The 72089-nt window shown below is 31.4% G+C and overlaps 6 protein-coding genes across 11 annotated transcripts; 2 read left to right on the forward strand and 4 right to left on the reverse strand.

The window, feature by feature from the left end:
* Nucleotides 1-5130: 5130 nt before the first annotated feature.
* LOC137823429 (receptor protein kinase-like protein ZAR1) lies at nt 5131-10445 on the reverse strand. The gene is made up of 2 exons (XM_068628561.1): nt 8399-10445; nt 5131-6202 (listed from the first exon to the last, which is right to left on the reverse strand). Exons 1-2 carry the CDS (start codon nt 9885-9887, stop codon nt 5568-5570), a joined length of 2124 nt encoding a protein of 707 aa, XP_068484662.1. The 5' UTR covers nt 9888-10445; the 3' UTR covers nt 5131-5567.
* A 6891-nt stretch (nt 10446-17336) lies between these two features.
* Nucleotides 17337-19251, reverse strand: LOC137823430 (uncharacterized). 2 transcript variants are annotated; one of them, XM_068628563.1, is made up of 4 exons: nt 19049-19251; nt 18157-18191; nt 17842-18017; nt 17337-17704 (listed from the first exon to the last, which is right to left on the reverse strand). In XM_068628563.1, exons 3-4 carry the CDS (start codon nt 18001-18003, stop codon nt 17600-17602), a joined length of 267 nt encoding a protein of 88 aa, XP_068484664.1. In that variant the 5' UTR covers nt 18004-18017; nt 18157-18191; nt 19049-19251; the 3' UTR covers nt 17337-17599. The 2 variants fall into 2 exon arrangements, with proteins under 2 accessions (XP_068484664.1, XP_068484663.1); XM_068628562.1 differs by lacking the exon at nt 18157-18191.
* Nucleotides 19252-25067: 5816 nt separating this feature from the next.
* Nucleotides 25068-30100, forward strand: LOC137826534 (probable LRR receptor-like serine/threonine-protein kinase At3g47570). 5 transcript variants are annotated; one of them, XM_068632527.1, is made up of 5 exons: nt 25068-25264; nt 25471-25664; nt 26203-26270; nt 26653-29326; nt 29414-30100. In XM_068632527.1, the coding sequence occupies exons 2-5, from the start codon at nt 25616-25618 to the stop codon at nt 29830-29832; spliced, it is 3210 nt and encodes a 1069-aa protein (XP_068488628.1). In that variant the 5' UTR covers nt 25068-25264; nt 25471-25615; the 3' UTR covers nt 29833-30100. The 5 variants fall into 5 exon arrangements, with proteins under 5 accessions (XP_068488628.1, XP_068488629.1, XP_068488632.1 ...); XM_068632528.1 differs by having other exon boundaries at nt 25129-25273; XM_068632531.1 differs by having other exon boundaries at nt 25129-25264; nt 26213-26270.
* Nucleotides 30101-37181: 7081 nt separating this feature from the next.
* LOC137824183 (proteasome subunit alpha type-4-like) lies at nt 37182-40326 on the forward strand. The gene is made up of 2 exons (XM_068629669.1): nt 37182-37299; nt 39420-40326. Exon 2 carries the CDS (start codon nt 39426-39428, stop codon nt 40176-40178), a length of 753 nt encoding a protein of 250 aa, XP_068485770.1. The 5' UTR covers nt 37182-37299; nt 39420-39425; the 3' UTR covers nt 40179-40326.
* A 2608-nt stretch (nt 40327-42934) lies between these two features.
* Nucleotides 42935-47322, reverse strand: LOC137826784 (protein trichome birefringence-like 34). Its single transcript, XM_068632921.1, has 5 exons — nt 46893-47322; nt 46300-46477; nt 45012-45208; nt 44659-44817; nt 42935-43377 (listed from the first exon to the last, which is right to left on the reverse strand). The coding sequence occupies exons 1-5, from the start codon at nt 47252-47254 to the stop codon at nt 43029-43031; spliced, it is 1245 nt and encodes a 414-aa protein (XP_068489022.1). The 5' UTR covers nt 47255-47322; the 3' UTR covers nt 42935-43028.
* Nucleotides 47323-58834: 11512 nt separating this feature from the next.
* On the reverse strand, nt 58835-59957 carry LOC137825937 (abscisic acid receptor PYL4-like). Its single transcript, XM_068631750.1, has one exon. It carries the CDS (start codon nt 59947-59949, stop codon nt 59200-59202), a length of 750 nt encoding a protein of 249 aa, XP_068487851.1. The 5' UTR covers nt 59950-59957; the 3' UTR covers nt 58835-59199.
* Between the last annotated feature and the right edge of the window lie 12132 nt (nt 59958-72089).

The raw sequence follows: 72089 nt of genomic DNA on the forward strand, positions 1-72089 counted from the left end.
GCTAATCTTGATGAAGAATTACATAAGAATTGCATATTACTGACCATAAATATTAAATATCAAATGACAATATTTTAAATGTACTTAAAAAATAACAATAAAAACAACAATCTTATTATAAACATTGATTTTAGTAAAAATTTTGTTAAGATTCGTAAATCGTTTAATTGTATCATACTAATGGAAAATATGTAATTTTTAACATGTGGTGGATAATTTCATTAAAAAGTTTAGTTTTTTAATATTTCTATCTAAGTGATATTTTAGATCGGGAGTAGGAAGTAGTATCAGAATAAAGATGACAACGATCGAAACAGAGATGCAAGAAGAGGCGACCATGAAATAGAAAACACGACCACAAACACTTTCACTAATGTGACCACCAATGTCACCACGATTGAAACAACGCACCATGATCGAAACAAAGACACACCACCACACAGAACATGAACAAATCCTAGTGTGAGCAAGGTGAGTTTGTTTGATTTTGGGTTTAAAGAAGAAGAAAAAACCCTCTGGACTCGTCAATTCAATTGCAGATTCGCAAGTTCAACCGAGTTCAATGCGAGTTTATCGAGTTTGCTACAAAAACGAGTTTGCTTCCAAGTCAATTCATCCAGGGCGAGTGAGAACATAAATTGGACGAGTTAACTCACAAGTTGTATAATCATTTACAATAATTATGTTGTATAAATAAAATCTTGTATGATAATTATTATTAGTTGTTGTTCAACTATAATAATAAAAAACTGTGAGAGTTGAGTAAGAGCTCATTGAGAAACTTAGAGTTGTAATATCTTATCATAGTGGATTTTGTCATGAGCATAGATTGAAGTTTCGTTAACACTTCATTTAAACCATGTTACTTTTATATGTGATTCTTTCTTACTCTTCTTTCATTTACCTTCTACCTGTTTTGTTTACTTATTCTCTTTGTTTTTGTTTATTTCTTATGTGGTAAATGCTCTTACAGTAAGTTTGAATGAGTTCTTCCATTATGAACATGGATTAAATCATTATGCCTTTCGTAAAAAAGAAGTTCAGAAATTCATTGGTTTAAATGATTTTCAGGTTGTGACGATTAAATTTGCATGCTTTCTAGTTCAACAAGGCCTTCCTGAAGCTACTCTGAAAGGTGAATATGAACCTGACGTTGCAATGGTGGAGAAGGACAAGAAAACGTTGTTGGAGAAGGGTTGCATCATAATTATTCTTAAACCTCGATGAGAAGGTGTTGAGGTAAGTCTCGAAGGAGAATACTACATGGATGAAGCTTGAGAGTTAGTACATGACAAAGTCCTTTGTTAACCGTATATTTTTTAAGCAAGTGTCATACTTATACAATATCAGTATGAAAAGAATACTAAATAAATTCAATAAGTTGATTCTTTATCTAAAGAATATTGACGTTGAGATCGATGATGAGGATCAAACGTTGTTGTTGTTGTTATGTTCTCTATCTAAGACCCAAGATCAGCTCAAAGAAACCTTGTTGTATGGAAAAGAGAATATATCTCCCTTTTGAGGAGGTTTACGCTGCTTTGAGCTTCAAAGAGTTGAACAAGAAGTTTGATGTTAAGTTATTTAATGTTGCAGACAACTTTGTAGCAAGAGGAAAGACCTCTTCCAATGATAACAGAGGAGATAACAAGAGGTCAAAGTCGAGGACTTGCAAGAAGGATTGTCACACCATAAGGTTTAAGAACCTTAACAAATTGTATGAATCAAGTAGACAATCTAGTTCTAATAGACTATTTACATCTAGTGAAGCAAAGGTCCTTATCGTGTTAAAAATACTAATGATTAAATGGACAATGAACTTCGGTACTCATTCCATATAACACCTAACAATTTATAATTTTAGGAGTTCATAAAATTTAAAGGAGGTTCGATTCTCCTTAGTGATAACAAGTTCTATAAGATAATTGAAGTAGGAACCATTAAGTTCCTTCTACACAATAGAATTGATATTGTTTGAAGAAGTTAGGTTTGTACCTAACTTAATAACCTTATATTTCTTGGTGAACTTGAAAATGAAGAAACATGTGTTTAATGGTGAGTGGGGAATGTTGAAGGTTATAAGGGGATTTATGGTAATGATGAAAGGTGTGAGGAAGAATAGTTTGTATGTTTTGGAAGATGCTATAGTATCTGGCTCAGTGTATATCCTTGAGAAGACCGTTTTATCTAAGGCTGAGATATGCCATAGAATGTTAGGTCGTGTAAACAAGAAAGACTTAGTTGAGTTGAAAGCAATAACAAAATTGACCAATTAAAATTTTGTGAACATTATGTCTAAGGTAAAACTTGCAAAACATGGTTTAATGTAGGACAACAAAGAGCGAGGGAGCCCCTAATTATGTTCATGTTGACTTGTGAGGTTCCTCTTCAAATCCATTACACTTTGGAGCTAGATACTCCTTATCAATAGTAGATGATTACTTGAGGAAGTTGTGGATCTATTCACAAAAGACCAAAGGCAAAGTCTTTGAGAATTTCAAGAGCTAAAAGCATTTAATGGAAAAGCATAACGATAAGATGTTGAAAATGTTCAAAACTAATAATGGTCTTGAATTTTGTTCATAATTTTTTGACACCTTTTGTAAGGAGAATACATAACAAGACACCAAAGGATAGTTGAGACTTCTAAACATAATGGTTTAACTAAAAGATTCAATATAACTATTCTAGAATGCATGAGTTGTTGAGTGTTAGAGTACCAAAGATGTTTTGGGTTAAAACTACTACTAGTACGAGCTACATGATAAAAAAATGTCCTCAACCGTGCTTGATATGAAGACTCATGAGGAAATTTGATCATAACATTCCCCAACTTTGAAAATTTATGAATCTTTAGTTGTGTTGTATATGGTCACATAAGGCAAAGAAAATTGGACGTATGTGTTGTTAAATGCATGTTTTCTTGCTATCCAAAAGGTGTGAAATGATATTATCTATGATATCTTAAGTTAGGATTCAAGAGGTATATCATTAGTTAGGATGTCGTCTTTAATGAAACTGAGATGACTAATAAACCAAAGGTTTTAGAATTGATTCTAAGAGAGAAAAAGAATCTATTGAAAACATACGCTCTAATGAAGAGAGCTATTATAATGTCTATAAACAAGAAGCGTCTGATGAAGACATACGCTCTAGTGACTACAAACAATCATGTATATTTATGCTATTTATTCTTTCATAGCACTATATTATCTATCTTGTGTTTTTTCGAGACGATAAGTATCTTAACTACTTTAATTATTTTCTATTACTGTGATTTTATACCATGTTAAACTTTTGGAGTAAGATTTGGTAATCAATATTATTTGTGTATAAAATTTTCAATAATTATTCTTTTTCTTTTTCTTTTTATGTTGTTGTTTTTCTTTCTTAATATTGGATTGAAACCAACATTTACTTTATTTTATCCAATCTTACACATGCACAACTAAACACAATATATTTGAACAAAGCAAGATGTAAGACAGATATCTCGCAAACCTCTTTAGTGCAACACAAATAAAAGAAGCGGGGGGAATTGAGAAGTGAGACGAGTGTGAAATAGTGTTTCTGTTGTGTTGAATCAAACACGACAAGAGAATCCTTATACTTAGCTCTTAACCTGCCTAAACTAAGATGACTTCCTTTGCAGAATATTTGTAGGAAAAAGTACCCCATGACTGAGGACAACAATTTAGACACGAACGTATATTTATTCACATTCAATAGCTTCAATAATAGATTATTGAACTATAATAATAAATAAATTCATTATTTTAATTAATATTCATATAATTAGTTTTATTTGGGTCTTAACATTATTTTTGTTAATTTTGTGTGTTTAGAGTAAATGGGTCAAATATTCAAAAGTCAAGTTGCTTCTTGAATCAAAACAGAAAACAAATTCTAAGAAGAAGAAAGAGAAAATAAAAGCTACAATATCTCATAAACAGAATTGAAAACAAATCTTCTGCAAAATACAAGAATTATGGAAAGTTGGAAACGGTTAACAAAATACAAACTACAATATTTTCCCAAGATCATTGGAGCAGAAAAGCCCATCAAAGGAGAAAGAGAGAACTTCATAGGTTTTCTTAGTTTCTTTTCTTTTTTGTAATTCTTTTGTTTTGCCTTCGCATGGAAGACTAAACTTTTTTGGTTAATTCCTTTGTAATTTTCCATAGAGTTCTGAGGTTTTAGTCAATAAAAGTTTTGATTTTTAATTCTCTATATCTATTGTTTTAATAGTCTCATCTCTTAGAAAACTGGTTTTTGTGAGAAGTTATACTTGAACGCATGATTGAGAGTCTTCCTTATCTTAAACTTTGGTTTCTTAGTTAGTTCGCATTGTTCTAGTTAATTTTTTGGGCACATGATTCAAGGGAGATGAGATAAGCATTCCCATGAAGTATAGGCATGGAACAAGATGGGTATTGATTAAACTAGTAGACACATGCTTTGCTGGTGAGTTTCAGTTGAATTTCAATCTGATTTAACTGTTTGAGAATTGAGAAAAAATTAATCTTTAGAAAACTTGTGAAGAATTCAATGGTGAAGGAACTTGAAGATCAACTGCTTTTTATTTGTTATTTTAATCTTTATTATATTTTTTACACAACAATCTTAATCTCTTTTATCTATTATTATTGTTAATTTTCATTGTTTGCAGATATATTCTAAACATTGTTTATTGATTTCACGACTTGGGGTCATTTGACCACATCTATACTATCATCTTTCTAGACTTAGACAAGTCTATGCTGAAATCATGTTAATTTGATAACAAAACGAGGACTATTAGGCATGTGCCGAGTATATCATTACAATATCCGAAAGAAATTGAACCAATGAATCTGCTGACATGCATGTCTTCATTCCCAAAAGAAATAGACATTCCAGGATTATTAATCGAGTTTTTTAGTATAGCTTGTCGCTTTAAAACACTCCAATCTTAATACATAAGGATTAATTTAGTACCTAATTAATGTAGACAAATTATTAGGTTAATTAGATTAAAAATTCAGTCTCGGTATGTGTCGTTATTTTTCAGCGTAGTCTTTAGATTGGCAAATGGCAATGAACTAATTTGCAAATTTGTGAGTACTGGCAATCATTAGAACACCAAAGAAGAATGTGAAACTTGAGCTGTCATTGATAACAGAGTTGAATTAATTTTATTATACACAAGATTGCATCTTAACTTGCCAACCCAAGTAAATAACGCATGATATTATGAATTTATTGTGATGAAACTCATGATAAAATGAGATCAGAACAAAATTTAAATATATCTATGAACTGCCTTCATTTACCGAATAAAGAATAAAGATGAGACCTGTGATGGGGATAGCCGCCAAAAAATTGCTTTAACTTGAAAACGCAGTAGGGCCTACGGGTGTAGTTGGAGATGATAAGTATTCGCAACACCATCTTGATACCCCCAAGAGAAAACTTTCCGAGTGTTACCACACAAAAGAAATGCATTATGGAGCTGTAATGCATCTTCATTAAGTATCACGGAAATTCCAATCTCGGGTGCACTACTTCAGGTGGTAAACATTAGAACCTTATGATCCAATTCTTTCAAGATTTTCAGAGACGGTTTTCATCCTAGGCCTGACCTCAGGGTCTCCCTCAGTGCATTGTAGTGCTACATGAAACACAGCTAGTACTTCTTTCTTGGCTTGCACTTCATGGAGCATTGACGGATCGACCATTTCAGACAAGGGACTTTCTTGTTCAAACCCTTTCCTAACCCACCTCACCAAATCAGGGACTTCCATGGAAGTTGATGCTGCCAGAGAAGAATCTGGGGACTTTCCAGTAAGCAATTCAAGTAATACAACTCCAAATGAATATACATCCCATTTCTGGGTGGGTCTGCAACCGAGAACTCGAGCCTCTGGAGCTTTGTAGTTGTTAGTTCGCTCTGTTTGTGATGGCTTCAAGTAAGGAAGAGCTCCTCCCATAAAGCCACCAGAGGATGGGTTGTTGCCTGTGATGCTGATGAGTCTGTTAAGACCAAAATCAGAAATGTGGGGTTGAAAGTCCGTGTCAAGGAGGATGTTGGAGGGTTTGATGTCACCATGAACAAATTTTCTAGGACTGCATTCATGGAGATAGGCCAAGCCCCTGGCAGTTCCTTTGATGATCCTTAGCCTGGTTGACCATGAAAAATTCGGTGGTGGTTGACCATTTCTTCCTGCATAAATAAGTGGGGGGAGTAAATATGAACTGCTTTTAACTGAAAATTTGTATTGGGAATATTATAAATCTAGTGTAGAATGCAACGGATTATAAGTTATTTTTGTTGCAATTATAAATTTATGCTATTGATTCAAAAAGGAATTTATACAAACTTCATATAGCTTGACATATTTTCTTGAGAAAGGTCATAAAGCAATTTTACATATTTTTCTAGATAATTTCAAATATACCCACTAGAATTGACTTTGTGGCGGAAAGTTTGCATGACGCTCGTAAGTTTAAAACTTACTGTTATCATTATGCACAAAATTTATAAAATAATTTCAAATACAAAAAATATTAATTATTGGTTGGATTATCTATATCCCATATATTACACATTATTCAGTAAGCAAAAAATTATTAATCGGTGTTCACATTTTCCTAAAAGAATGAAGACTGGAAACAGTACGAAGTTCTGGAAGGGACAGGATAATCAAGAAAGTTTAGCCAAAAGGAAAATAATGGAACAAGGAAAAGTTAAGTTTTCTACTTGGAGTCTAAGAACAAGGAAGTTCCGCTACAATAAACAAAACAAAAAACTAGAAGTTCAATTTCAGCTGCATGAAGTAAAGGCACAAAAGTGGCACAAACTAGAAAGTTCTTTCTGGCCTACCATGGTACAAACACAAGGCTCTGTACAAAGCTTACTTTAAGAGATACGGTCTGCGGAATTAGTGATAACTGAGAATCTGCAAGTATTCGTATAAAAAGGAGATCCAAAAAACTAAAGTCAAACACACACAGCACTAGGGAAATAACTTGAAACTGTGAAACAGCAACTTTTCCACCTAAAGTTTTGGTTTGTTAAGTGGCCCATGTGCAGTAAGTGAGCTCAAGGTCTAGAAGCTCATGGTCCCCAACATGAGTGCCACTGCCATCACATTTCCCAGACACATGGTGAATGTCTTACTTTCTCGTCGGATGTCCCCAAAGCGAGGTCATTAACATTAGCACTGTTGTCTCACCAAACACTTTCTTGGATCTAACGCCCCTTAGCAATAATAAATAAACATCTAACCAAAGTGCTGATCTAACCATACACTTATACCTCAAATAAATTAAATAATGTCATTTCTTTATTTGTACCGAGACAAATTAAAATTTAATATTTGCACATTTGGACCAGTTAACCAACCATTTTGGTCCCATTGTCCCACAAATCTAAAGCAGAAACGACAATTTTATTATTCTAGCAAAACACAAACACTCACAATGAAAATGCAGAACTCCAAACCCAAATTGTTTCATGTTTCCCTGAAAACATATTTTATTATTATCACTTCTTTGAAAAAAAACATGTTAAATTCATATTGATAACAATCCCTTCTAAAAAGACATTTTTTCTGGCTAATTTAAGAAGGACAACAATTAATCTAATCAGAGAAAAGCACAGAACATGACATGCGGACAGAACCTCGTTTGCACAGTTAAAAGACTCTTTTAACTCGTGAAAACCAAAAGCTCAGAAAAAAAAATCTGAAAATAAGTTCACATGCTTATTTATCAGCTCATAGAATAATAACTCAACGATTAGCCTAAGAAAAGGACATATTCCGCCTTAGTGATAAAAAATTATATACTACGATGGGTAATAGTGCCTAAAGTTGCCAATACAGTAAGCTAGTGTTGCATTTTTTATTAATATATTTTCATTAGTTCAATAAATGATATGTTAAATATTTTCTAAAATTTTACTTATAGCTAATTAAGTTATATGGATTAATAAAAAACATCAATACCAAATTTTGTAAAAAACCGATGTTGGAATGGGATGTGTCAGTGAGATGGAACGGTAGATGATCAGGCCTTAATTAATTCTCACTCGTTTTTTTTTAATAAAAAAAACTTTTTTTGGTAAAATACCATTCATTTGACATAATCAAACAGGATTCACTAAAACGACCTTCTGTATTTAGATTTTCACCCAATTATTATCTGTTATCATTATTTTTTTTATTACTATTATTATGCAACTCTAATTAGTAGACATCACATTTTTATCTGTGTATGTGGGAATAATCATCACTGTACTAAAAAATGGCCCCAAACACTCAAACCTTCTGATGATTGAATGCAACAAACAAAATCAATGATCCAAAACAAAAGGCAAAAAGGAAAACATGAACAGAACGTGAAAGAACCCACTCACCTCTAAGGGCAGTGGCCAAATTGCCATTGGAGATGAAATCACTGATCAAAAGCTTCTCATCAGGAGCCCAATAATAAGCTCTCAACTTCACAATGTTGGGATGCTTCACTTTGCCAATGGCTTGAACCTCAGCTGCAAACTCCTTAAACCTCTGTTCCCCACCTTCCCCCAATCTCCTCACAGCCACAGGCACACCATTCCCCAGGACCACCTTATACACAATCCCTAACCCACTCTTTCCCAACACATAAGCAGAAGCCCTCAACAACTCATCAAGCTCAAAGTTAAAACCCTTATCAATGGCCACCAAATCCCCTTCCCCTTTCCCACCCTCCCCCTCTCCCTTCTCCCCCTCCTCCACTTCAGAATCATCACTCTTCATCCCATTACACCAACAACACAAACTAGCTTTCTCGTTCTCCCCACCAAACTTCCTCTTCAAACTACAACTACATCCATTGGACTTGCCCTTCCTCTTCCAATAAACATACACCAACACAAGCCCGATCAAGGCCACCACGGCCGCATCCGCCACCGAGATCAAAATAATCAAACCAGGGCTCAGCCCCTTCGCAGATCGGTGCGCCGACGGTCCATGAGAACTCGGACCACGCCCCAGTTCGCTCGGTGCCGAACCTGTGCACGGTTTCTGCAAAGGAAACCCGCACAGGTTCGCGTTGTTGAGAAACGCGGTGGGACCCTGGTTCGAAAACGACCCCGTCTGGGGAATCTCACCGCTCAAATCATTGTTCCGAAGATCGAAACTCACCGTAACAGGCAAATTCCCTAGAGATTTAGGAATTTTACCAGATAAATGGTTGAACGAGAGGTTTAAGGTTCCAGTTAGGGTTTTAAGCTCCCCGAGTTTGTCCGGGATCGAACCTTCTAGAAGGTTCGATGACAGGTCGAGCTGGACAAGGTTTTTCAGCTCTGGCCAGGGACTCGCCGGAATCACGCCGGAGAATTTGTTGCGGGCGAGGATTAGTCGCTGGAGCTGGGAACAGTTTTGGAGCGTGTCGGGGACGGCGCCGGAGAGGGCGTTATCGGAGAGGTCGAGGTTTTCGAGGCGGGGGAGGGTGCAGAAGGAGGCAGGGAGGGTGCCGGAGAGGTTGTTACCATGGAGGAAGACGCTGTGGAGCGCGGTGGCGTTGAAGAGCTGCGCCGGGATGGCGCCGCGGAGGGCGTTGGTGTGGAGGTTAAGACGACGGAGGTAGAGCAGCGTGCCTAGTTCCGACGGGAGGTAGCCACGGAGGCCCTTGCCGGAGAGCGTGATGCCGACGACGCGCGGCTCCAGCTGGCCTGAGATGTTGGCGCACGTGATGCCGGACCACCGACAAGGGGTGGCGTCGGCGTCGTTCCAGTTGGAGAAGGCGGCAGCGGCAGAAGCGTCGACGGCCGATTTCAGAGTGAGAAGCGCGATGCCGTCGGAGGAAAGAGAAAGGACGGGGCGAAAGAAGAAGAGGAGAAAGATGAAGAGTGTAACGCTCATTTAGAATGTGTTATACGGCAGCGTTTTGGAAGTGGAAGAAAATGGTAGGGAGCGTTGAGTAGAGTTTTTTATTGGAGAGTGGAAATGCAGAAGAGTGTTTAGTTGAGGCGTAAGGAAGAAAGTAAGTATTGTATTTATGAGAGAGACGAAGAGAGGACCAGATTTTAATTTGGTGGGTCCAATTCCCGCCAAAAAGATAGATGATGAACACACAGATAGAAGAGAGGACTTGAAACAGAAAGACCAGTGAAGTGAAGTGAAAGAGAAGCAATTGCTATTGGGAGAGGACGAGAGAATCTTGTTTCATCCATTTGCTTCATCATTCTCCTCAACTCTTTCTAGTTTGCATTTTGCATCGTGGGGTCTTAATGCTTCTTTTTTAAAACTCTATAACAACAAAGAAACACGACCTTTTATTCGCACAAAACTTGGTGCATGTGAAAAATTAATTCTTTCAAAGTTCTTATTTGTTTCTATTCTTGACTTCTTTTCAAGGATTTTGTCTGCCATAGTTGAATATTATAAAAGATAATATTGCACCACTTGAATCCATGACCAATTTGTATTTTGTGTGTTCCAATTTTAGCAATTATTTCAAACAAAGTAAAACTATTGATAAAACAAGAATCTTCAAATATGCATAAAGGGTCAAAAATGTGAGTAGTAATTATGGATCATAGATGCATTGGAGAAGTATGAATTCCACGTCAGCATTATCTCTTCGTGTCATAATGATCTCTTGTTGCCATGACATTTGGCAAAACTAAAGGACTTCAACCAAACGCCACTCGTTAACGTTCATAATGGCAGGGTTACCTTACTCCTACATTCAAGATTAAACACTTCTTTCTTTGCAAGTCACATTTATTTTCAATTTCTCTTAATTGGGTACAACCGAAAAACCCATTTTGCCGTAATTATTTATTCTTTGAATGAAACTATACGTGATAATTGCATCTACTTCTCAATCATGCAAAACAAACTTAGAAGCTACAACATATAGCCACACGAACTATAATGCAATTTGTTTTCAGTATTTCTTGTGCGTATACTTTCAGGAATGATTTGCATCGGCAAAAGATAGAAGAACTTTATGCATGCCCAATGATATCTTCCCCTATTTGAGAAGAGGACAGCTTAAATTCGCACACAAAGAATAATTAGCACTTTTAAGAAAGAAATTAAATTAACAAAAAGCTTTGCTTTGTAATCAAGGGATATAGTTGGTACCAAATGCGTTCCAACTACACAGAACCAGAAAATTAACTCAAACAGTTATTAGATCAGGAACATAGGCCCCGCACCTAATAAATGAACTCAAAAGAAAATATTACATTTGTTCTGTCATTAAATCGAACAGTTCTGGAGTATTTCATTCATTCATTCATGTATGCGAAAGTTTTTTGCCTTTCATTAGAACATGAACAACACAACCAAAATTAAAATCAAGTGTTTTGATGTGAACAAAATTCATGTGAACTTCAAGTGATCTAGATGCAGTGTTATTGCGGAAATAAAAAAATCCAAAGCCAAAAAAACACTCAGGTTTATTGTCTTGGTAATATACTGCCATAAACAACTTTGCCTGAGGAGCAAAACATTAATGTATTGAGAAAAGGTCAACGTGCAATTGATGCGTACATGAGTTATTAATGCGCCATGTGCACCTAGCATATGTAGCTCAAGTTGGTTTCAGGCCCTCACAAAGCATTCTCACTTTTCATTCACTCCAATTCCTATTTTTGATAACCACCTTTGCACCTTGGGAATTTGTCTTTTAAATCCATCCTGAACCAGAATTCACCAGTTTTTTTTTATCTACGAAAGGAATAATGGTTCTTGTTGAATGTTTGGTATCGAACTATCTTAATTTCGTTACTTTAAAAGTTGTCAATTCCCCCCAATTATACCGAAAATTAAAGAAATTACTCGCTATTTAACAAATTGCACTCATAGTGATGCCGCATGTGCTATCAAAGTCATCATAATTTTTTAAAGTATATAGGGGATTGGGTAATGGATGGTGAAATGTATTGAATAAGTACGAATAAACGAATTCCATGTGGGTTCATTTCAATCTCAACACGAAGCCAAAGTCCCACAAGAATGGAACAGCAGAACATATAAATCCAATTTGGGGCTTTTTTCCTTTTCTTAGAAAGTCAATGCATGTATAATACACAAGCACATATCAAGGCTTGATTTATTAATACACAAGCACATATCAAGGCTTGATTTATTAATACACAGCACAACTAACCATAAAACTTGTGAATAAAACCCATTTGATCACAAACTAAAACCCATTTTCCCATACGGAAACTACTACAAAAAAAATACAGCAGCCTGCATGACAGCATCAAATGATTAGGTAACCGATCTTATAGCATATCATATTAAATTTTATTCTGCCACCAAAGTAAAGAAATAATATCCAAATAGAAAGTAAAGGTGGGAATAAGTTCTGTTTGAGGCTAGAACAAAATAGGGGCTCAAATTTCCATTATATTCTCAAGTATCTTTCTAACAAATATGGACAGCCTTCTACCACCGATCTGGACCACATACATAAGATCTGTTCTTTTGTAGTTTTAAACGCTTGCATTGAGATAATTAAACCATACACCCGTACAACTGAACAGCCAATTTGACCCTACTTGACTTTAGGTGGTCTTACCCAACTCCATCCAAATCTTTTTGATCCTCCAAACCCAAATATTTACCATAAAATAAGTACTTTAAAATTAAAAATGGCATCGAAATAGTTTTTAACTTGATGTGTAATAGCTTGGTACAAGAATCATTATGATATTTTTTTCATTTTTTAGAAAACTTACTTGATGTCAAATCTTTGAATGACTAAAATATAATCAAGTGAATATCTACTCTACACAATGGGAAATTGGAAACAAAATGGAGAGCTTCTTGCTTTCAAGAGGCCTCCAACAAATAATCCTATTCTCCTCCTCATGTCTTTTGTTCTATGTATGAAAAAATAAGCCCCTTTTAGTCAAGCAAAAAGTTGACAGTGGCTACCTTTTCATGTTGTGCTAGGTCTTGGTTTGGAATCCCTCACTTCAGTGATGATGACGTTTTCTTTTTCATTTAGTACGACTAAAAATGTACTGTAGTTTGCCACATGCACTATATAGCAATTCTATCAGGTTTCTGATTAAAAGTTCATTTTTTTAGAAATCTAAGGCTTTGTGTTCACTTACTGTCTCAAGGAGAAGAAGAGATAATTTCACCAATATTTCATCAATCAGAATTGTTAATAATGTTGGAAAATATAAGAGATCCCACAACTATGAAATGTAGAGTTTCAAAGACAGTCTTTAATCCAATTGAGAGAATATTAAGAAATGATGCTTTCTAAAAAGGTAAGCTTTCGAATAGAGCGGGCATAATTTGTCCAGCAAAGTAGGTAATATTCTCAATTCCTATATGCACTATGCAAATTCAAAGAGTGCCTGAGCGTATGTATAAGATAGACGAGTCATTTTATGAGTGAGGATTTTATGGATTGGAGGAAACCTTTTGTAACTATTTCCTCCTATGCACAAATATGAAACATATCGAGTACGGTCATACTATTGTTTTAAAAACATATTAGATAAAAAAACATAAAAGATATATATATATATATATATATATATGCATTAAAATTCATAGTAAATATATAATTGCAATTGTACAAATGCAAATTAAGAGCATACTTAGGCTATAAAAATTATAAATCACTTCCTATTGTTCACAAATAGAAACAGTATCAATATCATTCCTTCGTTAAAATATCCATTAGGAATACCATTTCGAATTTTGGGCAATTTCTTCCTGCACCTCCATAATTCTTGTAATTCTAAAAATACCCTTCTACAAATATTTTTAGGTTAAGGGGTTTTAGTGGTGAAGTTAGTGGTGAAGCTTGTGGTGTTCGTTGCTTTCGTAGTTAGATGCAATGGTGGTTCGCGGTGGATTGTGGTGTTTGGTGGGGGTTTGTGGTGGTGGTAGTGAGAGGTTTTTTATGGTGGTTCTTGGACGTCAGCTAGGTGGTTTTGTTTGAGGTAAGTTTTGTGGTTCTTTTTTCAGTTTTGAATTGTATAATTTGTAGACTTTCCGAATTACACAATCTGGAATATAATCTATTTAATTTTATGTATTCCAGATTGTGAAGGAAAGCCTTCTGGATTGTAAATATAATCCGGAATACAACTTTATATTCCAGATTGTATAATCCAGAATGTATTATTCGATCTGGAAATACCTTCTGAATTGTACAGTCCAAAATATAACATTGTGGACAGTCCAATCCGGAAGGGATAAAATTTGAAAAGTTGATTTTTTTAGTTGATAAAATTATAATAAAGGTCTTACTTATTATTTACTATTGCAAGTGTAAGGGATTGAAACCTGAATTATGGAGAAGAAATGCCAACTTTGGAGCAAAATATCTAATAAAGTAAACAAGTGTCTGATATGGAATAATTAATGAATTATGTGGTCAGTGGAGATGAATTGGTTGAAGGAAACTGTGTTCAGCATTTTACAACAAATGAGGTAAAGAAAATTTAATTGATGTAGTGTGATAACTTTGACAAGTCATGTAATTATATTGTAATTGTAATGTATTTGTGCAAGTTTTTCCTACCTGAGATTACCTCCTTCAATGGGTGCATAGGGTGGCCTTTGGACTTGGTTTAGTGATAGTCATTGTTAGATATGACACCACAAATGGAAAATAGGGGAGAAAGACATTTTCCTTATTAGGTTGTGAAATGGGTGGTAAGTATAGAAAATACAAACATGATTTGAAGGTCAATGTAACTAGCACACACAAATGTGATTGTCCATTTAAATTACAGGGTAAACATGTTAGCAATGGAGAAGGTTGAATATTGAAGGTAATATATGCTAGTCATAATCATAAATTGGCTAAAACATTAGTTGGTCACCCATATGCTTGTTGACATGACTAAAAGTCTAGTTAAGTCGGCGAACATATTACTTACTTTGAAAGACAACAATGAGGATTCTGTTACAACAATAAAGCAAATGTACAATGCCAGATAGGCATACATACAAGGTTATCAAACTTGAGAGTCTACGTAAACTCATACGAGCTCCATAAACTCGACTCATAAAATCGTAAGAGTTTACTTCATGTGAAAAAAATATTTTAATATAATTATTCAAAGTAATTAAAACAAATAAGTCCACACACTAAAGTAACTGCATTTAGTAATGAATATTGTTCCAGATATGCACTCACTCCAACTAAAAAAATTGCAGCCTAACTAAAATATACTGCAGTCCAATTAAAAAAAATTGCAGCCCAACTAAAATAACTGCAGATATGCACCCCAACTTAAAAAAAACAATTTAAAAAACAAGACTACAATAGTGTCTACCCTAAATTTCCCCAATTAAAATGAACTATTTTGCCGCAAACAAAACATAGACCAGCACCGTTTGTTCTCTCTAACCCAATACCGAAACACAACATTGAGATGATGCTACCACTGCACAAGACAAACGCGACCACTGAAGGTCGGAACTCAGACGATGCGACCACCGCACGAGACAAACGTGCCTACTGCACAAGAAGAACGCATCCACCGCACGAGACAAACTAGACCAACACAACGATGACAACCAGAGACAAGGCAAGTGACCACGAAAAGGCAATTATGAACGCTATGAACAACGAAAGCGCAGTAACTTCAACCAACAAACCCTAACGCGAGCAGAAGACACAACATCGTTTTGGGTTTAAAGAAAAAACACTTTGGATTTGCCAACAAGGAGGCAAACTCGCGAGTTCAACCGAGTTAACAGAGTTTACAATGAGTTTGTTGCAAAAACGAGTTTGCTTCCAAGTTAACTCGCCTAGGGTGAGTAGGAACATAAACTCGGACGAGTTAACAAGTTAACTCGCAAGTTTGATAACCATGCATACAGAAGATCAGTTAGAGGACCTAGAACTGAATTGCAACAGTTGATGATGTTGCTAGACCGTAACAACTCTATTCACTAGAGTAGGTGTCATGAGGCTTCCCAAGTTGAGTTATGTTTTTTGGACAAATCCTACTGCAATGAAATTGTTGAATGCATTTAGTATTGTCTTCTTGATGGATAGCACTTGCAAGACCAACAAGTATAGGTTGCCTTTGCTTGAGATTGTTGGTGTGACATCCACAAAACTGACTTTCTCTGCAGCTTTTGTGTTTTTTTTGTGTTTTTTATCAAGTATGAGAAAGAACTTCGTTTGGGCTCTAGAAAGATTTAGAGGGTTGTTTTTCAAGGAGGGTATTCAACCTTGAAGTCATGGTTAATGATAGAGACTTTGCTTTGATGAATGTTATTAGCGTGGTCTTTCCTCAAGCTTCCAATCTTCTACGTTGCTTTCACATTAATAAGAATGTTAAAGAAAAGTGTAAATGTTAGTTGATTCTGTGGAGGCTTGGGAACTTATCATGAATGCTTGGGGATTGTCATTGAGTGTGGAAGTTGTGATGAGTTTGAGGGCGGTTTGAAATGTTTTGAAAGTATTTGTTCATCATGGCCATTATTTGTTGAGTATGTCAATAGCACATAGTGATTCCACACAAGCAAAAATTTGTAAAGGCATGGGGCAGATTCAGTCATGCATTTGGGTAATATTATACAACATCAAATAGGTATGTTTTCGATTCTTCTTCCTTCTACACCCTTTTTTATAGGCAGTCCCCTGTTAGACCGTCTACACCATCTATAGATGGTCCTCTATACATGGTGTAGATGCTTTCTATAAAACCCCTTAACCTAAAAATATTTGTAGAAGGGTGTTTTTGGAATTAAAAGAAATATGGAGGTGTAAGAAGAAATAACCCCTAAATTGAATTGAGGTTCCACCCATTTAGCATGCCGCCTTAATGGTCTTAAACCAAGCTAAGTCGGGTCATAAGCAAAGTGGTCCAAAATGATCAGTTCAACACAGGGTCAAACCGAGCTAGCTTGATACAAATGTTTTAGGTGGCCCGTCGGCTGTTAGACACCTCTAACCAAGAGATTTTCACAACTTTTTTAAAGGCTTGGAGGATACAAATACGCATTGGTGAAAGTACCCAAAGCACTATATGATCAAATTAAAGTATTAGTGTTTCATAGATTTCCTCAACAGCAGTTTACCACTAACATGATTTGTACACAAGCCTAATATTACCATCGTATGCAGATAGTACACAACATAGCAAGGAGAAAACACAAAAGAACTATACTCAAAAGTCACAAGTTTTTCTTTATTGTTGGAGTTGGGGAAGAGGGAAGACGCGAAGGTGACAATGCCCTTGTCCACTACATAATCAAACACATTCATGACCCATCAAAAATATATGTCTCGTGTGTTTCTATTGAAAATGATCTCTCATGAATTTGTATAGACTAATGGATTTGAAGGATGGCAAGAATAAGTAAGAATAGTAATTGGTATAATAGTTTATAGAAATAAGTAAGAATAGTATAAAAACGACAACAATAAAACAGGGAACCTATAGAAACATGTGATGCCAAAAACAAGTCCACAACAGTGTAACCTTCCACGAGTATGGGGAATAATAAAAATACTTAACAGCAAACAATCTTGATGGGATGCATTCAGAAGGTCAATTAAATTCATACATTCAGACCTTTAGCCAATTTATGAAGAAGGTACTTCAGAGCTGGAGCTGACATTATCAAACATTGGGGGAGGGTGGAACATATATCCGTGCCTTCTTAAGAATTTCAGCAACAACCCAATTTTTACGCTTGCTCAATGGCCTAGAAGGATCCAGTCGAACCTAAATAACAGGGCAAAATCAATAAATTTACTAGGATTTGGCCAAAACAAGTGTACAAATTAAGTTATGAGAATAAGAGGAACAAGAATATAAGTGATGAGATGAGCCAATTAGATGGATAAGTTCATGTTACTAACTTTGTCACCAATGTTACAGTGGTTGTGCTCATCATGAGCCATGAACTTGGAGGTGCGCTTGACATAACGATCGTACACCTTGTGGTAGAATAGTCTATCCACTGCCACTACAACAGATTTCTGCATCTTATTGGAAACTACCATTCCTACTACCTGCTTCATTTTCTCCTCCCAACCTGCAATACACCAATTGAATCTTTTTTAAAATAAATACAAGTAATTACACATTTGAACTTCATGGGCTGAAACCAGGGATGCAAATATTTGTCCAAAACTCGCAAAATTGAAATCCCTATAAACGGTACTCAAATATACCTCCCAGCAGCCAAATTTGATCCTTTAGTCCTCACCTACGAGACAGATTAAGGACACAGTACACAAAATTGCAAACTCAGTACGTATTATGCAAGAACAAGACCTTGTACACCACCAGACAAAAGAAAAACACTGACCAACTACAGATGATTTCTAGAAGCTGTTACAGACAAAACTGTTTTCTATTTCTATTTTTATAAATTTGCCTTTAATTATGGAAATATTACCTTATTTTAGACTTATTTTCTGTTTTGATAATAAGTATAGTTATTTAGGGTCTATTTTGATAAACACCTTACTTAAGGACTTAGGGAACAAGTGTCTATTTAGATAAATTTCTCTGTAAGTACTTCAAAAAGAATAAAATAAAAGGAAAAAGCGAAAACAGTTTCGTTCAAAAACTACAATTAACCCATACCTAAATAAATTTGTAGAATCCCTCTCTTATAACTTCTTAAACGTGTTTATAAAAAGTTTATCCCATCAGACTCTGTGTACTTATTTTATACGTACTAGTGTACAAGTTGTTTATATAATTGAAGATGTCCAAACATCTTGCATACATGCATACAAACTCTTAAAATTTAAAACCTTACTCATACAATCATTTTAAAAATATAAAATAAAAGTAAATAACACAGCTGCATTTTATAATTATAACATAAACAATAATGAAGTAAAAAAAAAAAGTGATTTTAAGAAAAAGAGCAGCGCCTGAATCTCCAGTGATTATCTCTCAGGTAAGTTTTACAGTAACTCTCACTCAGATATCAATGTTGAAAAGGGGTGAGGGACATCACCCGGCCGGACAGTGCAGTTCAATTCCACACAAATCAAAATCTCAAAAAATAAAATCGCATAAAAATTGGGAGAAATTGCAGTGTTAACGAACCTCGAACAAATCGAAAGCAACGAGAAGTGATGAAAAGTATTCCCTAACGGGGAAACGGAGACTATTTCAAATGGAAAACTTCTAGGCGTTTTCCGTTGTCACCGAAGGGTGGCGGCGACCGGAGGAGGTGGTGGAGCTGCGGCAGAGCCCGCTTCGACTCAACGAAATGATAAACCCAAGGAGTGAGAAAGTACAGAGTGAGCGTTGAACCTATAAGGCTTAAAACCCTTTTGTATGGGCAAAACAAATGCTAAATGATTAATCTATAAAATTAAAAAAAATATCTAATTTTTTAAATTATCAATTATAATTCTCTTTAGTCCTTTTTTTTATTTTTTTAACCAGATATATAAAAGTGACTAAACTGCCAAGGTAAGATCCAAATATTTCTGTATTAGAAAAAAAACTAAGTATATAATATTTTTCACTAAAAGATTATAATAAAATTTTAAAAGCTAAATCTTTATTTTTCAAAATATTTAAGCTTCTAAAAATATTTTTTTCATATTTTAAATTATTTATTATTTTAGGAACAGTAATAAAATATGATAATTACAACTTAAAATTGAATGCTAAAAACTTTATTCTTATTAGTTGTAAGTCAAATAAGATATATAGTTTAATTCAAAAAAAACAAAAATCCAAATAAATATTACTATTATTATTATTGTAATTATATCTGTATATACATTGAATATAAATATTAGTATTTATAGATAGCTAAAATAAAATTATATAATAAATAGAATGTTACTATTTAATATTAAATTATTCTATAACTGTAAAAGTTTATTTAAATAACATTAATTTCCTCAATTCAACTATACATTAAAAACACATTTTTTTGTATCATTCAATTATAGGATATTATCAAAAGAAAATTATTCTTAAAAGCTTAGACCTTAAAAAACTAAATATTTTTTATTGTGGTGATAAAAAGTATTATATTGAGTTTAAAACAGTTAATGATTAAACGTAAAAAATAAAATATACATTAGTGTGGTTATTTTTTTTATCAATCATATTGAGAAAAAACAGTGACATATGAAATGTAGAATGTAATTATAATGTTTTTTTAATTTTTGAAATAATTATATTTAACACACTACTCAATTATAAATTTATTTATGTGCATTCAAAATTAATTATAAATACTTTAGTTAATGAACTTGTGTATATCATCGTGATTTCAAATTTATAGATTTTGAAAGGATTATTGCAAATGCTTTAAACATGATGAGAAAATTGCAAGATTTCATATTAAAGATTTTTACGTTTATTAAAAAAAGTTAGATAAATTCAATCACATCTAAAATACATAGTAATTTAATTAATTTTAAAATAATAAAATTTATTAACAATAATTGATCCTTAGTGACTAACTTATCAAAAGTACATCTTTTTCTCCCATTCAATTTTTAAAATTTTCAAAATTTACAAAATAAATAAAATCACCTCCATCTCTTTTCAGATTAATAAAAGCATTCTTAACAAAATTATATATATATATATATATATATATATATATATATAAAATGGTGTGAACTATTATATTCAAGGTTAATAATAAAAGAAAAAACAAATTTCTTTCTCTCCTTATTCAAACATTTGATTTCAATCTTACATAGATTTTGTTATTCTATAATCCAAGTTTTATTGATATGTAAAGTTTTTTCATTCAGTATACTTATAAAAAAAATAATAACTTTTAATTATACATTCTTTTCAATATATATTTTGACTATTAATATAGTACGATATTCCTTCACTTTATCATTTTCATCTATTTTATAAACTCATTTGTAATTAATGATTTTTTTTACCTTATGAAAAGTTCACAAGTTTTTATGTCTTACTCTTATGAAAAATATTAATTTTGTCTTACATTATTGTCATCGGAGCATTTGAACCATTCATAACTAGGAATGTTTTCCTTCTTTATATGTATCAAGGCTTGTCATAACGAATTATGAGTACAAAAATTATTTAAGTTCATCTTTGTTGATCACTATTCAACTTTTTTTCTATTTAAAAAAAAAATCATGTTAAGACTTCCAATTAATTTTCGTTATAATAGTATCATTTGTAATGTCGTTATTTTCTTACTCGCTTTGTAATTCTTTTTCCACATATATTACATCCTTGCTAACCAACTTTGTGGATAGTTGGATCTTATCGGTGATACCCTTTCATATTACTAGTATAACCCAAGAATATACATATTTTAGATTTTGGATTAAAGTTTGTTCTTTCTATGGAGTTATATACCACATCAACACGATATCCAAACACACATAGGGAAGACGAATTGGTTAATTTGTTTTTCCACATCTCATCTTCAAACTAATTGTTGTTTGTGATGATTCATTTGTCATATAAAAGACAAGTTTAATTGCTTATACTCAGAAAGGCTTTGTTACTCTCATTCTTAATATAACTACTATACTAGGAAAATTCTATTCATCTACCATGTTACACCATTTTATTGGGGTGTATGAGAAATTGAAATTTGTCTAATAATACCATTTTTTTTTTTGCAAAATGCCAAAATTTCATGTGTACGCATTCTTCTTTATCACTTGTGCTTAAGCACTTAATTGTTTTTCTAGTTTCAAGCTCTACTTTTGTTTTGAATTCATTCAATACTAGAAAAACATGTAACTTCCTTTTTATGGGTATAATCCAATATGAGTTTGCTTGTGATAGTTTTTATAGCAAAATTAAATATATGTTACTTGTTTATCATACCATTCTTGCAAAAAGGTAAATTAACTTCCTTTAGTCAGGGTAAAGATTACATTCTGCAAGGATTGTTTCTCTTACATAAATGCAATGTCATATTGTCATTGTTTCTTCTTGACTTGTCACTCTAATAGATGTTTTTGCTTCTAGTAACATTTATCAAAAGCACGTATAGATTTATTGTGATCTTATTTTTTTCATCACTATTATATTTCTTTTCACAACTTTTAAGATCTTACCTTTACTCGATTTCATCTAATTTCCAAATGAACAACAAAAGTCTTCTTCAAGTCTTTCACATGTCGTACCATTTAAGTTGTATGAATAGTTTAATCGTAAATTTGTTTATTTTGACATAATTGACTCTAACAACATGTAAGACATGATCATTTTCCACACAAATATGAATTCTTCTAAGATAGGCTCATAAGTGCAAAATCAATCTTGATATGAAGTTATGTGTCATGTTGCACTTGAATTCACCATCCACCCATCATGAAGTTGTTTTTCATCTTTAAAAATATGTGTTGCTTTGCTAACTAGGATATATCCATCTTTTGAAATATTAGCAACATAATCATGTGAGATTTTGCTTCAAAGTTCTCTTCTCTGTTTTTATGTCAACAATCTTTCTTCATGTGTTCGTATCATGCTATAATTGTAACATTTAAGATTCTTCACTTTTTGAGACTTCTGTAAATATTTTGACTCTCAATAGAGAGCCATATTTAGTTGATCTACTTCTCATTACTATTAAATCCTTCTCTTGTTTGGAACTTTTCATCATTTTTTCCTTACACTTTTGCATGGATTATTCATCAATATTAACTTAGACATCATCTTCAAAGAAGATGTTTATCAATATTATTATTTATTATGTTGATGATGAGTTGATTATACAAATTAGACAACTTTGAAGTAAAATCTCAACACCTTGTTTTCTACTATGTCTAAAAAATTTCGTCGTTGGAAGTTTGACAGATAAACTATTTAGTTTGTTGAGGTATTTTATTAGCAACATGGATCCACTCATTAAAAAATGTATAGTTTTTTCTTAAAAAATAATTCTTGTGTATAGTGACTTAAATTTATATAATTTGGTAATAGTATGACAAATATCATTCATATTCTCATGTTTATAACAATGAATAAAACTACAACAACCATTGAAAGTGTAAATTAGCGATAACATTGTTATTACTTTTTTTCTCCTTAGATGTTAAAAACTCTTCCTTCAATTACATCTATAAAATTGTTTTTTTTTTTTCAAAATGAAAAGAAAATTGATTTGGAATGCATTTCTAAGAACCACTATACCCTTTTATAAGAAGAAGGTGAAATCCGTAAGGGGACCTAGCTCTCACAATGTCCATTGAGTAGAAGTGTGGATTTGTTATTCTTGCCTTGAATATATAACTTGAATATACTATTGAAAAAATATTTTTTTTAAATCAAAAGGATAAAAAAAACTAATTTTATATTTAATAAGAATTAAGTTTATAAAATATTTTAAATGCATGTATAATCTGTTTGGACATTATTTATTAGTATTTTTTTTTTTTTTGTAACAATTAGTTTATGAGGCTCGAATACTCCTTTTAAATGACATGTCTGTGTCGGACACACGTATCGGACACCAACACTCGTACGACACTTGTAAGACATGTATCGGTGAAGTGTCAAATTCAAAAAATATTTGTTGGATTTCAGACAATTTTAGCACGGACCTAACACTATTTTAAAAAAGAGAAATACATTAATTTTCTAAAAACTCAAATTTATTGTATAAATTTTTATTATGATTATAAAAATAAGGAACAAACCCTTTTGAACCATCCATGAAAAACATTTTTCTATCCCAACAAAAAAAAACTGAAACATACTTGTGTACATACATTTTTATTGTCAATTTATATAATTCATAATTATATAATATATAAATTTGTGTTTCCATGTCCTACATTTTAGAGATTGTACGTATCTTTGTGTTTGTGTCTGTGTCATATAAGTGTTTGTGTCAGTGTCTATATTACATAGGTTTGTAGTTTAGAATAAATATATTTTTCATTGGATTGAAAATGGAAAACTCGAAAACATTAAAGTATACCTAAATTTGGTTAGACAAGTAACAGTCACTACAAGAAAATCATGAAATAGAAACCAATTTTTAGATAACAAAATAATTAGTTGTAATAGTAACTAAATTAGAAACCATTTTAGAAACTAAATAAAAAATTGGTTTCTAAATTAGTTTCTATTATTGTTAAATAGTTTCTAAATTGGTATCTAATTAGTAACCAAGATTTTAACTTCCAATTATTTAGTTTCTAAATTTGGTCTCTAAAACCTTGGTTGCTAATTAGATACCAATTTAGAAACTATTTAACAATAATAGAAACTAATTTAGAAACCAATTTTTTTTTAGTTTCTAAAATGGTCTCTAATTTAGTTACTATTGTAAATAATTATTTTGGTCTCTAAAAATTAGTTTCTATTTCATGATTTTCTTGTAGTGAGGATACCACTCTTTAAAAAATTTACTTAATTTCTTATATCTTTTAAAATCTCAATATAAAATGATAGTCAAGAATATTTAAAAGCATGAATTAATAGTAAACTTGTCTCTGATGATCAAGAAAGAATACATATTTAAAAAAAGTTTTTCATAAACACTTTTAAAAGAGATTTTTTTTTTTTACAAATTTCAATATCTTTGATGTTTTCATGTGTTTTTTTGTGATAGTATATATATATATATATATGATTTGGAACAATATATGAAATTATTGGAGAAATCTGATCTTGCTGTCTTCACAATCTTTTATAGACTTAAATGACCTTTCATTCCACAATTGTAAAATCTCAGTTTTCATCATTCTACCCACCTCACCCTTCTATCTATTGAATTGTTGTGTTTTTCACTAAAAGTTGAATTGTTGAGAGTGACTATTAAAGTCTCCTAATTATGAGGCAGAGGACTAAAGATTTGGATCAAAATTTCTTTATGAAAATAAATTTTCTACGTTCTCACTATAGAATAGTTGTCCTCTTGGAGTGTATAAACTTTTTTTGAATTGTGTTTTTCCTTAAATTGAAAGTTAAGTTTCCATGCGTCAAACAATCAATACCAAAATTTCCCACCAATGACAATTTTGCTATAAATTTGAAGAGAATACCAAACTTCCACGATATGCATTCTATCACATCATTCCAACTTTCTTCTTGTTGACTTATGTTGCAGTGTACTACACGGTCTCATTGATGCTTCTACAGTCTCACCTTGACTTAATCATGAAGGAGACAATGTTTTAAAGACAGTCTGTGACCACAATTTCTGCAGCAACTTCAAGGTTTTTGGAGTGTCTGCACCCACAAGACAACCCCAATTGTGGCTGCATATATACTGCATTTGCCCACAATTTCTCACAATATCAAGGAATGTGATGAAACTGCAGTACACCACAAACTTCAAAGGTTGGTCATGTATGTTTCTTTCCTAACTGAAGTATCCAATTATATATCCAGGATTTGTTGTCAACTTGAACATTTTAGTCGTGAATTAATACTCTAAATTTTGTGGCAATTTTTTAGAGAAAAATCTCAAGTAATCTCAAGTTTACCTTATTGTATTTTTTGTCATATATAACTATCATTTATATATTTAATTTTCTTGCTTACAGTTTCTGGCAACGAGGATTGGCTAAGCTTGTGATGTGATGATGAACATGAGTTCATTCATCACACTTTTGAGTGGAAGAAGCTAAGAAAACTAGAAGGTCAAGACTAGAGAAGAAGCATAATCTGTTACCTACTTTGTTAAATCACATGTCCATAAATGATTGCAAGATAAAGAAAATTCAGACGATTAAAACAAGTAAGTTTGAATAGGTTTTTCCTCTGTTTTATTATTTTTATTTTATTTTATGACATATATGCTTGAAACATGATATCCGAGGTATAAAATTTAGCTGATTCGACAGTTTGCTTTTCAGTATTTTGCATAATTTGAAAGCTTTCAACGTTTAAATGTTATGCTTAGAGCCTCTGATTTTGCATTTTATATATTCATTTGGTTACCAAAATATAGACTTCATTTTTAAAATTTGGTGAGCATTTCATATATAGAAAGTAGAGATGTTTAAAATTAATCAAATATACAATAGCTTTTCAATTTTGTAGTTATTCATTATCATCATGATTCATGATTTCATATTTCATGAATCAGAACAGGGAGGAAAGGAAATGAAAGCTACTTGTAATCATGGTGAAATAAACATAGTTATAGTTGCTGAAGTGTTTCAATTATAGAAATTGTGGTAAATATTCGTGCAACCAATATATAACCAGTATCTGTCATGTTTTTAATTTAGACTTGCATAAGGTCTTTGACAAAACCAGTTCAACTTGCATAGTCACTTGCAGGGAAAATTATAGCAAGAAGTTCAACTGGTGTTGGAGTATTGGAACAAACATTATTCAAGTAAGGTAGTATGTAAACTGTGGTTATTTACATTGTGAACGTTAGTGTGCGTGAGTTGTAATGAGGATGTTTTTGTTGGTTGTGCATCGAACTGTCAGAAATGTAATGTAAGTGATATATTGACAACTCGCATCAGTCTACAATCTTATTTTTCTGTTTAAAATTTCAGTTTTTTTTTTTATGAAATGACGAAAATATCATTTTTTTCATATACCAACCACAGATTGTATATTGGAGCATGTTGTCAATGTATCATTACTTAAAACAACTGTGGTTATTTAAAAATAACAATCATAACTATATCATGAGTTGGAATCTAATTTCCATGACTCTTGTTTTATGCAGCTTCCTTTAATGATGTTAAGTTTTTTTTTTTTATCAGCAAATGATGTTAAGTGTTGATTGGTCCATAAGCATTGGCTGGTTTCTTCTCTTCTCTTCAAACTTTTGGTCTCAAAATATAGTAACTACCTATGCATTGGGAAATGAGACCGATCAATCTGCACTGCTCAAATTCAAAGAATCAATATCTCTTGACCCTTTTCAAGTGCTCAACTCTTGGAATAGTACAAGCCACTTTTGCAAGTGGTATGGAGTGACATGCAGTCCACGACACCAAAGAGTTATAACGCTAAATCTAACAGGATATCACTTGCATGGTGTCATATCACCCCACATTGGTAACCTTTCGTTTTTGAGAATCCTCTTCCTCGAGGACAATCACTTCTATGGTGAAGTTCCACAAGAATTGGGGCGTTTGTTCAGGCTACGTGCACTCTATTTCACCAATAACACCTTAGGGGGAGAATTTCCAATCAACTTGGCAAATTGTTCTAAACTGAGCTATTTAAGTTTAGATAGAAATCTTTTCATTGGTGAAATACCAAGGAAGATTGAATCCTTTGCCAATCTTAAACATTTGAGAATTCGTTGGAACAATCTAACTGGACAAATCCCACCTTCCATGGGAAATTTATCTTTCCTCACTCGACTTTTATTGAGTTCAAATAAATTGGAGGGGTGCATTCCAAAAGAAATAGGCATTTTGAAAAATTTGAGAATATTGGGCTTGTCAAATAATCAACTATCTCACAATATTCCACTTTCCTTATACAATCTGTCATCTCTCTATCTCTTCTCACTCACAAGCAATCAATTTAATGGTTCTTTTCCAGTCAACATGTTCCTCACCCTACCTAATCTTCAAGTTTTTACAGTGAGTGGGAATCAATTCTCAGGTTCAATCCCAGCTTCCATCACTAATGCATCTGGGATGCAAATATTGGATATTGGTGACAACCATTTGGTAGGACAAGTCCCAAGTCTAGGGAAGTGGAAAGATATTTCAACTCTGCAGCTAAGTTTAAATAATCTGGGTAGCAATTCATCTAGTGACTTGCAATTTTTAAAGTCTTTGATAAATTGTAGTCAGCTAGATATATTAGATATAGGGTACAATAATTTTGGAGGGCCTTTTCCTAGGTATGTGGGCAATTTTACCAGCCAACTCAGCCAACTAATTGCTGGTGGTAATAATTTTTTTGGAGAAATTCCTATGGAATTAGGAAATCTTGTTAACTTAATTACCTTGGCTTTGGAGAAAAATAGCCTAACTGGCATCATTCCAACTACTCTTGGTAGGCTTCAAAAGATGCAATTATTAAGTTTGGGAGTAAACAAATTGTTTGGAGAGATACCACCTTCCATAGGCAACCTGAGTCGGTTGTATTACCTAGAATTGTCATTCAATATGTTTGTTGGAAATATTCCTTCAACCATTGGAAATTGCCAACTTTTACAGTTTCTACATCTTTCAAATAATAGCATTAGCGGAGCCATACCATCACAACTGTTTGGAATTCCCTCTTTATCTATTGCACTGAACCTATCACATAACTCATTGAGTGGCAGTCTACCAGAAGAAGTGGGCAAGTTGAAAAATATTGACTTGCTGGATGTGTCTGAAAATTATATCTCTGGTGTCATTCCTGAAACAATTGGAGAATGCATAACCTTGGAGTACCTTCATTTAGAGGGTAACTCCTTCCATGGAAGCATGCCTCCTTCATTGGCTTCCTTAAAGGGTCTCAGAGCATTAGACCTTTCAAGAAATAACTTGTCTGGATCAATTCCGGAAACACTGCAAAACCTTTCTTTTCTAGAATACTTCAATGCTTCTTTCAACATGTTGGAGGGTAAGGTTCCAATGAATGGTGTCTTTCAAAATGCTAGTTCAATTTCAGTGATTGGCAATAGCAAGCTTTGTGGTGGGATATCTGAACTAAAGCTTCCACCTTGCCGTTTAAAAGCTAAGAAAAGAATACTCCATAATCTCAAGTTAGTAGTGGCGATATCATGTCTGGTTTTTTTTCTTGCTACACTATCATGTGTCCTTGGCATGTATTTGATAAGGAAAAGGCACAAAAAGTCATCGACCAATTCAACAATTGATCAACTTCCTAAGGTATCATACCAGAACCTACACCATGCAACTGATGGGTTCTCATCTTGGAACTTGATAGGAATAGGAAGTCATGGGTCTGTATATAAAGGAATTCTTGATTCGATAGAAGGAATTGTTGCTATAAAGGTTCTAAACCTTCAAAATAAAGGGGCTATGAAAAGTTTTATGGCTGAATGCAAAGCATTAAGAAATGTACGGCATAGAAACCTAGTGAAGGTTGTCACATGTTGCTCTAGTGTGGATTACAAAGGAAATGATTTCAAAGCTTTAGTGTTTGAGTATATGTCAAACAGAAGCTTAGAGGAATGGTTGCATCCACAAAATGGAAGAGAAGAACAACAACCAAGAACTTTGAACCTTGAGACAAGATTAGAAATTGTGGTTGGTGTTGCTTCTGCACTACACTATCTGCACCATGAGTGTGAGCAACCTATTATTCATTGTGATTTAAAGCCAAGTAATATTCTTCTTGATGATGAGATGGTTGCTCATGTTAGCGATTTTGGCTTAGCAAGACTTCTCTCGACAATCAACAACTCTCACAACCTTAGCACAAGTGGAATAAAAGGGACTATAGGTTATTCTCCCCCAGGTATGTTTTCATCTTATCTATGTTTACTTTTCAATTGATGCTGTGAAAATGGATCTGAAAATATTGATGGTTTCTCAAATATTTCAGAGTATGGAGCCAGCTTTCAGGTGTCAACAAAAGGTGACATCTACAGTTTTGGTATTCTAATTCTGGAGATGTTAACTGGGAAACGACCGACAGAAGAAATGTTTAAAGATGGACACAGCCTCCATAACTATGCTAAAAATTCATTTCCAAATAACTTGTTGGATATTGTTGATGCAACTCTTGTTCCAATGGAAAATGAATCTCCTACAATGACTCTAACAGAACAGCACAACATCTCTGAGATTGTAGATCATTTTCATCCTAATACCAATAAGTGTTTGTTTTCATTATTTAAGATTGGTCTAGCTTGCTCAGTGGAGTCACCAGGAGAAAGGATGCTTATGATGGAAGTCACCACGCAGCTAAATATGATTAGAAATGCTTTTTATGCTCGACGGATCAGAGGTAGATATAGCTGAAAATAAGGTGGTACCTGAACCGTAATTAGGGGTGGCAATCCGTCCACCCTTCTTCATTTAAGTCAGGTTAATTTTTGAACTCATCAACCCACATTGGTTCGACCTACCTAGTATGTCAATCCTCCAAATTCCAGGCGGGACGAGACATAACGAACTAGTTTGTCAATTTGTCCTTTTATATTTATAATATTTTTGAAGAAAGATGTCATGCTTTTGAGATCAAAATTGATGGTTATTAATATTTTATATGAAACATTATTTACATTAATTTCTTTATATATAATTTGATTAAGTATTGTTGATATTTATTTTCTTTTCTTAAACATTAAAGCTTGTTTGATTAGAATATTGAAGTTTGGTTCAATTTTATTTTGTTTCCTTCCATTTTTATTGTACAGAAAATGATATCAACAATTACAACCAAATAAATAGGTTCAAAACCAAAAAAAAAAAAAACTGTAAAAAAGAAAGAGAATTTAAAAAAAAAAATGAAAAGTGATAGGTCAGCTCGTTAGCACATCCTATGATGGGGCGGGTTAACAATTTCAGTTCGTATAACCTAGATGGGTTAGTCCCCACACCTCACTTTTGGTGGGCCAGTAGCGGGTCAAACCCGTTTTGTCACCCCTAGCTAATTTAGACTATATAAGTGGCACTAATCCTCACCTTACAAGTTTTGTAAAAAATAAATTAGAGTTAAACTCACTTCTTATGATATTAGAGTTTAATCTAACTAAAATTACCCATAATTGTATATTGTAAACTGATCTTATTTGTAATAAACGTGAGATCTCCAATAAATAAGTATAGTTTTTTTAAGATGTGTTCTTACGAGAAATGAGACGTGAAAGTTATGAGGTGGAAAATGGATGAATTCTCTGTAAGTCGAGCTCTTTAATACTTACCAATCACAAAGAGGGAAGGGAGATACACCTGCAAAATACTCTTTGACGTTCAAGTCGGTAAGGATACATAATATTTTGTGAGTATAAGAGAGTATGAAGAGTTGAGCGAGTACTTCATGAGATAATTATAATGTGCTTATAGGTCCTCTTGAATTAATACAGTTAAGAAAACATTAAACAATTATTATGAGATATAAATGGATTTTATACTTGTAATCTATAATCACTAGTAACCTATAATCGAGTTATTTGTCTAAATGAGTGGTTATTGGTTTGAATGTATTTGACTGCAATCAGGAATAGGTACATAAGTCCCCTCCAACTCGAAATCAGAGAAGATTTATTGGTGGATCAAATTGAAGGATTCACAAGCTTGATTTTGACCCTTTGGGGTTTAATGTAGGTCAACCCCTAATTTCAATTTATTGAAACAAAAAAATAGCTGGCAGACATTTTCACCAAGCCTTTGCCAAAGGACAATGAGTTGGGAATTGTTGACTCTCAAAATCTTTCTTAAACTTGATATTATCAAACTGTTTTACTCTATTTGAGAAGAAAAATAGGGGGAGAATATGATGGTTTGATTGCTGATTGATTGTTGTTTTTAATTGCTTTTAATAGCTAATATGTAGTTGGGCAGGAAACTCTTATTTTCTCTCCTACTTCACTGGTTATCACACTGATTTTGTGGTTTCTCCTTGAGAAAATCACATAGTGGAAGCTGGTTCAGTAGTGTAAGAGGTTCTGGATGGAATTGCTCTCTAGTACAACTGTTTTGATGGTTTTGCAGGTACCTTCAAATTCAAACAGAACTCAACAAAGCAAACCAGGGATTTGTCTTCATCAAATAGGAGGAGATTGTTGAAGAAGAGCTTTGATGACTACAAATCTCCATGGATTGTTTGAAGGCTGATTGTAGCTTAGTTGGGTGTGTTCTAGGGTAGTTTGAATTTGTTAATTCACTCTTAGTTTGAATCCAAAAGCTGGTTTAATTCAAATCTTTTCAAAAAAAGTGTTTTATGAATAAGCATAAAAACAACCAGTTGTTTTATCGTTTTAATCGGTTGTTTCATACTTAAGGTTTTTGAAACTAGTTTTGGCATATTTGAACTTGGTTGACTTTACTATCAAACCAATTCAATCGGTTATTTCAACAAAACAACCGACTTTTTTTTATCTGCCTTAACATAATTTTGTTAAGTTTGTTAAATCTACTTTAAATGTTTTCAAACTGATTTGACTTTAATAATAAATGATTTTAATTGCTAATTGGAGTATAAATGTTTTGTTATACGCTCCTAGCAAAAAAGTTACAAGATCAGTTTTTGAAATCAAGTTTTCTCCAAGATTGCTTAAGGCTTTGGATTTTTTTCTCTAAGAGTGAAGTAGGACTTGTTGTGTACTTTGATTTGATTTGTACCAGGTGTGATTATTTCCTCCTTCAATTGTATTTTTGTAAGGACTTGTGTTCACAGAGTCAGAGGGTGTTCTGATCTGTGGTGTGATTGTGTGTGCCAAAGGAAGTGTGTGTTCTTGAGGGGATCAAGATCACTTCTTTGGTGGTTGTGTGTTTGTAATCTGGTTTTTTATTACTTAGTGGATACCCAGAGGTTTCTGAGAACTGGATGTAACTGTTGGTATAAGAGTGAACCAATATAAAATTGCTTGTGTGATTCTTTCTCTCCTTTAACTCTTGTATATATGTGTTTAGTTGTTTTTATACACTGCTGATAAAAAAAACCGGTTGAATCGCAGAAACAACCGGTTGAATTTATGGAATTCAATTAAAACAGTTTTTTATCTTGCATTCTTTTATTCCTTTGGCTGTGATTCTTCTTTGATTCTCTTCATACCTTATAAATTTTAGAAAAAAGTTAAAATACAATTCACCCCCCTCTTGTTTAAGGCCCACAATTCTAACATGATATCCCCACAATATGTTGGGTATCTCTTTGGTCCAAAGGATTTTGGCTTCCCTGAGTTTCTTTTTGAGCTATGGGCTTTGCATGTGGGAGTATGAAAAACTTGTGGAAAATGAAATCAAGTTCGATGTCTGGTATGTCTATTGAGCTCCATGCGAAGAGGTCATAATTCTCAAGCAGCACTTCCTAAATTTGCTTTTGAAGTGGTCGATTGATAGATCTACCGACCTTTGTTACACTGGTTAGGTTGGCTTCCAAGTTGGATCTCTATCAACAGTTCTCTGATAAGTGTCATATTGCAGTAATATTTCATACTAAAAGACAAACACTTATGGGTATTTATTGATAAAATAATTGTAATTTAACCCCTAATTTATAAATTTAAATATTTTTACATATTTTATGATTATAATATGAATAAGGACAATTTATTCCCAAATTTGTGTTAATTTCAGGATTCTATGGGAAAATGGAGATGAAAGGGCTGAGAGAGAATAAATAAGATGAAAAGGGGAACTTGGAACATTGAAAACTTGTTCAAAATTTGTCCAAACTTGCCCAAGCCAGATCACTTCAGAGGAACTCTCCCAAAACTGTCCCAAGGCTAACACAGACGAGTTCACTTTAGAGAAGTTGGACTTTTTCTCGTCAAACTCGCCCATGCGAGCCCAGACTCACCCAAGCGAGAAGTCACTTAGCCCAAACCCAACTAGGTTAAATATGAGGCGTGAGGCATAACCCTAAACATCATTAGGAGAATAAAAAGAGATGAAAACCCTAAAGGAGGCAACCGTCAAGGAGAAATGGATCTTCTTTTCTTGCTTTTCCATGCTTGTAATGTCCAACATGAGTGGCTAATTCTACCCTTTGGGATTGAGAGTAATATGTTCAAACTCTTATGTATTGAGGTGATATTTAAACATAATATTTTGTTCTTGATTGATGATTGGTATTGTCATTTTGTTCTTAACACTTGAATTATCATGATTTTGATATTTAAATTTGACTAGAAAGTACTTCTAAGCATTTGACCTAAATGTTAATGCTTAACATATTTGAATGCTAGGAATATATTTGAAATGTTAATTGCTATCAACATCCGTTTGTAACGCTAAGGAGTTTTTATAAATATACGAGGAATCAATATTTAGGAGACTATCTTAATAATTTTATATGTGATGAATCGATATAAATGAATTTTATATGAGCATCAATATCAATCAAAGGTAGAATATTATATGCTTTTCAAATTACAAAACAGTGAGAATGATGAACCCCAATCCCAATTTTCTCAATTGAATCAAACAAATCTTTTACCTTGCTTTATTTACATTCTTGCAAATTCAAACAACAAACTTCCTACAAACTTTTACATATTGTTTTCTATTTAGTGAATATTATACTTGAGAATTCAATTGTTCCTTGTGGGTTCGATATCCGTTCTCAGAGGTAAATTTATTACTTCTGACACGGTACACTTACTGTAAATAATCATCATTCTCCATAAATTCGACTCGAGGATCAAGATCGACTTCCTCATTGTCTTCTTATGAGAGCTCTATTTGACATATTTACTTGTCACTATGATGGTCGTTTTCGCTATCCTGATTATTCCCATCGTCGTGCTCTTTAAGAGACTTTATTTTCTCATCATTTAGTGTTATCGCCGAGGTCTTTACAAAACAAGGGCTAACCTTGAGACTCCAAACATAACATTTCCTCGTCGTCTTTGGATTCACCTTTACTGTAATGATCGTCCCATTATCTTGAGGGAATTTCATTGTCATGTGTGGCGTTGAAACTATGACTCCTAATTGATTGAGGGTTTTGCGATCGAGGAAGACGGTGTAAGATGTATCGATGTCAACCAATATTTATTGAACAAATAAGGTTGGTGTGCCTTACTCGTCCCAGATGTTATCAACAAGTCAACATAGCCCCTCGTGTGTACTCTTTCTCCCACGAATCCGATAACAGGATCTGGGTAGGATTGATTGAAGGTAAAAAGATTGTCCAGGTTTTGGAAGATTGATTAGTACAACACATCGACAGAGCTTCCTCGGTCGATGATCACCTTCCTTACTTGCCAAATGGTAATTGTGGATGTCAGCACAACTGTGTCATCTTGCTTTAGGTCATGAAGGAAAAAGTCCTCATCCATAGAGGTGATGACAGGTAGAGATCGAGGTGGCAACAAATTGATCGAAATGATGCTTCGAAGATATCTCTTCCTCGACGAGCTTGATGATCCTTCCCCACCAAAGCCCCTATGATGATGTTAATTATACCCCTCACTTCGGGAGGGTCTTGCTCAGGTTGGTCTCTTCACTCTTGCTCGGACTCAGATGCTTCCTTTTCTTGTTGGACTCCTTGACTTCACCCTTGAAACCTCAACGAAAGCCTCTTTCTCGGCCTCCTCTTTAGTTTCCTCGACCTCGACCTCAATTGTTTTGTTATTAATAGATTTTAAATCTTAAATTATTAAAATTTAACACATTTTTACATTATTTTTCATTTTTACCCTAAACCTTAAAATGCTAAATTCTTCATCTTCCTCTTTACTTTTTTTTATTAAAAGGAATTATTACACTAATTTTACTATTGTTTAAGAATTTCTTTAACATTACACCATTTATTTTAAGTACTACACCTTTAAACTCTTTATATTATATTTTAATAAAATACTTCATCATCAAACAAAAATTATAAAGGTTTATAAACTTAGACAAGTGTTTCGTGGTGGATGATATGGAAAACCTAGGTTTTTTTTACCACCATGGTTTTTTTTTTCTATTTTTACCAAAATGAGGTCCCTTTCAAAAAAATTACAATTTTGGGCAAGTCGTGCTAACTTGGCATGACTTTGTCACGTCAACCTGAAGTCATGCCAAGTTGGCGCGACTTGCCACGACTTCTGCCACGTCAACCCCTAAAGTCATATATATATTATTTCTATTTTTTTAATTTTCTTGTAAAATTTTATTATTTATATTTTGAGTAGTAAGTTATGTAATGTTTAAAATTAATTTGATGCATAATTTTCTAAGGGTGTTAGTTTTAAACAATAAAAAATTGAATAATTGTGTATAAATCATGTTTGACGGTAATGTAATATATTAATTTGGTTATTAGATTAATAAAAAATATGAAAAAATTGTTATTGCATTTGGAAATAAATAGAAATGAGAATTAATTATTTGGAAAATAAATAGAGAATTGTGGGGAGTTTCAAGCTATACGTCTGCCTTGTCCACATGTAATTGTTATTTGCTTATTTTGTCATTTACAACTAACGACATTTATCGCCCCAGTGTCTCCACAATATTTCCAAACTTATGAGGTCTAATTTAATCCATAAAATAGATTATTCAATTCTACATAAACAAAAAAAATGTTCATATTGTAGAACCGAAGGTCATAATAGAAACAATTATCCGCACAAACAAGCTTGATAATAAAACAAATTTCAAGTTTGATTATTAATTTCCTCATTTTCTTTACCTAAATATTTATACTTTCATAAAAAAATTATTTATCAATTTAATTTCAAATATTACATAACTTATAATTATAATTAAATAATTAATATATATATATATATATATTTAAAAACAATAATTTTTTTTAAAATATGACGTGGATTAAGTTGTGCCAACTTGGCATGACTTTAGGTTGACGTGATAGAAGTCGTACCAAGTTGGCACAACTTCAGGCTGACGTGACAAAGTCGTGCCAACTCGTGCCAAGTTGACACGACTTGCCTTATATTTGTAATTTTTTTGAAAGCGACCCCATTTTGATAAAAAAAAAAGTTTCCATGGTGGTAAAAAAAAACCGAAAACCTATTTTAATTGTAGAGTTATTTTTGCATTCAACTATCTTTACAATAGATTTAAGGAAACTATTGTCCATAGGGATTTAAGGATAAGCAATATTTGTGTTCATGACGACATGGTTGTTAAGAACTTCTTTCAATAATTAATCAATATCAATTTTTACAAAATAACCAAAATCCCTTCGAACGAGAAGAATGCTCATTCGAGTTTAATGATAAATTAGTCTTTTTTTAATGTCATTACTAATTAAGTCATTAAATCTTTAAACATTAAATCTATTTTAGTTTCTCTAATATAAAGTAAACCTGTGTTTATTCCTAAATTTAACATTAATCCTTGTTTGAGAAAAAAAAATGTTGTAGACCTTGTATTTCAAATGCTATTTTGGTGACATATTATAACTTATTTATGACCGTTTATTTTTATTTTTTATTTTTATTATCAAAATTTTAGGATAACAAAAATAAATAAAATGTGATAAGTTTAATTTAAAGACAGATTCTCTATTTTTGAAAATAAGAGAGTTATATGCATTTTAATGAAATTTATCAAACGAAGCCCATTATGTATTTAATTTTGTTTATATTCTAATATATTTCTTTATTACAAACTCTAAATATAATATAATTTATATATTTAAACATATTTACTTATTATAATATTGAAAATAATTATCTATTAAATTATAGATTTGGATTCCTTGCTCTTTTTCTTTTCAGCTTCAGCAACACTCACTGCGCTAACGCGTTCTCTCTATTTCTCTCTCTCTCTCTTGTTCTGCGATCGCCGTTTTCACCATTTCTGGTATTTTTTTTTGTATTTGTTTATCTTTACTCTTTATCCTGCAATTTTTATCTCCCCGCATTCTGTCTAAAATGTGTTGAAAGTTTTTATTTATATTTTTAAAATTTCTGATTGTGTTACCATCTCACTCTTCTTGTGGTTTCTGAATCGTATTTCTCCATGCCAATAATCGGGGTTTTTTTTATAAACTTGACCTTCTAAAACTTTGGAAAAAGTTAAAGTAGATTCTCAACATTCTGGAAAATCTGTGTGCTTCGAAATAAAATTACGATTCGGTAGATGAAATTATGTTTGCACTTTTTTACGGGTCTCAGCTTAAGTTGAATGCTTGATTTATTGAATTGAACGATGATTTATTAATTAGGAAATTCTCAATTTTGTCCTAGCCAAGAAGGCAAAAGCCCTATTCCGGTTCCTGAGAATCCACGAGTTTGAGCCGCATCGGTCTTTCTCAGGAACTAATTTGTTTAGTGTATTAGGGTTAATATGGTTAGACATATGTGGTTGCTCCTTAAACTAGTGTGAACTTTTACATTTTCTAGGACTAATATTTCTTCCCCAAATTTTTAGGGCAATTTTAGGGATTAAGATCTGTTTCTTTTAAAGTTTGATGGAATTGATGTTAGGATCCAGTTTCTTGGTAGGAGACTTGAGTTTCACATTTGAAGTATGGGATTCTAATGCGAGTTTCACTTTTATTAATATGGGAAACATTTGTATGTTCTTTTGCTTTGGACTTATTATCCATTCTACTTGTCAGCTTTAATGCTATATGTGTAGTCCCTGCTTCTGAATTTCTTCATACTGTAAATTGTGATATTTTGAAATTAAGTTTATTGTGTTGTGTGATTTTGTGGAAGGAAGACTTGTGTGTGCTGTCCCTTTATTTGCTGTCTGGGCTGTAAAATCTTTCAAATGGTTTTTGAATTGACTATTGGCTGTACCTTTCTGGATTGCTGACATTTTCAGAGTTTCTAGGTCATTAGTCATGCATTACTTCCACATGTCTTCTGAGGTTTATTCTCATTTTTCTTAGCATGTATTTGTGTAATTCATGTGATTTTCAGAATAATGTTCTTACTTTTTTAATAGAAGAGTTAAAGCTCCCCAACCATTGTTTGTTGCTTCAGAATGCCACAATTGTTTGTTTGGAGCTATTGATGTGATAGACTGTCTCTGAGATGGATGACTGAACCAGGGTTCTGTGAATTTATGGTCATCTTTCAATCAGTCTTCTGGTAGTGGAGATGTCTATATGGTCTAATATTTGAAATTTGAGAATCTGGTTTTTGCCTCCTATGAGGAGATAGATTTTACCTGCAGCTTGAAAATAATTTGAATAGTCATCAATGACCATCTGTATCCACTCTGAAATCTTGGTTCTCTTTGTTGTTCTATCTAATATTTGCTTCCATCCAGAATGTACCCCTTGTCCCGTCCCTTGTCTTTCAAAACCCCTCTAACTGTTTTTAAAGAACTAGCAGTCTTGATCATTTCAGGTTCAGATTTAAACAATTTCTTTTCTTCATTAATTTTTAATTTGAAGGTTAGTATCAAAATTTGCATTGATATCTCCCAAACTTTCTAGCCACTCCAAACCTCAAAACATCAGCACTGCCCAAACTAAATAAGATTTTCTTTTGTTTTACGGTCAACTCTTGTAACTCTGGTAACAACCTTTTATACTACCTCCACATGCAATTTTCTGGTTGTCACCAACCTCAAATGAATATGAATTTGTATTCTCTCTTATTTGTGAGCATTATTATTTTGGTTTGTATTCTGCTCCTTGTTGCTATGTTATTAAGTTGTTATTTTGATACATTCCTCTACTAGTTTGTTATTTTGTATTGAGCTTCCAATCTATGTAGAGATAAGTGTAACAAAATTAATCCATGGGTGGATTTCAAAAAATAACCATTGTCAAAAATGCATGAAGAAAGAGTTATTATTCAAAGTGGTCATTTAATCTATTCAAGTCAAGGTATTAATATAACAATCACTTAAATGGTTATCTTTCTGTTCAATAGGAGTGCCTTTTCTCATTTATTTTATTTTACCAAAGCTATACTTTACTCATTTCTTTACACTTGTTTTATTTGTTCTAACTGAACACTCAGATCAACATGTCTCGAAGATATGATAGTCGGACAACAATCTTCTCCCCAGAAGGACGTCTTTACCAAGTGGAGTATGCAATGGAGGCAATTGGGAATGCTGGTACTGCAATAGGGATATTGTCCAAAGATGGGGTTGTTCTTGTTGGTGAAAAGAAAGTCACATCCAAGCTGCTGCAAACCTCAACTTCCACTGAGAAAATGTACAAGATTGATGATCACGTTGCATGTGCCGTTGCTGGAATTATGTCTGATGCCAACATCCTAATCAATACTGCTAGGGTCCAGGCACAACGTTATGCCTTAGCTTACCAAGAGCCAATGCCTGTTGAGCAGCTGGTTCAATCTCTCTGTGATACTAAGCAAGGTTACACACAATTCGGTGGTCTCAGGCCATTTGGAGTATCTTTCCTCTTTGCAGGTTGGGACAAGAATTTTGGCTTTCAGCTTTACACTAGTGACCCCAGTGGAAATTATGGTGGTTGGAAGGCTGCAGCTATTGGTGCCAACAACCAGGCTGCCCAGTCAATTCTGAAACAGGACTACAAGGATGATATCACAAGGGAAGAAGCAGTTCAGCTTGCACTGAAGGTACTGAGTAAAACTATGGACAGCACAAGTCTTACCTCTGAAAAGCTTGAACTTGCAGAGGTTTTACTCTCACCCTCTGGAAAAGTCAAGTATCAAGTTTGCTCCTCCGAAAACCTAACTAAGCTGTTGGTGAAGTTTGGGGTGACCCAACCGGCAACAGAAACTGCTTAGGTTGTTTCATGTAATATGCTATGCCTAAACAGTGCATTTGGAACGTTCTTCCTTTCAGAGACTTCAGAAAATGTCCCAAATTTATTTCAGAGTTCAAACTTTAAGCATTGTGTTTCTTAGTAATGATAATTGCTTTAGTTCGTATTTATTTTTTATTTTCAGGACATTTATCTATGATATTTGCACCCCTTCCTTTCTCTTTCTATCAGTCAATTACAAATCTAGTATATTAATCGATAATAGAATAACGTTTTAGCGATTTCTTTACAGTTATGCACTGCACTTATATGTGCACAAATTAATTATGTGATCCATTATGCTAACATTTTCAGTAAATTGGGTTACTGTTCCAAATCAAAATTGTCAATTGGAAACAATTTTCTTGTAAGAAGAAAGGGGGTTGTTGAAATTCCTTGAAGTACTTTAAGAACAAGACATCTTAGTGTAGGACAAATATTAGAATGGCTCTTTCTTTTTTTTTGTAATTTAAAGATATGAGTTGTATCATATTTGATCTTTCCATGCGAGATTTATGTTCATTAAAATGGGAGGTAAAAGTTTTTCCGGCAGAGTCAAGCATATGTTATTTTAAAGGAATTTGTGAATTTGAATAACATGACACTTACATAAGTATGGCCATTAAAGAATGTAGAAGGTAAATCTCTCAAGGTAAGACTATTTTTGTTAGGATTATTACACTCCTTATCAACTTAATGGTAGGTTTGATAGAAGGCCCAAGATAGCAAGTTCTATTAGAAACAAAAAAAAATCCACAAGGTTTAGAAATTTTATCTAGAAGCAATGAGCTGTCACTTGAGTAAGAAGAATATATTTCTGTTATAAGGAGTATGATGATCTCTTATAGACTAGTTAGCAAAAACAATATAATGACTCTGGGTAGTTAAGAGGCAAAGAAAGAGATTGTAGAACTGTAGAAATTTTCCTTATCTTGGTAAAGTTCTTCTCGTAGCCACTTCCTCTATCCCATCCCTGGTTGGGAACAAAAATCACACTGCTTACACTACAACAACTACAACCATTCCACATCTTCTCCCTTCTCCTATACAATCATAAAAAATACAACTATGACTGTGACCCCTTAGACTACTTATTCCAAGTTGATCATTTTTTTTCCAGTTTTCTAATAATATTCTTTGGGATTCTTGTTTAAGTATGACTGCCTTTTACATGCGAGGTGATGCACTTAGTTGGTTTAAATGGATGTATCAAAACCATCAACTTAATGACTAGATCTCTTTTAGTCGTGGCCTTGAACTTCGCTTTGGTCCCTTAACATATGCTAATCATCGGGCCGAGTTATTTAAACTGTGTCAAAACACCATATTTGCAAAATATTAAAAAACTTTTGAAAAACTTTGCAACCGAGTGTTGGGCTTAAATCCTGAGATGATACTTAACTATTTTATATATGACCTACTTTTGAAGATTCACAGAGAAATAGCTATTTAGCAACCTACTTCAATCACCAAGCCTTGGGCCTAGCCAAGCTTTTAGAATCTAAAATCAATTATTCTAAACAGTCTTTCCGTTTTCCCCATACTTTATCCCAACCATTCATCCATTTATTGCCCCCACCACGTCCCTCTCATCCCACCACTACACCTTCACATGCAATCCCTTCCATCCCTATAATAAAACTAACATCAGCCCAACTTCAAGAGCGTAAGGCTGCTAGTTTGTGTTATAATTATGATGAATTTTTTTTTTAGGGCATAAATGCACAACCTATCATTTTCTTCTCTTACTAAGTGAAGATTCCCCAGTAGAAAACTCTATAGAGGACTACCCTAGCACCTTCCATATGACACGACCACATATACACCTACACACATTCACCTCTTCTTCCAAGCCTTATGCGGAGCTCCCTCATCCCACACTTTTACCTTTGATGACTACATTGCCCATCTTCTAGTTACCATTCTAATAGACACAAGCAGTTTCCATAACATTGTCCAACCACAACATTAGATGAAATGTTATTACAGAGGCAATTGACCTGTATGATTTGTTTATTGTTATGTAGTACAGACACTGACACTGATACGACACAAACACAAATATACATAAAATCTCTAAAATGTAAGACACGAAACACTTTATTATACAATAATGAACTATATAAATTTATTATAAAGATTTATGTGCATAAATATGTTTCAATTTTTTTTTCTGGAGCTCAAAGATGTTTTTCATGGCTGGTTCAAAAGGATTTGTTCCTTATTTTTATAATTATACTAAAAATTTATACAATAAATTTGAGTTTTTAGAAAATTAATGTATTTTTCATTTTTAAAATTGTATCAGAACCATGTTAGAATTATCAGAAATCGAACAAATATTTTTTTAATAAGACACTTCATCGATACGTGTCCTACGAGTGTTGTCATATGAGTGTCAGTGTGTTCGACACGGATACACCATTTAAGAGGAGTGTATGAACCTCATAGTATTGTAGTTGTATTTTATTTTGTACACCGAAACCTTTTGTATACCGCGGCCTTCAAGTTATGCCTTTTGAAATTCTAATACATGTCATTATTATGATGAGTATGAACTTGAGATCAATATATTTTTTGTTATTTCTAATCTATGTTGTCTTTCATCATCCCCTTTGTTATTTTTAAAATATCCACACACCCTTATTAAATTAACCCTGTTACGCGTAGGAATGTTTTTGAATATTAGTGGTGTTCCATAAACAAGTTAAAGGAGAAAGGAAAGTCCATGCTTTACAGTTTTGGTTGATTATAGAATCATTAAATAGATAGAATGAATGTGTCATTTGAACACATATATACTATTTTGCAAGCTTTCCATGTCAAACATATGTTATTGGTAGAAAATATAGGCATAAAGGAGCTCATTCCACACATCAGGCACTCCAGGGAGACACCAATGTATGCAATCTGAATAACTATTAGGGTTTGCAATCTGTTCTTGAGTTAGAGAATTCCACTGCTTCCTGTAGATAGAAGGGTGTCCTTCTTTTCTGTATTCTGAAAGTTGTGTGATGTTAAGAATTTGAACATTCAAACCTCTTGCTTTCAAATCATCAACCACATTCTCCACCACACGCATCATTTTAGGGTCAGATCCCTTGCCCCAATACCCTTCTTCTGCAATCATATCTGTCTCACTGAAACAATTGTTACCCTTTGCAGATCCCCATTCCTCAGCCCTGCAATTTTTTCTCAGTTACACATCTAGTATATTCATTCATTCTAGTAAAATTACAGAACTATAATTACTTTACTATATGTATATACTCTGATATGTAATTTTGCTCGAGTTTTGTAATTTTGCTCGAGTTTTGTGAGTAATGAGATATTCACTATAGCTAGTATGAAGCATAAATTTCAATATTCTTGGAACAGTTCGCTTGAAAAATCGTGATTTGAATTTGATTTTAAATTACTATGAATATTATGAATGAGTAGCATACTGAATTATTACTTTCTATACTGAATTTAACTACAGCTGAAGAATTGTTGTATTGTGATGACTGGTTATTGAAACTGGATTAATAGTAAGTTATGTGAATTGTGAACAATGGGGATGTTTGTGTTATAAATATATCGAACACAAACAAGGGAAAACTTCATTATCTGTTGTAAAAAAATGATTACAAAGGACCTTCTTAACATTATTTTTTGCATAGAAGCTGTACACAAATGTATGAAGTTTTGAAACCTGAATTAAAAACAAATAGTAGATGGTCATTGAATGAGTTCTGTACTTTATTAAAATGAGAATTGTAGCTGTATAAACCAAATTAATTGTTTCCCAACCAATAAGTAATCACTTAAATAAATAAAGATATCAACCAATTTCGAAATCGTTGATTAATTTTACGGATTAGTTGCAAAACAGTCAAACAGAGATAAAAGCGTTTTCCCATTTGATTACTACGTTGTATTCTTACACAATATAGAACGATCATTAAAAAATCTTCTAAAAGTTTCTACAAATAAAAAGCATCTAGCATCAATGGTATTTAACGAAAAAGCAAGATGATTTTGCTTTTCGTAGAATCAATACAACATATTTGAAACTTGAAATTTGAGTTTGAAAAACCATTTATAATTTATAATTACTTCTCAATGTTTGAACATGGACTTTGTTGGGAGGAGAGGGTTCACTATAGATATTTGGGATAAATTGGCCCACCCATGTGCATAAAATTGTAAATGTAGTTAAACACTTTTCAAACCCAAGTATTTTTCTAGATTTTAACTATTGAATCACATCTAATTCTTATTTCAGTTGGATTAATTCTATATACATAACTTAAAAAGCATAAGGTTATATTCTTCATGATAAATTAATATTTCATGATTATAAGATGGCATCACTTTCATAACTAAATACTCATGCATTTTGGGTTGTCTAATGGATATGGTTATGTATATGATCATGAGCAATGAAGAAATATGATAGTTTGTTATGTTGATGTGGATACCTTTCATGAGTGGGTGACATGCTAACGAAAAACAGTTGGGTCTTCTTACGATTGACATGGACTTCCAACCAATCGGACCAGGTTCTCAGGGCCATTTCATAGACTCTCAGCATTTCAACACCTTTGTATACACCATCTGGGTCTCCAAATGATCCCCACCTGCTTGTTCAATTAAAATTGTCACATTCAAAATCAATTTGTAAAGTGGAGTTAGATGCATGATTGTGTGATGAATAGTACAATACAACCCTACACAATCATGTCATGTGGTGGTTGGAATTGAAGTTGGAGCTGTTGGCATGCAAGTTGATGAAATGAAAGGAAGAGATGGTTAGGTTAACTGCTGCACTTACAGAACATTCATGATTGGCCTTCTCCACCACAGATATGTATTGAAAACCAGAAAGTCTGCATCAGTCCAATACTTAGCATGTTTTTCTATTGCCTTCACTCTTACTGTGCGTTCTACCACCCTATGGTTTACTGGATCATCTGAGTTTGATTCTACTAGTAGTGGGGACCAATAATGCTCAATACTCGCATTGTATTCCTTCATTACACATGTCAATTAATCATTTCAGCAACATAGACAATAATATTAGAATTTTTTTAAAGCACAATGCAAAAAAAGTACTTTTTGGACATAACACAAAAGTTTACAGTTAGTATTTTTCCTCTTAAATATTTTAGACACATTTGATCTCTCTTTCTAAGAAACCTTGATTTAGCCAGCTGGGACACTTTACCATCAAAATTTATAGAGGTCATATTATAAAATAAAACAGAGATAGAACAAAATAGTAAAAAAAACAAAAGATATGAGAATGGATATCTCTAATATTATTCTAGTAAGATAAAAGCAAATAATCTGAACATATACAAGCAGTACACTCATTCTAGGTTTGGCTAAAAAGAGAAATAATCAATAAATACTAGAATCATAACAAACAAAACAAAATAAAGGTTATTCAAATAATTAATATTAGGATCATTCTATAACTCTTATATTTATATCATTTAATAGGTCAAATTACTATGTTAACCGAAACCATTGCAAAAATCTAGGTTGCTGAATAACTTTTAGGATTACACATAATACCCGCAAGAAGTGATGAGGAAGTATTAATTTTTGTTGTAGCAACACAATATTTTGATAATGTCTTTGGGGGTTGTGTTTTTTTTTTTTATAGTGTTTGTTTGTTGGGGCTTGGAAAGTTAGTAACAGAAAGTTATTTATGGTCCAGACGTAGATTGTTTTGATGAATATAAGGTGATAGGTTATTAGAAAGATATATTTTTTTATAAGGATTGTGACATCCTAAAATATTTTATTTTTATTTATTTTATTTTTAGCTGAAAAAAATAATAATGTTAAAGTTGTTGCTTCACTTTGAATTTGTAGGTTTAAATATTGAAATACAGTTTATTAGTTGTGGAAATAAGGTTGCATGCATCTATTTCTGAAGGAAAATATGGATTCCTAAAGCTTACATAGAGAAAGCAAAAAGAGAACTTTTGTTGGTGGATAAATAATATGATGTGATAAAATGAGAAAGATACAAATCAATGAATATTGTTGAGTATTGAATGTATGAGTGTTTTTATGATTTATCTCAAACCCTTACGATGGTGAGGACTTACTTTGGCCTTGAAAATGTTTAGTGAAGCATTGGCAGTGGAATGCATGGATTTGAGGGTTTTGGGAAGTATGGAGTCAACAAGGCAGACCATGGAAACCCATTGGCCTCTAATGAGTGAATCTCCCACAAACACAAGCCTCTTGTTCCTTAGCCTTTCAAGCAATGCTGTGGCATTCAACCTTATTAACATACAAACAAACACATTCCACAATCCTCAAAAACATTCCCAAACCTCATTAGTCACATATACCATACACTAACAGAAGAAAAGAAAGTATTCAATGATCTAGACCATATAATAATTTGTCTATTATAAAGTAGACTTTAAGCTTAACTCAATCTCATAAAAATCAGCTCATGGGTTGAGATTTGCGCTCGTGCGTGGATAACATATTACAGGTGGTTCGATAACGGTCCGACTGAAATAGTTCTGATACCATATTACAAAATGGACTTTAAGTCTAACTCAACCTCATAAAACTGGTTCATGGGTGAGGTTTGCACTCACTTATATACAATGAAATACTTTAATCTCTACTCAACGTGTAATCTCTAACATTGTGTAAGGAGAAGAGAAAGAGAGAAGAGACACACCTGGGAAGGTCACAGTGGTGTGGCTGCCACCTATAATTTTGGTAACTCAGGTCTTTCCTTCCGAACTTCTCACAAGCCAATTGATCTGACATGAAGCTGCATTGCTGCTCTTTGTACAACGGATAAGATTCGTTATCAAAAACCCACTTACCAGAGAACAAGTCACACTTTGATGATGATGACGATGATGATGATAAGGAGGAATTACTAGAGGCATTTATCGTTGGAGATAAACGTTCTCTACCATGTCTTGCATAAATGGTAGTGAGAACTAGAAGAGTGGTTAAGATGGCTACAAGAGAATGAAAGGTGTTTCTAACTCCCCAAGAACTCCCTGCAACCATTTTCTGCTCCATTTTCATTTTGGCTTCTTCGTCAACATCCCTTCCTCCTTTTTGAAGCTTCGTTGCAATCGGTTGGTGAGAAAGGTTTGTATTCTAGCTTAGACAACTTGTCCACTAAAAGTAGTAGGTAGAGTATGATGCACTTCCAAGCTTTTGTTTTTCATATATATTCCACTCAAAATGGTATCATATAAGTATTTGATCAAGAAAATTATGTTAACAATGAAACCAATTTTAGGTTTAATATAAAAATAAACAAACTTAGTTAGCCTCATCATTACATAAATTCTTCTACAGATATACAGACATACTTGATCTGCTCCTAAAGTATACGGATTTTTCTAACTTCACTGTACTCGTAAAAAAAAATGGTGAAGTTTTACTTTACTTTTTATTATTTGTAATTGATAACAACGTTCAATCGAGAAAACTGTCCCAAAAATTAGAAATAGATTCTAAGATCAAGAGTTTCTAAGTAAAAGTGATTCATAAGAAAAATATTTAAACATGCATATAATTTGAGCAGTTAGAGATTCGAAATTTAGGTTTTGAGTTGCAGATAAATTAAATTAAGGCAACAGTTTTAGGTATTATTGTTTCCAACTTTTATATGATATGACTTAGACGCAGGCCCAGTTTAACGATAGAAATAGCTTTAGGTTGTGTTGTTGACGTTTTCACCAATCGATACATTGCTTGAAGTAAGCTCGAAGCCTCATTGTGCTTTCCACATAATTCAGATTAAAAATCAACTAACAATTATCATATATATAATATAATATTTCTCTACATTTTTTCATGTTGTAGTGGATAACAGATCAGATATCCTTCACATTAAATTTATTTGGTTTTGTCTTCAAACACACATGATCGACAGAGAAGAAAGAAAAGAAAATTGAGAGCCAAAGAACAAATCTTAGAAATGCACAACACAGTAAGTAAATTTTATGCAGTAATAAAATATGGCAAAGAAGAAAAATAAATAGAAGTTAATTAGAATAAAGGTTGTATTATATGAGGCTGATTGTTTAATGCTTTCTTGAGTTGGTTTGGTTGTTTCTTATTTAAGTTGGAAGGTGTTCCTTAATTGGAGGTTGGTAAGACGCTAGCTCTTTATGTATAAGGGTTGGACCACTCCAAAGTGGTTCCTATTTATTTATTTTTTATTGCTGATATAAAAAAGAGTGGAAGTAGTATAGTAATAAAAAATTGGATGAAGAGCTCAATTAATTTTACTTGATAAAGAGGCAAACATTGTTAATTCAAGTTGGTTATTAATGACTTTTGCACCTCAAGGTCTCACTTCTTTTACAAACCTTTAATTTTACACTTCCTGTGCAAAAACTTTGACCCTGAGTTAAAGTTCAAGGTTCAAGTAAGCTGAAGAAGAAAACTCTTATGTCAAGAAATAGAGGAGTTACTTGGAGTCCACCGCAACACCATGTATAGACGTTAATATTGAGTTATAAGAAAGTTTGTGTTTCCTTGTTAATTGGAAATTATTAGAAAAATCAGGATCATTAGGTTTATTAAGATTAATTAACATAATCAGATAGTATCACTAAATAACTTTTTTTATCCTTGGCTAAGAGTCTAATTTTAGCATTAATTGAATTATATTAGACTCGTGACTCCTCTGTCCTCACTTCAAATGTTCGAATATTAAATCTACAATTACTGTAATTAATTTTATATACTTAAATTAGACTTTAAATTAATTTGTAAGATGGTGTGCTTTTTATCAATGGGAACGTGTTTTCCAAGGTCTTTTTAAACCTCAGAAAAATCTTTTAAAATCTCATTAAATATCATGGGTTTAAGAATTTTCATAAAATATTATGGGTTTTAAAACTTCCATAAAATATCATGGGTTTAAAAACCTCTGTTAAATATCATAGGTTTAAGAACCTCTGTAAAATACCACGAGTTTCAAAATTTTCATAAAATGACTTGACGTCTGAAATATTCTTCAACCTTATTTTCCATCATCTCTAACGATCCTCCTGACTTCTCTCTTCCATCATAGACACATTGCTCTCCGACACAGGCTTAGTGGCCGCCAACGACAGTCCTAGCAAGGAATTACAATTCAGCCACACTTATGTCTATTATATCTAAGGAGAAGAAACACAAAATAAGGCATTATCTTCTTCTTACTTCAATATTGTTTCTTCCATCACCTTACTACCCCAACTTTATATATCCTAAATAATTGCATTACCTCTTAGATGTGGGCTTCAAAGCCATGTGTGTTCTTGTCGACAAGGGCTTCAAAGATTACAAGAACATATTGCGATGAGAAATTAATTATATTACTTTTGACTTTCACAGTGAATTAATTATTGGATGCATTTAAAATAAAGGTCTTAATTCAAAATATTTCAAAATTACGAAAACTAAATATTAACAATTATAACTAAAACTAAAATTGCACATAAAATATATGCACAACAAAAGTTAAAACAACATAAGTTGAGTTTTTTGAAGTATGAGCTCATAACAAAAAAAAACTAGGAATTATATAAATCAATAATCATCAATCATAAGAAATATGGAAATACTATTGAAATACTTATTATCTAAGATTAGTTGTTGAAATACTTATTATCTAATATTAGTTGTTGAAATACTTATTATTTAATATTAGTTGTTGAAATACTTATTATCCATGGTTATTTTGTTTTTAAAATAATTTTTTTGAAACTTTAGAAAACTTATTTGTAATGTAAAATTACACTTTCAAAATTTTAGAGAATTTAGTTATAAAATATATTAAAACTATATATATTTTAATTATTTATTTATAAATATATTTATTTATTAAAGTTTAAAAAATCTAAAGTGTTTTATTGAGGTTCTACAATAAATCTTTGGAATTTAAAGAATGTTAAAAAAACCTCATTTATTTTGTTAGATGTTTTAGAATAAACCTTTGAAACTTAACGAAGGTTAAAAAGACTTTTGTTAATATGTTGAGGTTGTAGAATAAACATTTGGAACTTAATCAATGTTAAAAAAAAAAATTGTTATCTTGCTGAGATTTTAGAATAAACCTTGGAATTTAACAAAGGTTCAAAAAATCTTCGTTATTTTGCTAAGATTTTAAAATAAACCTTTGGAATTTAACGAAAGTTAAAAAAACCTACGTTATTTTACTGAGATTTTAAAATAAACCTTTGAAATTTAACTAAGGTTAAAAAAATCTCCGTTATTTTGCCGAGGTTTTAGAATAACCTTTGGAACTAAACGAAGGTTAAAAAAACATTTGTTAATTAAATTGATTTCTACAGTTATATTAACCTCCACTAAATAACTTTCGTTAAAATCTTTTTTTTTTCTTGTAGTGAATGGTGACAACAATAAAGAACCCCTATAAAACCCCACCCCGAATAAAAAAAACCACCTAGCATTTTCTGACAATTCTCATACATATCAGAAGCTCAAGACACCAATCAGAATACGAAAGACTTACCCCGCTGGCTTTGGAATTCACCCATGACCAAACCTTCAATTACACCATTGTAAAAATTTTAATGTGGTCTATCCTGTTGCTTTTAAAAATCTTCTTATTCCTATGTTTCCACAATTCAACTACCACTGCTACCCAGACACAACCCCAGATCTGATAAACACTTTTATTCACCCCACTGATCTTAAAATTTAAAAACTGCATTTTTGGCTCCTAATGATCCGTTGATGCCACCTCCATCCACTTGTAACTCTTTGACCATACTAGTCAGGCAACTCTACATACAAAAGAGGTGGGACGTAGTTTCCTTTTCCTCCCCACACAAACAACAAATATTGTTAACCATACTAATTCATCTTATCTTCGAATTCACTTTAGACGCTATCTTATCCTCCATCACCCTCCATATTGTGAAGAGAGCTGAAGGTTGAGACTTTATCTTCCAATAACCCATGTATAAATCTCCCTCATTCCCCTTAACATCTTTTTTAAGGATTTTGTATGCATATTTGACTATGTACACTTTTGTCTCACCATCTTTCTAAACCCAGATATCCTCTTTATCAACATTTACACTCTTCTCTTCCAATAGATACAACAACTCTTTTTCATGGTTTCTCTCCCATTCAAGCAGTTTCCTTCTTCAATTGATCTTCCAAGTCCACTTTAGATTTTCTTTCTTCTCCCCTCCTTGCCAAAGAAAAAAATCCTAATCCTTATCAAAACAGATTGAGAAAAGTCTAAAAAATTTGACCTTGAGAGTTGTAATAGTATATTATTATTGATTGTTGCTAAATTTATATATTATGTCACCACAAACATCCAATCTAGTAAAATACCTTTAAATTAAATTATTATACGTATGTTTAAAATATGGATTAAATTATATTGTGGATCAATTTGATGCTACATTATACGGGTGAACAACGGTGTAAGGTATGAGTTCGAACAATACCATAAAGGCTATAAAAAGGAAGATATGATTTGTGTTGGAAGAATTTTACCGGTGTAATAATTTTGTTTCTTAACATTTTTTTTATCTGCAATAAAAAAATATAATAAATGAAAGTATTTTAAGGATATTTAAGTCCAAATACACAAATTATCTCAAATAGTCTAACAAACAAGTTTTAACATCCAATCAAAATAACTCACCCACTTACCTAAACTAAATTGACCTTTACAAAAGATAGAAAAACAAAGCTTCAATACCGCATTATTTTTCATAATAGACAGAAAACTAGGTTTTCTTTTAGACTTACCATAAAAGAGTTGTTATGAATGACTCCATGTCACTTCAGAGTCAATCAAATTCAATCAAATATGTAGTCTCAGGTTATAAAATCTAGAAGTTAAAATTTGTGTTTGAAATTGTATAATATTTCATGTTACACAATCCGGAGTACACATGTATTCTAGATTGTAGAATTTGGAATTGATAATTTTAGAATTTTTTAGAATATGAGGTTGTAGAAAGAAATTATGACGATATAGAAAAAAATTCAAAATTTTTAAGATATGCAGGTTATGCGGGCTAGCCCACCCCACCCTGCACTTGACATGTGTTGCAGGTTATGCGGGATGGACTTAAGCGAGCCAACAAGTTGAAATAGATAGTATGTCCCACACTTTTTCTTAGCGGGTCGCAAACCGGTCCGTAGGGTCCAAGGCATAATCAAACAAGAAAAGTCAATAATAATAAAGAATTAATATTTTATCAAAATAAAAATTGTAACAAATGTTACAAATATATTATTGTTAATATTGGAATTAAATATTTAAAAATAAGATTTAGAATTTGTTATAGATTGTAAATTATATATAATACCACAATATTCATATATTCATTCTATATATAAATTGAAAATTAAAATATATGTATATATTATTCGCAAATATTTGAAAATCAGATTATAGAAATTGTTATTGAATATAAATCATATATATATAGTATGGGTACATGTATACTATAATATTCATATTCGTCTTATCAATTGATAATTAAAAATATATGTATATATTATTGATATATATTTATTAAAAATCCCATTTTATGTCACTACAAATTTTATCACCAATATCATGTGAATTTCTTAATTGTTTGCTTATTAAAAAAATAGTCATATTTTTTCCTTTAACATCGACAAGTTCGTCAACAACCTTGTTTATCAACATTAAACGGTAGCTTCTACAAACAAAATGTCCATCACTGAGTTAACAAAACAACAAATGGTAAGTTGTTTTTAACATCAACTTTAGGTGGTTAGAATTAATCAAAGGAGTATGCGAACAATGAATTTTCTTCTTATAATGCTAATGCTCTATGATTTTAAGCAAGAATTTAGTGATCCACTAAAAAAATTACTTTACCGACTGCATTTAAAATATTTTTTTATAGAAAAATTGACCAAAGTTGTCACGTGACAACAGGGTTAGATATTCACCAATAGTTTAAAATAAAATTGGTTCTTGGCACTTAGTTTATATCATATAAAAAAATATACTTGCCCATCAAAATCATTGTATCATTTTTACACTATTTTTAAAAAATAATAGAATAATCTATAAAGAGACTGTGTGCAAGTATGAAGAGACTTGTGATGATTTACATACACATGCGAAAGTGGCATGAATGCAGAAAAATGGTGGTGGTGTCTTTAAGAAACAAAGGAATTGATATAATCATGGTTCCATGAAAGAATATGATAAAATGAATATGAAGATGACATTGAAAAGGTAATAATAAAAAAATGTTTGATATTGTACTTGGTACTTGGCAGGCAATTGGTACAGTTCAGAAAGGAAGAAACAGAGGGTGCAGCCATATTGATATTGTATGGTCAATTTCCAGTTTCAAAATAATGTAGCAATAATGGAGCTATCAGCCTCAATTAATGCTTCAAAAATAAAACGTGTGAGAGAGAGAGAGACAGAGAGAAAAGGAGCAGAAGGTGGTCTGAAAAAATGAAGATTCAAGAAAGCAAATTTTATTGAATAATGGCTGAGAACCTACAATGAGTATTATTATATGCACAAATCAAAGGTGGTACCCTTTTTTTCTCTCATATATCTCCATCCATCATCCACCTTTTTCGTTTTTATTCCTTTTTCTGTGTGGAGTGTTTGCCCAGGATGTTTTCTATATATATACATCTCTTTTTCTTTTCAAAATTAAGGAAAAAGTTAAAACTTACATGAATTTTGAACACATAATAAATTGTACTGTTCTAAATTTAATGGCTCAGTGAAATATCCAATGCATTTTGTACAACAAATTTTAGAATATTTATTGAGGCTCTCAGAGTCTCTTAATCTCCATCATCTCAGCCTTTGTTCTGGTATATTATAAAAAAATATTAAATATAAACTAATTTTAAAAACTAAAATAATTAGTTATTATATTCACTAAATTTCATACATAAAAAATATTTAATATTAAAATAATTTTTATTATTAATAAAAAATTTATAAAATAATTTTTAAATATTAACTATAAAGATTTAAATTACTAATTATTTTATATTTTAAATTAGTCTCTATTAATCTTTTAGTAATTAATTTATAATTTAAAATATTAATAGCTGTAATTAATTTAAATATTAATTTAAAAATTATTTTATAAATTTTTATTAATAATAGACATAATTTTAAATATCAAATAATTGTTTAGTCTTGCTAATAATATCTAATTTAATTAAATATAAAATTAATTTTTTTTTTATCTCTATATGTTGTTATTTAATGATTTCTTAGTTATTATAATAAAAGACAAATATTAATTTATAAATTTCTTTAAAACTTACTAAAACAAATTTGTAGAAGTATATTAATTCGAATATGACAAGCTTAACTTTATTTTGGGAGTCAATTGTTTACCGAGTCTTTAAAAGTTATGGATGTTTGTTGATAAGTTTTTGAATAGTTTTTTTTGTCATTTGTGTTTATGAAAATTTTGTCCGTTAGCAAGTTAATCTTCTATTAGTAGCTGCATTAAAAAAAGTGTAAATAATTAAGTAACTTGAGAGTGGGTTTTCTCACTCATAGTTAGTATTCTGTGAAGGTTAAGTGAGATGATTAAGAAATTTAAAGATTCACAGTTGACTATGTAGAAAGTTTTTTATTCTACCTAATATAATTAATGCAGTATTATTGTCATGTGTAACCCAATTATCCCCATCCATAATAATGGAAATACAATTAACAATTGTGAAGTGTTGAATGTAAAAAAACATGAAGTACAAAGGGTAAACCCATTTTGACTTGCTTAGAAGAAGTTAAGTGTTATATTAGGAGAACAATTTCAAAGCTACAACAAAAACTAATTTTAAAGAACAAAAATAATTAGTTGTTATAGTAACTAAATTTGAGACTATTTTAGAAACTAAAAAATTATTAGTTTCTAAATTAATTTCTATTATTGATGAATAATTTTTAAATTGATATCTAATTAGCTACCAAGATTTTTGCTACTAAATTTAGAATCTAAATAATTTGTTAAAATCTTAGTAGCTATTTAGATACCAACTTAAAAATTATTTATCAATATTAAAAACTAATTTAAAAATTAATAAAAAAATTGTCTCTAAAATGATCACTAATTTAGTCACGCAACTAATTATTTTTTGTTTTTAAAATTAATTTTTATTTGATGATTTTTTTTAGTGAAAGAAAAGAAAATTAGAGTCGTGTTTGGTTAAGAGATTTTTATATGGACAAAAGAATAGGTACACAATTTCGATAACAAATTGGATACATGCACATTTAAATTATGGCATCTTACAAGTACCAAAATGTTTGTCTTTTTTAAAGTTTATGTTAAACTACCGTGTTCTTTAGTGGCTTAATTTGTTTTAAATGTATAGGCATACCTTCTGAGTGAGAAGCATGTGCTACAATTTGCTACAAAAATACGAGAGAAGACTTTTGTGATGCTTGTTGACAATGGAATCATAAAATAAATATGTGATTATTTCAACCCATACAAAACTTAGTGCAGGAGATAAAGTATGAGAAGCTACCTCTGTCACCAAGAAGAAGAAGAAAAAAAAATTATGAAAAAAACAAAAACATTGAATTAAGATAATGACTAGTGTTTCTTAACCCTCAATATTTTAAGGACGAAAGCATGGAAGATAAAAGAACCATAGTTAAAAAGACGAAACAAGAGAGTTAAAAGGGCAAGAGAATGATTCACAACAATTGTTCAATTCTTCTTTTTTTGAGAAAAATAGTCTTTCGTTGAAAACTCTCATCTCTTATATTTTTAAGAGTAATTGTTAAACTAAAAAATAATGATATTTTATATCAACTAAAAGAGGTTAGGTTTTACGTCTTAACTTAAAACTATTGTGTTTATCTTCAACATATGATATCCTTAAGTTGTTATCAAAGTTAAGAGTGGTTAATATTCTTAGTGTAAAGCTTAGAGAAGTTATCGTGTGGGTAGCTAAGAGAGACAAGTGAATATAATATTGTGTATGTAAAATCTGAAGAAGTTTGTCAAATAATACGTGTTTTAAGTTAAAGAGTGATCTTAAATCATACTCGTGTTAATCGAATTTAACCAATTGATTAAAAATTGAACGTAATATAGATGAACTGATATAAAAATATTTGTAAAATATCTTTTGTTTCTCCTATTTAAATTTATTAACCAACTTTAAAGTTAGTTTTATTATTTGTGAAAATCTAGTTAATAAACTATCGTCTACTGTTTTAATAGTCTATCTCTCAAATCAGACGATGGGTCTAACTTTTTACAAAATATTGAACTACATGTAATCTATTATTGTGTGTTTTTCAAAAAAAAAAAAGAATCCATTAAGACACAATTCAATCCATATTGCTTTTACAACATGTACTAAATTATTCTCATTCGTCACAATTTCCAACACAAAATATGACAATTACTTGGGTGATTCTGTGAAAAAAAATTAACTTAAAGATAGAAGCATTGTTGTTGTTATTCATGGCATGAACTTCCAAAAACAAAACATCATTCTTAACCAAAGTTAAAATTGAAAAGAAAAAAAAAACTTAACTTTAAGATAACAAATACACCTTGGCACGGGACAAATTTAAAAAAGAAATCTCAAATTTATGTTCTTACCCTTGCCACAACTCTATTTCAATATAGCACAAGCATCATAACATCATATTTTCTTCTACTACTCATCACACACACAACTCAGACATAATAGCCCTTAACCACTATAATTGAGAATTAAAAATCAGTTAAAAGTGAGAAACATGTCACAAAAACGATTAAGTGATTATTTTGACTTTATCTTAGTATTTTCACCAAGTGAAGTGATTATTTGACTTTATGTTAGCATTCTCACCAACTAAAGGAGAAAATATTGTAAGAACTAATTGAATGAAATAAGATAAGACAAAAAATTGTAGAAACTGATTGAAGGTAATTGCACAAGATTGCAAAACTATTGAATTAATCTTATTCATTTTGATTTACTCCAATAATATATATAATAAAATTACAATTACTAGAAGCTATAAAATATGAATACTAACCGTAAACTGACCATTAATACAATAATAACGGTAAAATAGTTTAAGGATAATAAAATCAAATTAATAATAATAAAATCACAATATCACTCAAATATAAATAAGTATTAAAAAAGAAACATATTTATCGACAGTAAGTTTTAATGAGTGGAAAAACATTTTATTTTTGTAGTATAAATTACTCACAATGCTACCTATTTAAATCCCATTGATATTAAGTTAAAATTCACTTAAGAGATTATTTCATAAACACTTAAAAGAGAACTTGTTGAAGTAATTGATTAGTATGAAAATCATGTCTCAAGAAAAGGATACGAGGATATTCGAAGCGAAAGTTTGCAGTTGGAACTTTAATCATTTGTGTGAATCTATTAAGAATCCAATAAATTTGGGTTGGAAACATAAATATTTTATTTTATTTTTATTTTTGAAAATATTTATTTAGTGAGTGAGTGAGTTGATGAGCATTTAAAATATATACATAATTGATAAAGCAGAAATGGACAAAATAAAGGGTGGGTAGAGGGATGATAAGAAGAGCATCTATTATCTCGTGTAAATGTTAACTTATCACCCACTTGCACACCAACTTGCATAAACCGACGACAATTCGCTGATTATTCAAACAAACCAACCCATGCTGCACCACATTTCTTTTCTCTTCTCTTTTATTTATATCCCTTTCCATCAAATTAAATAACAACCACTGTGTCTCAACAATACTCAAAATATAATAATACTCTTTATGCTGCAACTTGCATCCCTTTTTTTCTCTTTCTTTAAACTAATTATAATATTTCCATGAACTTGCCTCCAACTAGGCCTGTGTTCATCTTTCAAAACCCCCCAAAAAGTCACAATACAGCTGAATCCAGCTAGATACATGTCTACTGTTCATTCATTTTTCTTTCTCTCTTTCTTTCTTTATTTCTCTAAATCTAATAACCTTTCTCATTTTGAAGGTATAGAGGAATTGGGATAAGTACTTGCAAAGGTACAAAAGAAAGAAATCACTGGGTCAATTTATGGCACCATAAAATACAACATACGTGATTACTTGATCCAACTTTTTTTGTTTCCAATTTATAGAGTTCAAAATTTACCAGTAACTTGTGGGAAGCATTTATGTTGATACCTTTTTCCGCTTGGTAATTAAATTGTCATTAATGGAAAAAATCATGTACACGTGACAAATGGATCCGTGCACAACTTCACCCGAACAAGTCAGAAAGTGAAAGCACGAACGGAACCCATGCTGCAAGTTGCATCGCCCCACAACTAGCCATCGTCACATTCGCCTTAACTTCTGGGAAGGTCATGTCAAAAGCTCTGCATTTCATGTGGAAACTTGCAATTCACATCTCCTCCTCCTCCTAAGTTACACAACCACTACCTTCCAATATCATCAATTCTCAAACAACTACATAGTCGGTGCAATTCTTATCCCCTCCCATCACATTTTTATTATGCATTCTAAGAACCCTAAGCTTCTAACTCTGTAAAATTACCAAAATCACAAACACCTCAATCTATGTGTTTCTTGTCTTAATGTAAGTCATATAAGAAATTGGGAATTGGGAATTGGAAATTGGGTGAGGAGATTACAAACAAAATGTGTAAACTTTTATATTATTCATACTGATTGTAGATTATAAGCTATGAGGACAAGGAAATTAGTACAAAGGGAACAAAGAATACACCAACATTACATAAATCCTTGTTTCATTCTTCACTTTCTCTCGGTAAAGAGGAACAGTAAAATGATCATACAAGGGTAAAATTAAGAGAAACTTGGTGTTTTTCTTAGGTGACAAGCTCACACAACGTTGTGATATTAATCAAAAAGTATACAACAGCTACTTAATGGCTAAATTACAAAAGGAAAAGGAGAAAAGCCGAAAAAAGTGAATGAAGAAAAAAAAAGGAATACGAACAGTGTTTAAAGTTTGAGGTTTGAAGATCGAAGTCATCGTTGTTGATGATGCAGTTTGGTCGTTCGAGCGAGATTTTCGGCGAATTTGGCGAGGGATTGGAGGTTGCAGCGGAGGATGGTATCGACGAACACGCGCGTGTCGTCGGTGGTGTTGCCGGGAGGGACGTCCACGACGTAGGACTCCACGACGACGGTGCCCGCGGCGGAGCGGGGGTGGAGGGTTGTGACGGAGCGGTAGTTGGAGAGACGGTGATCGCCGCCGACCATGCTGAAGCCAATGACGTGGCGCTCGTCGTCCAGGACGTCGAGGCGCTCGGTGCTGACGGCGGCCGGGAGGCCGGAGATCACGCGCACCTCCCGGAGCGTGCCCACATCGCCGTCGCCCAGGATGACGTGGCAGCTCTTCACGAAGTGCTTGTAGGCCTGCGGGTTGTCGAAGCGCCGCACCACGGACCACACGGTGGAGACGGGCGCCGCGATCTCCTGCACAACGGCGGAGCAGCACTGGTGCGGAGACACCGCGTGGATGTGGTGGCGTGCCACCGCGTCGGGGACGGCGGCGGTGGTCGGAGACAGAGAGGGGTTCGGCATTTTTTTGAGGTTTGGAGTGAAGAAGGTTTGTGAGGGAAGAATGGAATGGTTTGGTTTGGTTTTTCTTTTTTTTTTATTAGAGAGAAGAGAAGGGCTGTTGTTTTGAAGGGAATAGAGGGAAGTTAAGTTTAAGTTGGAGAACAAAAGAGTTTCAGTTGCTTCTGCAGTTATTGGATTATTATTTATATGCATATCAAAACATTTATGCAACCAACATAATTTTTTACAGAATATTTTTAATTAAATAATTTTACTATTTAATTACTACATTCTATAGGTGATGGTATGATTCTTACTAAAAAATCATGTATAATTTTCATTTTTTAATTTTAAAGTTATATTATTTTAATAGAAATGTGGATATATTATATTTGTGTATGTGAAGTTTCATGAACGAGATAATGTACTCTAGGGAAGATTCAATTTTTTAAAACTTTTTATTGAGTTGGATTTTGTTAAAATATTTTTGAATTATATTTTAGTTCTGGATCATTGGAGAAAAGAATAAAAAATGGTAGGAGATGAAGGGTTGAAAGAAGATGGCGGCTTTGATTGTCAAAGTCTGAAAAGGTTATTGGAGTGATGTGAGATCATATTATAAAATAAATCTCATTTTCAATTTCTCAATTCTTCTTCTATGTATTTTTAAACATAATTATGTTTTTCAAAATTTAAGGCAAGGGATGAAGTTTTAGTTCAAGACATGAAGCATCTGTAACCTTAATTTTTTTTATAGAACTACGGACACAGTCGCAATTACCCCCACACATTTTTTTTCTATTAATCGGTGATAATAGAAATTTAACATCCATACAAAAATTTAGATGAATTAAAATTGAAAAATAAAAATTAACATGTAAAATAAATAAATTAAATAATTTTTTTTTTCTTTATCTCTAGTTTAAGTGTTTCTTCTTCTTCAAACTTTTTCTCTTTTCATTGGTAGTTTTGAGATCGGAAATAATGTTCACATTGAGGTTATGATTGATTTGATAATAGATATAAAAAAAATAATGAATTTACTAAATAATATAGTTGCTTGAAATGGAGTGAAGAGAGTGATTGAAAATTGAGCTTATTTTATTTGATGTGAGATTTGGTGTGGGGATAAGTGAGAGTATGTTCTCTCTTTCTTCCTATTGTTGTCTTAAAATAAGGAATTAAGATAATAGTGGAGAAGTTAGTTTGCATATAAAAACTGTACATTAATATTAATTTAAAAATTTAAACAATAATTTTATTTTTTAAGTAATTCATATAAAATGACAAAATACTTCATTATTCTAATAAAATGAGATATATTAAATAAGAGTAAAATCAGAAAATATTTTTGTACACCAAAAAATGGTTATAATGGAGAATTTCTTTTTTATATAGGTATAAATAAATATATTTTCTTATGTCATTTTATCCTTATCAATTATGTATATTCTCCATTATAACTGCTTTTTGGTGTACACAATTTTTTTTGTTGATTCTACCTTTATTTAATATATCTCATCTTATTAGTACAATTAACTATTTTGTCATTTCATATGAATTATTTAAAAATTAAAATTATTTTCTAATTTTTAAATTGTTTTTTAATTTTTTAAATTAATGTTATGTGATGCAAACTAATTCTCACTCTTCCTTTACTTTCTTATTTTAAGGCAACAACAGAAATAAAGAGATCATAATCTCACCCTCACCCTCACTCTTTCATTCTCACACCAAATCAAATAAAATAACATTAGTTTTCAATCACTCTTCACTCCATTTCAAACAACTTTGTTTTTTAGTAAAACCATCGTTCTTTTTTATTTACCTTAACGTGAACATCATCGTACTCTTCGATAATCACGAATGGAAGAAAAGAAAAAACTTGAAGAAGAGAAACTCAAATCATAAGAGAAGAAAAGATTGATTAATCGAATTATCATTTTTTTATATGTTTTTTGTTTTTCAATTTCGACCTATTCAAAATTAGTTTTGTATGTATGTTAAATTTTTATTATCATAGAGAAGTTGAACAGAATAAGAAAATGGGGGATACACAGGTGTTTTCGCTAGTATTAATAATGAGAATTACTAAATATTTTAATCTAATTAGTTAATTAAAATCTTTCAAATTCTAGATTCCAAATTTAAAATTTTTAACTAACTTTCTGCATATTTCGCAAACACGCCCTTAATTTGATCATTCAAAGCAAATTATTATTCATTAATTGCTAGAGTCTAATATAGGTCGAGTTATTAATAAGGCTTTAAATACCACTTTTGTCTTCTTTCCATTTTTAATTTTTTTTTATCGGCATCTTCTTCTTTCCATCCTCTCCCAGTGGTATTAACATACTCTATTTAAATAAATAAAGATGGTCTAGTTGGATTTGTTTCCAATGTTATTCATATAAAATCTAAAGCAAACCAAGTTCACATGATTTGGGTTAGCATACAATGAGTAACTAGTCTACTATTTTTTAATTTTTAGAAAAACAGAATAAAATAATTGCTTGTGTAATAAACACAAAGTGCACCATTTATGAAAGTTCTTCGTAATTGTATCCTTCCAATTTTGCAGCAATTTTTACTATGAACTTAGTTTCTTCATGTTTTTGACTTTTGAAGTTGATGAGGGATTATTTATGCTTATAATCATGTATTAATCATTCATTATAACTTTAACTTCTTCACACACTTTAGAGCATAAGGTTGAAGTAATGTATATCCTCTTAATTATTTATCGAAAATATCCTGCATATCTTTATTTTCTTTAAATAGATTGATTGTTATAATATATTTATGCATAATATTTTATTTGTGAAGATTATTGATTACTTAATTTGACAAGTTACTAAGTCAGAAATAATAAATTGTCTTAAAAAACGGATATTGAATCCATAATGAATAGTTCTAAAATCTCAATATATAGTATTCACTAAATATCAAAAGATGTGTCAAAGTTTGATTGAAATATCTTTGGTATTATAAATTTACGTGACAAATTAAATGAAAACAAAATAAACGATTAAGATAATTCAATTGAGACTGAGATTAATCTTTTTCACTCGTTTGTATTCTTAATGAATAAAACATAACATTTTAACTTGATTGACATTAATGCACATATAAAAATCATTCATATCGATTCCTCACATATAAAATTATTAAGATTGTTTCCAAAATATTCCTCACATATTTATAAAAATATTCTTATCATTACGAACATATGTTATGAAACAATTAACATTTCAAATTTATTCATAGCATTCAAATATACTAAGCATTATTATTTAGGTCAAATACTCAGTAGTACTTTCCAGTCAAATCTAAGGATCAAAATTATGAATAAAGATTTAAGCTTTAAGAATAAAATGATAATATCAATATCAATCAAGAAAAGAATATTATAAATAAATATCACCTTAATACATAAGAGTTTGAACATATTATTCTTGATCCCAAATGGTAGACTTAGTCACTCATATTGGTCATTACAAACATTGAAATCAAGAAACAAAGATACAAAGTGTTTCTCCTTGATGGTTGCCTCCTTTAGGGTTTCATATCTTTAATTATCCTCCCTCCTCCTTTACGGTTCTGTCTCATGCCCTTATTTAACCTAATTGATGTAGGTTAAGTGGCATCTCACTCAAGCGAGATTATTGCTTGCTCAAGCGATTTTTACAAGAATAAAAAACATTCACTGGAGCAAACCTGCTTAAGCGAGTTTGAGGGAGTTTTGGGCGAGACTTAGGCGAGCATGGGCGAGTCCTTGGCAATTTTAATCCAAAGAGCAAGTTTTGCCTCTGGAATGATCTCGCTTGGGCGAGTCTGGGCAAGTTATGGGCGAGTTTGCTCCACAAAGCAAGTTTGTCTCTAGAGTGATCTTCCTTGGACGAGTTCTAAGTGAATTTTGAATGCCTCAACTTTGTGTTTCTCCTCGTCTCTAACTTTTCTATTCCTCTTTTAGCCCTTTATCTCCATTTCCCCCCAGATTCTTGAAATTAACACAAACTTGGGAATAAATAGTTCTTAATCATTTCATAATCCAAAAATATGTAAAAAGATTCAAATTTCTAAATTTATGGTTGAATTATAACTTTATCAATAATTAAAATCCATAAGTGCCTATCTTTTGACGTAAAATATCACTAAATTATTGCACTTATCAATCACATAACTCACTATCATTCTCAATTTGGGTAACTATTTCATCGAGAATATCAGGAGAAAACATCCAACAAACTAGGAGAATCATCCTATAAACACCGAGTTTTAAGCAAGAAGGTGAAAATACCTAACACAAAGCAAGGATGATTGAGTTGCAAGTTTACTCTTGAATGTTTTGATTAGGTTTCCTAAAACCTTAATGACCACCTATATTGAAACAATGATGTATTTTTTTGTATTAGTTATTTAGATACTTATTTTTATGAGAAAAAAAGAATAAAATAAATTGACTCATTTGAAGGATGATCCAACTCGTATATAAAAAGCGTTCAACTTTGATGTTATCAAACAGACCACTATTACAAAGTACACAAATACCAACTCCCACTAAGGGGAGAACCCAAGCCCAAAAAAGACAATTTGGTTCATACTCCCACCTTGACGGAACCCTAAAAGTTGGAATAAACATGTTCATATTTCAACAAATAATTGTTGAATCCAACGTTTTTAAACCAATACCCTGCGCCTACACATTGGTCATGCAACGTCCCATTTCCCTCCACACTCCTCTAGAACTCGTTATGATATTGTTGTTGTTTCTCATATCCTTCCTCGCCCATCCAAAATGTAATGTCTACTTCATTGCCATCAAAGTAACATGCAACACAAAAAGTACCATATTCTCCCTTTTAGATAACTTATTAAATGTTAATTATGAATAATTAATTCCTTAGTTGAGTAAGACATATTTATAATGTTCCCAAAAAATTAGAACCCACACATTACATAGCAAGTCATACCAACATCAATAAAGTCAGCATAAGAATGATAACCTGCCTTCACAAAACCAATACACACACAAACATATATAAAACACCCAAATTTACCTCCAACAGGTTGATCTGTGTGTGATAGAGTTTATGCACATAACTGGTTTCGAGCACCAATTTGAGTATGCAAACATTGCATATTTTTCTTTGTTTGATAGCCAAACCTAGGCTTTTAGTTGGGTCATAGTAAAAATTTCGATGGGATCGGGTCTAGCAATGTTAAAATAATAAAATTCCTCTATTTTCAAATTTAAGTTATAACATATCATTTTAGTGTACCATTTGATTGTAAAAATATCTATATCAATATAATTTCAAGAAAATTTAGCATGAAAGAAGTTGAACTAGGACATGCTCATGTTGAAAAAAAAAAAGACAAGTTTTTAGTCTTAAATACTTCCATGAAAAAGCAAAATATTACCAAAGTTATTAGAATTCTCATTCTCATGTATGCTCTGTAGTTTGTATTCATTTTGATAAAGTTTTTATTTATATTGAATGTATGCTTTATAGTTGTATTCATTTTGATAAAGTTTTTATTTATATTGAATGTATGCTCTATAGTTTGTCTTCATTTTGATATATTTTTTATTTATATTGAGAGTATTAGAGAGATACTTGAGTAATCCTGGCACATAATATTCTGACTATAATGTTTAAATTAGTCTTTATAGTAATTAATTTAGAATCAAAAGTAGTTAGTAGCTAATGTTAGATACAAATTTAGAAACTAGTTTATAAACTTTTATTAATAATAAAAACTATTTTAGATACCAATAATTTTTTAATTTATAAAATAGTATCTAACTTAGTGAATATAATAACTAATTATTTTTTGTCTCCAAAATTTCTTTCTATTTAATGATTTTCGTGCAGTGTATATGCATGATGATATGGTATAATAATGTGATAATATGATATTTTTAAATTCATTAGTTCACCCTTGCATGCTTTTTTGTGTGACTATAATAATCGTACCTAGTACGAGAGCAAATGTTGTTTCAATTCAAGTTAAAGCAAACATGTTTTTAATTGATGGTTGCTGCTTCATTTTAACAAAGTTTTGTTGATGTATGTTTTGTAGACCTTATGCTCCTAAGAATGGATGTATATTATATACACATAGTTATATTTATATCTTAATTTTTGTTAGTATGATAGCAGTAATTAATCAAGGCGTTGCAGGTTACGTTGAAGACAATAACAAGGAATGTGTACAACACCATTAAGGAATAAACATAATACTAAATGAAAAAGTTTATGTAACTAATGCTTAATTTAGTAAGTGAACAAGGTGAGTGAGTAAATATTATTATTGAAAGAGTGAGATTGACGTTAGTTTCTCAATTGTAGTGTTTTTTTTGGAATAAGCGTCTACCACTAGGTTAGAATATAGCTAATACTCAAAGCACAATTATTTTTACTTAGGTGTGTAACAGTCTAAACACAACATTTTGATTTTGATTTGACATACTTAACTTCTGTAACAAGAAAATTAATGTCACCTGTATAATCTCCCTCTCAACAGTTGTTCTATTGGAAATCGAATTGTGACATTGGGTCTCATACCAATTGTTAGATCGAATTTTTAACATTAGATCAAATTTTTTTGTTAACAATTAGAGCACAAATCTTTCTACTTAAAAATGTTAGCAACCTAAGCATCACAATTTATTTGTAACATGATCCACTTAACTTTTGTCATGGGACAATTGATATCACCTCCAACCGTCACAAGTGTAAAAAAAATCTTTTTACATCACAAAATCTACATCAGTTAACATGAAATCACTATGAAAAAAAATATGGTGAGATTTTTATAAATACTATATATGTATTCTACATCAATTAGTCTTCTAATCAATGTAAAAAAGAAATACTACATCGGTTCATTTGCTAGTAAAAAAGAAATAAAATTACTTATATGTGTCAATAAATTGTTCAATATTATACATAATATTAAATAAAATATATTTAATTATAATAGAGTAGATAATAAAATTATTCATCGTGATATAATATTAAGACATAATATCGATATAAAAAAAATTATACTATAAAAATGCATAACCGATCCAAACCAAATACAAAATTTAGTATGGTTTGCTTCAGTTTGAACTTTTTTATCATAAAAAATCAAACACTAAACTATAATATCTGAGCCTTTCTATTAGTTGGAGACTAAAACTAATATATAAAAAATCATGTTTGTTTTTTTGTGTGTCAAAATGAGTGACATAATGCTTTGTTGACATAACTATTATAGTATATCTATCAACTTTCCATTATTAATAAATGTTAAAACTATATTCCTTTCAATGTAATACCTATATTAATATTACAATAAATTTAAAATATTTAAAGTAATTGATACAAATATTTTGTATATTTAGACATATGTAACCTTGTTCATTAATAGTATAGTATAATATAATAAAAGATAATTTTATTGAAATTTATTATTAGTTTGATATTAAATAAGTTGTTAATACTAAATAATCTTATAAAGGTATACATTTTATTTAAATGATCAATAAATATGATTAAAATACCATAATCTAATTCGACATCATTCATCCATATTTATTTCTTATATATTAAGCATATGTGACACACTAGATTTGATACAAGTTGTGACGGTTCTATTATTAATACAAAATAGATCACATTGTAAAGGAAAAATCTTAATAAATTGTATACAGACACACGTGTCCAAGGTATTTTAATCTAACTATTAGATGCACGTATCTAAGGAAATTTTAATATAACTATATAGTGAGCAATATTAAATCTAAGTGAGAGAGATCGTTGAAAATTTATGTTTTCCTTGTCTAATATATATAGACTAATATGGTTACATTTTTTTACAATTATATTATTTATTTAGTGCTGTAATTTAAATGATCAAATTAAGAGAGTTTATTAGACTCCTAAAACGAAAATTGTACGATTTTAATGATTGGATAGCTTAATTGGTGAACTTTAGTATAGCAAAATTATTAGTGTATCTATTTTTTCTCTATCCGAAACCCTAGTTATAGTTCCAAAACATCAAGTTACATAATATGTACCTATTTTCTCCATCTGAAGAATTACAAAGGTCTCACTAAACAAGTTTAACAAGTGAATTTATTGATCAACTTTAAACAAAACCGCAGCAATATTAATAAATAAAAAATCTTGTTTACCTATGTATAATAATATAAAATTTAATATCTATGAATAATAAATCGATACAATTTAATCAGATTAATTGTAATTATATAACTGAGATATTTATATAGTAATAATTAATTAAATAATAAATATTTTATAATTAATAATATTTTTTATTTATTTATTTTAAATAGTTTTGAACACTTTTAATGTTAAAAAAAATTATAAATACCTATCAATTTCACACAAAATTTATAAATATATATATTTTACATAGAGTACTTACTTACTCAATTCTTAAACTTACCTAATGTACTTATAACTTTCCATATTTTTGTTGACTTGAATGTCATTTTTATTTTTATTTTTATTTTTGCAAATGCATCTACATCATCTTCAATAAACTTGATAATCATGTCTTAAAATTATAACTCGGCTTCTTAAATACATTATATCTTTAATAAACTCAATGATCGTATCTTGAAACTATAATTAGGCTTCCTAGATATATTATCTTCTTCTTGCCAATAAAAAAAAAATCATCTTCTTCTTTTTCTTGGAAATTTTTTTCAATAAGAACACTCATATTCATGTACTGTTATATAGAATATATATGTCTACAAATTTTTGGTTTCCATTAAAAAAAAAAGTAAAGAATGTTGAATAAGATTAAAAAAATTAAAAGAATAAAATAAAGTGCGAAAAACTTATTGGCATTACGGAAAAAGACAGATCCGAAATTTCATGAAGTCAGGAAGGCAGGAATAAATGCTATGCAGCCAGAAACATTTATTCAAATGAATTATGATCAACTTGCAGATAGGTCGTAAGCTATGAGATCATACCTAGTTTTTCAAACATAATAAAGGATTTAGAAAAAAAGCAAAAAAAAATCACGTATACCAAACATACTAAATTACAAAAGTCATTGTATTTTAATAAGAAGAAAAGATGCAACTCTTTTGTTAATTTTCGAAAATATTAATGTAGTTATAATTCTTGATATCTAATATGAAGAAATGGAGAGGTTATATTGTCTAGGGCAAGTGAAATTGGAGTAGACTGAATCAAATCTTTCGATTGTATTTTAATATGAGAATGTTTAGTCCTCAACTTCATTATAGTACTTTTAGAAGAGTTATATTTAAAATATTGTTCACTTAATATTTTATGTCTATATCATCGTTTTACATAAAAAAAAAAAGAATTATGTTTTGTTTGAAAACATTTACAATATAATGAGAGTTTATTGAAGTAAACTTTAAGTTTGATTAAATCTTAAAAAATTTATTTGTAAGACAATATTTATATCCCCTTATATATAAAATATCTTTAATTTTAGTGAATGTGATATATTTTTCTCAATAAAAATTTATCTTTAGTGGATATGATATCTTTAACACACTTGTCACGCTGAGATCTGCAAACTTGTGTGTTATACAATATATTTATAGGTAATCCGATAATGATCAATAGTAGTCCAATAATGAATGATTTGATAAGTTCAACAAACTTTGGTTAATATATAACCTCTAAATAAATCTGATATCACAATTAGAAAGTGAACTTTAAGTCTAATTCAACCTTATAAAACTTATAAGGTGAAGTTTACATTCAATTATATACTATAAAATGTTTTTATCTTTAATCGATGCAGAATCTGAACCGAATTTCGAGTTTGATATCTAAGTTTATATTTCAATGAATGGAAGAATATCTTAGATTTTATATATGTATGTATAACCTATGCGTGTGATAGTCACATAGAGGTTTGACGCGTTCCAATTTTGCAGAAACAGTTAATCCATATGAACGCAGACTGGTTCATGGTGTTGGAGAAGACCTTTGGGTGGCTTTAAGTATGGTTTTTCCATATTCAAAGTGAAGACTTGACAGAAAGTCTGAAACTGTGCGTGATCATGAATGGGATGGGAGTGGCAAAGGCCAAATTCAGACTTTAGACCTAATATTTTGATGCACGTGACCTCAATTTATACCAACACATGCACCTGTTCCCTCCATTCACTCCTAAACTTACAAGACCTCACCATATCCTACCAACTTGCCTTCACAATGCAATGGGACCATGCACGTGACATTTTCTTCACTTTACCACTTTTCTTTCACTAACTCTATTAATTGCATTTTCTTTTCCTTTTTCAAGAATATATATTATCCACTTCCTTTCACCTACTTGTTAAGGAATCAAAATAACTTATACCACACACTATTATATATTAATACTTAGAAAAATCATGTTCACTAAAAATAAGATTAAATTATAATAATAAGTCTGATTTTGTGGAATTGAATTAAGTTTAAATTTTTATTTCTTAAATGATATTTGAATCATTCACAATCTACCTTAAATACTCATGCTAAATTTCCATCCGTCTTTCTTCTAAAAGTTTAATATTTTTAGGGTAAAATTATTTCAATGAACACACATGTTAGGTTTTCTTTTCACCAATGTTTCTCCTAAAAGTTTAATATTTTTAGGACAAAGTTATTTCAATGAACACATGTAAATCAAGGTGTAATTTGAATTGGTAGATGAAACTACAGTGCAAATGATCAAAGTATTGGATGGTTAATATAGAACAATAAATAGCAACTACAAATTCTTGTGTTTTATAATTGTATTTTGTAGATACCTGAGTTTGACATAGATTCTTAAAGTTTAGAAAGATGGAAGTGTTTTTATGAATGGTTCCGGTTTAAGTTCTTTAGATCTCTTTTTGTGTATATATATAATAGGATTAGAGTATTCTTCAAATATTCTCATTTATTAATTTTTGTTGTTGATAAAAAAAAAATAGGAACAAATGATAAGATTGAGAGTTTTAAGTGTAGTTTTTGATATGTATTATAGTTAATATTATTATGAGGCAGACATGAATGAGTGGTTTGAGAAGCTGCATTCTTCTTTTTTTACTTTATAAACAAGTTGGTTGCTTTTTAATATGAATTGAGATGTGTTAAGCAACTGGTTGTTCATTTTATATGGTTTCTTTCATTTTCGAAGAAAAAGGAAGTTCGATATTCTCTTATATCCTTTCCTTGTTTCTTCAACTTGACCATCCAAATATAATAAGCGTGATACCCAATAAGGTCCACTTGAAAAGAAGACTGATTCTACAGGTCCCCACCCCAAATCCCAAATAAATATCCAACTTGTGGATGATTCTTCTTGTCTTATTTTTTTTATTTTTTTTGTGTGGTCAATTATCACTTTTATACATTAAAATGACGAAAAAAAATAATTTTTTAATACTTTCATTGTATTTGTTTCTTTTTTACATGACTCAAATTATAATGTTCTTTTGTATTATTTATTTCCATATTAAAACACCCTAATTTTAAAAAAAAAGCTGATTGTATATTAACATGCACTTAAAGGAGAACGAACAGTATTCATGATAAATTAATCATTTTATTTAATTTTGATTAATTAAATAATTGAACTTTTATAAATCGAAACACATTTTTTTAATTCCCCCGGTGTTTTCTAGGGAGGCAACTAGCTGGAGAGAGGCTCGTCTTAGTTTTTTAAAAAATAAAATAAAATTCATACATTCATGTTCCATCTTAAAGTAAAAATTATACTTATTCACGTTCATTTAATATGAAATTTGTCATATTCTCGAAGTTGATATATTCATACAAATTCTTGTATTACATGCGTTATTGGATTATGTACCGAATAAGTCATGTTACTCGGTGATTATCGACAGTATTAATATACATTAAAGGCGTTTAATAAATGACAATAATGATAATTATGAAAACTCCTTACGAATCATGATCATGTCCCACCGAATTTGGGTGACATTCTCGATAAATCAACTAATACTGATTTAGTGGAAGATATTAATTTATTAAAGATATTATCAAAATATACCAATATATTTCCTATAAATCATTAACATTGATATTTGATAGATGTGGTCCATCACAACAAAAGTCTATGACTAAACATTATAAATAAACCTTCTCCAGAGGTGTAACTCTTAACTATACAATATACATTCTTAACACATATTAGTTACTTGATCGTCGGAGTACATTTTTCATGTCAACCCCAACTGAGCACCAACAATTGAAGGAGAAGACTTGAAGTGAAGAGCGAGAAGGCAATCGGCACATTAGCAATTGTTCAACTAGTTTCAGGTATTATTTAGGTTCACTTTGTCT

The sequence above is a fragment of the Phaseolus vulgaris genome, chromosome 8 (assembly GCF_000499845.2).
Source record: "Phaseolus vulgaris cultivar G19833 chromosome 8, P. vulgaris v2.0, whole genome shotgun sequence".
In the NCBI taxonomy this organism is placed as follows: domain Eukaryota; kingdom Viridiplantae; phylum Streptophyta; class Magnoliopsida; order Fabales; family Fabaceae; genus Phaseolus; species Phaseolus vulgaris.

Coding starts and splice junctions, on each gene's coding strand:
- LOC137823429 (XM_068628561.1), bottom strand. CDS start 9,887: ATGAGCGTTACACTCTTCATCTTTCTCCTCTTCTTCTTTCGCCCCGTC. Junction 6,203..8,398: donor TTTGGCCACTGCCCTTAGAG/GTGAGTGGGTTC, acceptor TTATTTATGCAG/GAAGAAATGGTCAACCACCA.
- LOC137823430 (XM_068628562.1), bottom strand. CDS start 18,003: ATGAAGCAGGTAGTAGGAATGGTAGTTTCCAATAAGATGCAGAAATCT. Junction 17,705..17,841: donor ACTGTAACATTGGTGACAAA/GTTAGTAACATG, acceptor CCTGTTATTTAG/GTTCGACTGGATCCTTCTAG.
- LOC137826534 (XM_068632527.1), top strand. CDS start 25,616: ATGTCCATAAATGATTGCAAGATAAAGAAAATTCAGACGATTAAAACA. Junction 25,665..26,202: donor AATTCAGACGATTAAAACAA/GTAAGTTTGAAT, acceptor CAACTTGCATAG/TCACTTGCAGGGAAAATTAT. Junction 26,271..26,652: donor TTGGAACAAACATTATTCAA/GTAAGGTAGTAT, acceptor TTTTTTTATCAG/CAAATGATGTTAAGTGTTGA.
- LOC137824183 (XM_068629669.1), top strand. CDS start 39,426: ATGTCTCGAAGATATGATAGTCGGACAACAATCTTCTCCCCAGAAGGA.
- LOC137826784 (XM_068632921.1), bottom strand. CDS start 47,254: ATGAAAATGGAGCAGAAAATGGTTGCAGGGAGTTCTTGGGGAGTTAGA. Junction 45,209..46,299: donor TAAACATTTTCAAGGCCAAA/GTAAGTCCTCAC, acceptor TGTGTAATGAAG/GAATACAATGCGAGTATTGA. Junction 44,818..45,011: donor AGGCCAATCATGAATGTTCT/GTAAGTGCAGCA, acceptor TTGAACAAGCAG/GTGGGGATCATTTGGAGACC.
- LOC137825937 (XM_068631750.1), bottom strand. CDS start 59,949: ATGCATATAAATAATAATCCAATAACTGCAGAAGCAACTGAAACTCTT.